Genomic DNA, 50526 nt, shown 5'->3' with positions numbered 1-50526 from the left:
CCTTTCCCCGCTCAATCGTCCGAATCAACGCCCCGCGTTTGACGACGACGAGAAAGCGGAATTATTAGCCTCCACCCTGCAGTCTCAATGCTCGCTCGAAACACGGCCCGTAGACCACGATCATCTTGTTGCGGTAGACACTTTTGTCGAAAGTAGGAACGCGATCCCTTCGCCGCCTATTCCGCGACCATTTCAAACAATCGACCCGGACGTCGACGCGCCCCCCGACCCCCCTCGCGCCGGTGACGATCGAAGAAGTCGTCACTCTGATCAAGGCACTAAATAGGCGAAAAGCCCCGGGGCTGACGGTATCCCCACTAGGTTACTGAAAATGCTACCGGGGCATCTGGTCAAGATTCTTGCTGACATCCTCAATGCAGCATTCCAGAACTGCTACTTTCCTGAGGCCTGGAAAGAAGCAGTCGTGATAGGAATTCACAAGCCGGGTAAACCCGCGTCAGAACCGGCCTCTTATAGGCCCATTAGCCTACTTAGCACGATAGGGAAACTTTATGAGCGGATCGTCCTCGACCGTCTCAAAATAGTAGCTCACTCCCACAATCTGCTCCCTCCAGAGCAGTTTGGTTTTCGAAATAGGCACAGTTGCGTGCATCAGATACTCCGCATCACGGAGCATGTCTATTCCAGATTTAAGTTAGGATTCTATACCGGTGCTCTCTTCTTCGATATTGAGAAAGCATTCGACAAAGTGTGGCACAACGGCTTGTTGTACAAGCTGTACACTCTCAACGTGCCCACACAGCTCGTGCACATCATACGAGAGTTTTGTCGAATCGCGGTTTCAAATATCGTGTCGAGGGCACCCTCTCCTCTCGTCATACCATCTCGGCCGGAGTCCCGCAAGGCTCCGCGCTATCACCTTTTCTATTCTCGCTATATACTAGCGATATTCCTAAATACAAAGACGCCCATCTGGCGCTCTTCGCGGACGACACGGCGATCTACGCTTCACGTAGAGAACCGGAACATGTGGTGCGCATTTTGCAGGCCGCCGCCGACCAGCTCGGCGAGTGGTTTCGCAAATGGCGCATCACTGTCAACCCTCCAAAGCCAAGCTATCCTATTCCATAGGAAGCTTCAGAAAGAAGCGCCTAACGCTTCAGTTAGATTGTCTGGCCAAATCATCCCTTGGACCCATAAGGTCAAATATCTAGGTGTGATCCTTGATCAGAGGTTGACCTTCGCCCCACACGTAAATGCGGTACGCGCGCGAGCCGCATTCGCGATGGGCCAGCTCCACTGGCTCTTAAACAGAAAAAGTAAGATGTCTATCCGCAACAAGATTAGGATCTTTACTACGTGCGTTAGACCGATCATGACGTACGCGTCCCCGTATTCGCGCATATACCGCCTGCTCGACTTCAGCGTCTGCAGGTGTTACAAAACAAATTCCTCAGACGTGCACTCGATGCCCCGTGGTACGTTCGCAATCGCAACCTCCACGTGGACACCGATATGCCGACCATCAGGCACTTTATGCACATGGCCGGCAGACGCTATTTCGATAAGGCGGTCAATCACCCGAATCCGTTAATCCGACTAAATTCTAAATACACTCCATTTGACCGCGCCAAATGGAGAAGACCGCGTTCAGTCTTATCAGATCCAGAGGACGATATAACTCTGGCAATACGTAGAAAGCACGAGCTGCTTAAAAGCTCAAACACTCAACACGACCGCTGCTCCGTCCTCGCCGTCGAGGACCTCGCCGCGTCCCCCGTCCTCCCCGACCCTTCTGATAATTCCGGCCCGGGCGCCGATGTAAACATGTTAGACGGTTAGGTCGTTTTTCGCTCCTTTCGCGTTTCCATAATCGCTGATGTCCCCAAAAACATCCTCTCTCAGTGGCCGTCCTGAGCCGAGGTCGTGACCCTTTAGAGGGTCGCCCTCAGCATGGTCACTTAAGGGCTCGCAGTGCCTAAAGCACGCACCCGCAAGACCGGTGTGTTTGTATAAGCCGGCCCTTGCCAGGCTAACAAACGTAAGACAGGATCAAAAAAAAAAAAAAAAAAAAAAAGTTATTTTTTACACACACATTCCGCTCTGAGCACCCGACTCGAGCGGTCCCTTTGGCTTTTACCGAGTACCTGCTCGGTAAAGCCATTGTCCCGTTTCCGAGTACCTGCTCGGAACGACCGCAGCGACCTCGCTGCACGCCACGGACAAAGGAAACAATAGGGCATTGTCCCTGTTGTTACCTGCGTCCATTGTTTGGGTCCGGCCGCGTCCTTCTCAGGACAGGGTCAAACCCGTTTCTGTATCGTTTCTCGACAATTTTGCCCCTTCAGGGTTAGCTCGGTGGTAAACCTAACGGTGATAACAAGCCGAGCTAGCGGTGACCCGGCCCGCGCTGCGCCCCTTCAGGGCTAAAGCGAAGCCGGACGGGTGCGGACAAGGAAGCCGTGGAGACACACCACAGTTTCCCCGCATATCTCCTTCCCAACCCTACCTTTCCTTTCACTCCATCCCGTGTGACGGTTGAGCGTGCGGACCCCTAAAAAGGTCCAATACCGTTTACGTCGCACGGATTGTTAGGAACCCTTTCGCACAATAAGATTGGCAAAGGGAGACAAGCTTAGGGTACACCTAATTCTAAGTACATCCCCCTCGCCTACACCCGGCGGGGAGGGTCACTCACGCACACAACCCCGGGCACACCCACCCGGGGACGTTTGTTCTAGTTTTCTTCTCACGTAGAATCACGCGTTCGTTCTCAGTGCGATAGCCGCCTGGTTTCTTGTGGGTTCTTTCCCAGGCGGAATGCACCCGGGTCCCGAACCCACTCGCGACTCATTCATTTATTTCTCCGATTTTTTAAGTGCCCCTAGGCCCGGATTCGCCCGCAATGGCTGAATCTAGGCCTATGGACACTGACGAGCCGGCGGCGGATGTCAACAAGGCTAAACACGCCATGTTGACAACTCTCGCCGAATACATTAGGAGCGACCCTATGTTCTGCTCCCTGGTCCACTCCCTAGTGGTTGCCAACGCCCCCCGTGCGGTGCCTGACTCGCCGGAGTCACCCGCTTCACCCGCGTCACCCGCGACCTCTACCGACTCATCTGAGTCATCCTCTTCCTCCGACTCGTCTGAGTCGGCCGTGTCCTCGGACGGACCTAGTCCGCCCGGGGAGCCCGGCCGGCGCCGTCGATCCCGACCTCGCCATGGATTCCGATCCAGGCGCACCCGTCTTATCCGATGTCCCCGTCGCTTGCGCGTCCAAGCGACCTGTTTCTCCTGCCCCTAGCGAATCGCGGTCTGGGGCCGCATCGTCGGACCTCGACGACGACGGCTTCACGACCGTGAGGAACGGGCGCAGGAAAAGCAGCGTAGCTCAGACGCTACCGCCTCCCAAGCGCCTTCTGCGCCGTCCGCGCCTTCCGCGCCCAAACAAAAACCCGCGGCTTCCCAGCCCGCGCCCGCTAGCTCGACGGATTCGTCGCCACCGACCCAACCTAAGGGGCCTAAACAGCCACCGAAGGTCAATGTCCAACTTCCCGAAGGGGCCTCCCTTCAGTCCTTTTTGATGCTCTCACCCGTGGGGCATTAAAATCCCGCCCAATGCCTGGAACAGTGGCCAAAAACTGCTGTCCCTCCAGCCCGGGTCAATTAGCGACCACCGCGAATTGACCAAATTTCTAGATAGCAAACGCTATCATTATTACACCTTTGCGCTCCCGGACGAGCGCCGCTATAGGTACGTCATCCGTGGCATACCCCTCCAAATGTCGGCCGCCGAGGTCCAACAAGGCCTCCAGGCCAAGGGCATCGCAGCCCTAGAGGTGCACCGGATGCACCGCGCATCGCGTTTGTCACGACGTGGCATTCAATACGAGATGGTCCTCGCCATCTTAGCTACCCCGCAGACGTAAAAGCTCTTTACGAGCTACGCGACATCTCGGGTCTCGGCGGCTTCACTATCGAGACCCCACATAAGACTAGCGAGGTTGCGCAGTGTCACAACTGCCAAAAGTATGGTCACAATTCGCGTGGCTGTCGCCTCCCCGCCAGGTGCGTTAAGTGCCTCGGCGAACACGGCACGTCAGAGTGCCCGCGCCCGAAAGATAGGACTCAGTGCACGGAGCCGCCTTCGTGCACAAACTGCCGGCAATCTGGCCATCCGGCCAATTACCGGGGGTGCCCACGGGCACCCAAATACAAGTCCAATTATAGGACCAATCAGGCCCCTAAGGCCAAGGCCCCTCAGGCCGAAAAATTCGTTCTGGCCCCAGCCCCGACACGTAACCCGTGGTTTCCCGCCACGGTACGTGCCGACTCGCGTCCCCAGGCCCAAGGCGGTGGTTCTCCCGGAGGATCTCCCGCCACCCCGGCCACAACACCAGCAGCGGCGGCCACTGTTCCCGCTCCCCGTCCCAACGCCCTCGACCTCCAAGGCTACCTCTTCCAAGGTAGCCAAGTCGAAGGCTCCCGCACCATCCAAACCCCAGGCGGCGGCGACTCCGGCGTCTAGCGGCGCGCCTCCTTCATTCTCTCTGGTTTCCCCAGAGATTATCGAACTCCACGCGCTGATCCACGACTGCTCGTCCAAAATGAAGGCACTGGGTCACTCTGACTCCGTCCTTTTCGCCCAAATCTATAACGCGCAACAGCGCATATTCCAGCTCACCATGGAATCCATTTTCTCTCCGTAATGGCTTCTCCAAACGGAAATAACCCATCGCGACTCAAGCCTCGCTCCCTCAGAGTGGGCTTTTTCAACCTTAATGGTATACGCGGCCAACGAGCCGAACTCTCAGACTTTGCTCGCGATCATAAATTGGACGTCTTCCTCCTCCAGGAAACGTTCCTCAAACCCTCTCAACGCAGTCCCAAACTCCCCAATTTCAATCTCGTGCGAAACGATCGCACCGATGGCCCTAAAGGTGGCACTCTCATTTACTACAAAAGGTCCCTGCATTGCATACCTCTCGACCCCCCCGAAAGCCTGAGCAGCATTGAGGCTTCAGTGTGCAGGCTTTCTATGACAGGACACCCGCCGATCACTCTGATCTCGGCCTATCTCTCACCTAGTAAGGAGCTTCACTCCAACGAACTAATAACCCTACTCAGTATGGGGAGTCCGTCCTTCTGGCGGGCGACCTTAACGCCAAGAACACCCTCTGAACTGCAACTCTACCAACGGTAGGGGTGCGGTACTCGAGAGCTGTCTTGACGAAATTGATATGAGCATTCTGGTTCCTTCTGAACCCACGCACTATAGTTTTATGAACGATAGCTACAGACCCGATATATTAGATATAGCACTCGTAAAGAACGTATGTCTCAACGTGTGTTCTCTGCGAGTGGTACATGAATTAGATTCAGACCACAGACCTGTGATCTTAGATTTAGCCCCTCATAACGGTCCCTCAGACACAGGTCCTAACGATCGGGTGAAAGTGTCGACGAATTGGCGGCTCTTGAGCACCAAACTCGCCGACACTTCATCTGATGTCCTCTCCTCTATTCCGCCCAACATCGTGACTCGCGAGGAAACGACCGGCGCGATTCGCTCCTTCACCAACCATCTACACCACGTCTTGAGCGAAAGCTCCGAGAGGGTGCCCGAGACCGGCGACGGTCAAGGGCATCTTCCCGATGACGTGAGATGGGTGCTGAGGAGGCGAAACGCAGCACTAAAGGCCTGCGTGTCTGACCCTCCCCGGATCGACGGCGTCTCGCGCGTTACCTCCAACGTGAGGCCAGACGTCGCGTAAAGGACGCCGTCGATTCGAGGTGGGAGCAGCACTTGTCGGAAATCCAACCGACCCACACGGCCTTTTGGAAGCTGGTCCGCTCTTTCAAGAGAAAGGATGTGGCCTCTTTTCCTCCGCTCAATCGTCCGAATCAACGCCCCGCGTTTGACGACGACGAGAAAGCGGAATTATTAGCCTCCACCCTGCAGTCTCAATGCTCGCTCGAAACAACTCCCGTAGACCACGATCATCTTGTTGCGGTAGACTCTTTGTCGAAAGTAGGAACGCGATCCCTTCGCCGCCTATTCCGCGACCGTTACAAACAATCGACCCGGATGTCGACGCGCCCCCCGACCCCCTCGCGCCGGTGACGATCAAAGAAGTCGTCACTCTGATCAAGGCACTAAATAGGCGAAAAGCCCCCGGGGCTGACGGTATCCCCACTAGGTTACTGAAAATGCTACCGGGGCATCTGGTCAAGATTCTTGCTGACATCCTCAATGCAGCATTCCAGAACTGCTACTTTCCTGAGGCCTGGAAAGAAGCAGTCGTGATAGGGATTCACAAGCCGGGTAAACCCGCGTCAGATCCGGCCTCTTATAGGCCCATTAGCCTCCTTAGTACGATAGGGGAAACTTTATGAGCGGATCGTCCTCGACCGTCTCAAAATAGTAGCCAATTTCACAATCTGCTCCCTCCGGAGCAGTTTGGTTTCCGTAATAGGCACAGTTGCGTGCATCAGATACTCCGCATCACGGAGCATGTCTACTCTAAATTCAAGTTAGGATTTTATACCGGTGCTCTCTTCTTCGATGTTGAGAAAGCATTCGACAAAGTGTGGCACAACGGCTTGCTGTACAAGCTGTACACTTATAACGTGCCCACACATCTCGTGCACATCATACGAGAATTTTTGTCGAATCGCGGTTTCAAATATCGCGTCGAGGGCACCCTCTCCTCTAGACATACCATCTCGGCCGGAGTCCCGCAAGGCTCCGCGCTATCACCCTTTCTCTTCTCGCTATATACCACCGATATTCCTAAATTCAAAGACGCCCATCTGGCGCTATTCGCGGACGATACGGCGATCTACGCTTCACGTAGAGAGCCGGAACATGTGGTGCGCACTTTGCAGGCCGCCGCCGACCAGCTCGGCGAGTGGTTTCGCAAATGGCGCATCACTGTCAACCCCTCCAAAAGCCAAGCCATCCTATTCCATAGGATGCCTAAGAAAGAAGCGCCTAACGCTTCAGTTAGATTGTCTGGCCAGATCATCCCTTGGACCCGTAAGGTCAAATATCTAGGTGTGTATCTTGATCAGAGTTTGACCTTCGCCCCACACGTAAATGCGGTACGCGCGCGAGCCGCATTCGCGATGTGCCAGCTCCACTGGCTCTTAAACCGAAAAGTAAGATGTCTATCCGCAACAAGATTAGGATCTTTACTACGTGCGTTAGACCGATCATGACGTACGCGTCCCCCGTATTCGCGCATATACCGCCTGCTCGACTTAAGTGTCTGCAGGTGGTGCAAAACAAATTTCTCAGACGTGCACTCGGTGCCCCGTGGTACGTTCGCAATAGCAACCTCCACGTGGACACCGATATGCCGACCATCAGGCACTTTATGCACATGGCCAGCAGACGCTATTTCGATAAGGCGGTCAATCACCCGAACCCGTTAGTCCGATTAAATTCAAAATACACTCCATTCGACCGCGCGAAATGGAGAAGACCGCGTTCAGTTCTGTCAGATCCAGAGGACGATATAACTCTGGCAATACGTAGAAAGCACGAGCTGCTTAAAAGCTCAAACACTCTACACGACCGCTGCTCCGTCCTCGCCGTCGAGGACCTCGCCGCGTCCCCCGTCCTCCCCGACCCTTCTGATAATTCCGGCCCGGACGCCGATGTAACCATGTTAGATTGTTAGGTCGTTCTTTCGCACCTCTCGCGTTTCCATAAACGTTGATGTCCCCAAAACATCTTCTCTCAGTGGCCGTCCTGAGCCGAGGTCGTGACCCTTTAGAGGGTCGCCCTCAGCATGGTCACTTCGCACAGCCGCGCAGGCCTATAAGCCGGCGCTTGCCAGGCTAACAAACGTGATTTGTATAAGCCGGCCCTTGCCAGGCTAACAAACGTAAGACAGAAAAAACAAAAAAAAACAAAAAAAAAAAGTTATTTTTTACACACACACATTCCGCTCTGAGCACCCGACTCGAGCGGTCCCTTTGGCTTTTACCGAGTACCTGCTCGGTAAAGCCATTGTCCCGTTTCCGAGTACCTGCTCGGAACGACCGCAGCGACCTCGCTGCACGCCACGGACAAAGGAAACAATAGGGCATTGTCCCTGTTGTTACCTGCGTCCATTGTTTGGGTCCGGCCGCGTCCTTCTCAGGACAGGGTCAAACCCGTTTCTGTATCGTTTCTCGACAATTTTGCCCCTTCAGGGTTAGCTCGGTGGTAAACCTAACGGTGATAACAAGCCGAGCTAGCGGTGACCCGGCCCGCGCTGCGCCCCCTCAGGGCTAAAGCGAAGCCGGACGGGTGCGGACAAGGAAGCTGTGGAGACACACCACAGTTTCCCCCGCATATCTCCTTCCCAACCCTACCTTTCCTTTACACTCCATCCCGTGTGACGGTTGAGCGTGCGGACCCCTAAAAATCGCCTACACCCGGCGGGGAGGGTCACTCACGCACACAACCCCGGGCACACCCACCCGGGGACGTTTGTTCTAGTTTTCTTCTCACGTAGAATCACGCGTTCGTTCTCAGTGCGATAGCCGCCTGGTTTCTTGTGGGTTCTTTCCCAGGCGGAACGCACCCGGGTCCCGAACCCACTCGCGACTCATTCATTTATTTCTCCGATTTTTTAAGTGCCCCTAGGCCCGGATTCGCCCGCAATGGCTGAATCTAGGCCTATGGACACTGACGAGCCGGCGGCGGATGTCAACAAGGCTAAACACGCCATGTTGACAACTCTCGCCGAATACATTAGGAGCGACCCTATGTTCTGCTCCCTGGTCCACTCCCTAGTGGTTGCCAACGCCCCCCGTGCGGTGCCTGACTCGCCGGAGTCACCCGCTTCACCCGCGTCATCCGCGACCTCTACCGACTCATCTGAGTCATCCTCTTCCTCCGACTCGTCGGAGTCGGCCGAGTCCTCGGACGGACCTAGTCCGCCCGGGAGCCCGGCCGGCGCCGTCGATCCCGACCTCGCCATGGATTCCGATCCAGGCGCACCCCGTCTTATCCGATGTCCCCGTCGCTTGCGCGTCCAAGCGACCTGTTTCTCCTGCCCCTAGCGAATCGCGGTCTGGGGCCGCGTCGTCGGAACCTCGACGACGACGGCTTCACGACCGTGAGGAACGGGCGCAGGAAGAAAGCAGCGTAGCTCAGACGCTACCGCCTCCCAAGCGCCTTCTGCGCCGTCCGCGCCTTCGCGCCCAAACAAAACCCGCGGCTTCCCAGCCCGCGCCCGCTAGCTCGACGGATTCGTCGCCACCGACCCAACCTAAGGGGCCTAAAAGCCACCGAAGGTCAATGTCCAACTTCCCGAAGGGGCCTCCCTTCAGTCCTTTTTTGATGCTCTCACCCGTGGGGCATTAAAATCCCGCCCAATGCCTGGAACAGTGGCCAAAAACTGCTGTCCCTCCAGCCCGGGTCAATTAGCGACCACCGCGAATTGACCAAATTTCTAGATAGCAAACGCTATCATTATTACACCTTTGCGCTCCCGGACGAGCGCCGCTATAGGTACGTCATCCGTGGCATACCCTCCAAATGTCGGCCGCCGAGGTCCAACAAGGCCTCCAGGCCAAGGGCATCGCAGCCCTAGAGGTGCACCGGATGCACCGCGCATCGCGTTTGTCACGACGTGGCATTCAATACGAGTTGGTCCTCGCCATCTTCGCTACCCCCGCTGACGTAAAAGCTCTTTACGAGCTACGCGACATCTCGGGTCTCCGGCGGCTTCACCTGTCGAGACCCCACATAAGACTAGCGAGGTTGCGCAGTGTCACAACTGCCAGAAGTATGGTCACAATTCGCGTGGCTGGCGCCTCCCCGCCAGGTGCGTCAAGTGCCTCGGCGAGCCCGGCACGTCAGAGGGCCCGCGTCCGAACGATAGGACTCAGTGCACGGAGCCGCCTTCGTGCACAAACTGCCGGCAATCTGGCCATCCGGCCATTACCGGGGTGCCCACGGGCACCCAAATACAAGTCCAATTATAGGACCAATCAGGCCCCTAAGGCCAAGGCCCCTCAGGCCGAAAAATTCGTTCTGGCCCCAGCCCCGACACGTAACCCGTGGTTTCCCGCCACGGTACGTGCCGACTCGCGTCCCCAGGCCCAGGGCGGTGGTTCTCCCGGAGGATCTCCCGCCACCCCGGCCACAACACCAGCAGCGGCGGCCACTGTTCCCGCTCCCCGTCCCAACGCCCTCGACCTCCAAGGCTACCTCTTCCAAGGTAGCCAAGTCGAAGGCTCCCGCACCATCCAAACCCCAGGCGGCGGCGACTCCGGCGTCTAGCGGCGCGGTTTCTTCATTCTCTCTGGTTTCCCCAGAGATTATCGAACTCCACGCGCTGATCCACGACTGCTCGTCCAAAATGAAGGCACTGGGTCGCTCTGACTCCGTCCTTTTCGCCCAAATTTATAACGCGCAACAGCGCATATTCCAGCCTCACCATGGAATCCATTTTCTCTCCGTAATGGCTTCTCCAAACGGAAATAACCCATCGCGACTCAAGCCTCGCTCCCTCAGAGTGGGCTTTTTCAACCTTAATGGTATACGCGGCCAACGAGCCGAACTCTCAGACTTTGCTCGCGATCATAAATTGGACGTCTTCCTCCTCCAGGAAACGTTCCTCAAACCCTCCCCACGCAGTCCCAAACTCCCCAATTTCAATCTCGTGCGAAACGATCGCACCGATGGCCCTAAAGGTGGCACTCTCATTTACTACAAAAGGTCCCTGCATTGCATACCTCTCGACCCCCGAAAGCCTGAGCAGCATTGAGGCTTCAGTGTGCAGGCTTTCTATGACAGGACACCCGCCGATCACTCTGATCTCGGCCTATCTCTCACCTAGTAAGGAGCTTCACTCCAACGAACTAATAACCCTACTCAGTATGGGGAGTCCGTCCTTCTGGCGGGCGACCTTAACGCCAAGAACACTCTCTGGAACTGCAACTCTACCAACGGTAGGGGTGCGGTACTCGAGAGCTGTCTTGACGAAATTGATATGAGCATTCTGGTTCCTTCTGAACCCACGCACTATAGTTTTATGAACGATAGCTACAGACCCGATATATTAGATATAGCACTCGTAAAGAACGTATGTCTCAACGTGTGTTCTCTGCGAGTGGTACATGAATTAGATTCAGACCACAGACCTGTGATCTTAGATTTAGCCCCTCATAACGGTCCCTCAGACACAGGTCCTAACGATCGGGTGAAAGTGTCGACGAATTGGCGGCTCTTGAGCACCAAACTCGCCGACACTTCATCTGATGTCCTCTCCTCTATTCCGCCCAACATCGTGACTCGCGAGGAAACGACCGGCGCGATTCGCTCCTTCACCAACCATCTACACCACGTCTTGAGCGAAAGCTCCGAGAGGGTGCCCGAGACCGGCGACGGTCAAGGGCATCTTCCCGATGACGTGAGATGGGTGCTGAGGAGGCGAAACGCAGCACTAAAGGCCTGCGTGTCTGACCCTCCCCGGATCGACGGCGTCTCGCGCGTTACCTCCAACGTGAGGCCAGACGTCGCGTAAAGGACGCCGTCGATTCGAGGTGGGAGCAGCACTTGTCGGAAATCCAACCGACCCACATGGCCTTTTTGGAAGCTGGTCCGCTCTTTCAAGAGAAAGGATGTGGCCTCTTTTCCTCCGCTCAATCGTCCGAATCAACGCCCCGCGTTTGACGACGACGAGAAAGCGGAATTATTAGCCTCCACCCTGCAGTCTCAATGCTCGCTCGAAACAACTCCCGTAGACCACGATCATCTTGTTGCGGTAGACTCTTTTTGTCGAAAGTAGGAACGCGATCCCTTCGCCGCCTATTCCGCGACCGTTACAAACAATCGACCCGGACGTCGACGCGCCCCCGACCCTCGCGCCGGTGACGATCAAAGAAGTCGTCACTCTGATCAAGGCACTAAATAGGCGAAAAGCCCCCGGGGCTGACGGTATCCCCACTAGGTTACTGAAAATGCTACCGGGGCATCTGGTCAAGATTCTTGCTGACATCCTCAATGCAGCATTCCAGAACTGCTACTTTCCTGAGGCCTGGAAAGAAGCAGTCGTGATAGGGATTCACAAGCCGGGTAAACCCGCGTCAGATCCGGCCTCTTATAGGCCCATTAGCCTCCTTAGTACGATAGGGAAACTTTATGAGCGGATCGTCCTCGACCGTCTCAAAATAGTAGCCAATTTCACAATCTGCTCCCTCCGGAGCAGTTTGGTTTCCGTAATAGGCACAGTTGCGTGCATCAGATACTCCGCATCACGGAGCATGTCTACTCTAAATTCAAGTTAGGATTTTATACCGGTGCTCTCTTCTTCGATGTTGAGAAAGCATTCGACAAAGTGTGGCACAACGGCTTGCTGTACAAGCTGTACACTCTATAACGTGCCCACACATCTCGTGCACATCATACGAGAATTTTGTCGAATCGCGGTTTCAAATATCGCGTCGAGGGCACCCTCTCCTCTAGACATACCATCTCGGCCGGAGTCCCGCAAGGCTCCGCGCTATCACTCTTTCTCTTCTCGCTATATACTAGCGATATTCCTAAATTCAAAGACGCCCATCTGGCGCTATTCGCGGACGATACGGCGATCTACGCTTCACGTAGAGAGCCGGAACATGTGGTGCGCACTTTGCAGGCCGCCGCCGACCAGCTCGGCGAGTGGTTTCGCAAATGGCGCATCACTGTCAACCCTCCGAAAGCCAAGCCATCCTATTCCATAGGATGCCTAAGAAAGAAGCGCCTAACGCTTCAGTTAGATTGTCTGGCCAGATCATCCCTTGGACCCGTAAGGTCAAATATCTAGGTGTGTGATCTTGATCAGAGTTTGACCTTCGCCCCACACGTAAATGCGGTACGCGCGCGAGCCGCATTCGCGATGTGCCAGCTCCACTGGCTCTTAAACCGAAAAGTAAGATGTCTATCCGCAACAAGATTAGGATCTTTACTACGTGCGTTAGACCGATCATGACGTACGCGTCCCCGTATTCGCGCATATACCGCCTGCTCGACTTAAGTGTCTGCAGGTGGTGCAAAACAAATTTCAGACGTGCACTCGGTGCCCCGTGGTACGTTCGCAATAGCAACCTCCACGTGGACACCGATATGCCGACCATCAGGCACTTTATGCACATGTCCAGCAGACGCTATTTCGATAAGGCGGTCAATCACCCGAACCCGTTAGTCCGATTAAATTCAAAATACACTCCATTCGACCGCGCGAAATGGAGAAGACCGCGTTCAGTTCTGTCAGATCCAGAGGACGATATAACTCTGGCAATACGTAGAAAGCACGAGCTGCTTAAAAGCTCAAACACTCTAACACGACCGCTGCTCCGTCCTCGCCGTCGAGGACCTCGCCGCGTCCCCCCGTCCTCCCGACCCTTCTGATAATTCCGGCCCGGACGCCGATGTAACCATGTTAGATTGTTAGGTCGTTCCTTCGCACCTCTCGCGTTTCCACAAACGTTGATGTCCCCAAAACATCTCCTCTCAGTGGCCGTCCTGAGCCGAGGTCGTGACCCTTTAGAGGGTCGCCCTCAGCATGGTCACTTAAGGGCTCGCAGTGCCTAAAGCACGCACCCGCAAGACCGGTGTGTTTGTATAAGCCGGCCCTTGCCAGGCTAACAAACGTAAGACAAAAAAAAAAGTTATTTTTAACTATATCACTTTATTCGAGAGCGCATCGTAACGTATCGTATCGTATAGCAGTGTAATATAACATAATATTATATAGCACGTACATTTGCGTTCTATATTCTTTTCTTTTTGTGTTTTTGATTTAAAAACAACAACACTACATCATGTCTGGACGTGGTAAAGGCGGCAAAGTCAAGGGGAAGGTCAAGTCTCGTTCTAGTGCCGGACTGGACTGCCCGGGACGTATACATAGACTGTTGCGTAATGGAAATTACGCGGAACGCGTTGGCGCCGGTGCACCTGTTTATCTAGCCGCCGTTATGGAGTACCTAGCCGCTGAAGTTCTAGAGTTGGCAGGAAACGCCGCTAGGGACAACAAGAAAACCAGAATCATACCTAGACATCTTCAATTGGCGATAAGAAACGACGAGGAGTTAAACAAACTTCTCTCCGGTGTGACCATCGCACAGGGCGGCGTGTTGCCGAACATTCAAGCGGTGCTGTTGCCCAAAAAGACCGAGAAGAAGGCTTAATTAATTAGTTAGTAATTAATTATACCTTTATAAAATACCTAAAACTGTAACACCGACGCTGCGTGGGCACGCGTTGCACGTCGCAAACCATGAGCGCGAGCGAGTGAGCGCGCGCGCGCATACATAAAAATTTAATAAATAAAGCGCGTGCGTGAGTTGTTAGGTAAATGGACGAAAACAAAAGGCCCTTTTCAGGGCCGCAATATGATTCTTACTATCTACTATATACTCATTACTTACTTATACAATTGTATACGTAATGAGTGAGTAACAAATAATGTTTCGTTTCGACAATGAACGTTTAATTCTACAATATTATTAGTATTTGTTCACCTCTAATATACACTAGAATTGAGATTATGACACGATAAATAATATTTACCTTATCACTGACTCAATAATTAACCAACCAATCTACCTACCTTACCTACTCATCTTATCAATACTGCCCAAACTCAGGGCGAGTTCGCAATGAAATATTATTTATTATTTATATTGACAGATATCCTCATCCAAAAATCGTCCGAAAATAGAACTGAGTTTAAGTATTAACTAAAAAAAAAAAAAAAAAAAAACACAAAAGAAAATGTCTACTTTTACTATCTATCTACCCCACATACATAATGTTATTTATACGATAGTAGGTTATGTTAAAATAAAGCAAAAAAAAAAAAAAAACAAAATACAAAACCAAATGAATACAATTATTATTATTATTATTATTACTTACGTACCGCATCGCCGTCGCGCAGCGCATTTTCCTCTGGACGCACTCTGCTGTGATTGGCCGTTGGATGGATCGTGAACGTGGCTCACCTGTTGAACGTTCTGCGCGCGAAAGTATTATATTTTTAATACCAAAATTTTATCGCGCAGTACTGGTGGCCACAATTGCGTGGTTGCAGGCTCCCCTGCTAGGGTGCAAGTTAAGTGCTCCGGTGAGCACGGCACGCCAGGAGTGCCCTGTGACCCAAGGACCGCACCCTGTGCACGGAGCCGCCTTCGTGCACAAATTGCCGACAGTCTGGCCACCCGGCCAACTTCACCGTGGGTGCCCCCGGGCACCCAAAAATCCTACAGTAAGGCTTTCCAAGCCAAGCAGGCCCTTAAGGCGCAAAAGGCCCCTCAGGCCGAAAAATTCATTTGGCCCCTGCCCCGGTGAGTAATCCGTGGTTTCCCACCACGGTACGCACCGCCACGCGTTCCCAGGCCCAGGGCGGAGTTTCTCCCGGAGTCTCCCGCCACCCCGGCCAAAACATCTGCGACCTCCGCTCCAGCTGGTCGTCCCTCAGCCCCTCCGGCTCCCAAAGCCGCCCCTCGCAAGGCGACCCAGTCCACTTCCGACCCGAAAGTGGCGGCGACGTACTCGGCGCCGATCGACTCCTTCGCGATATGCTCACCAGAGATCCTCTCTCTCTATGGGCAACTAGATAGCGTCCTCGCCCGCATCAGGGCAGTAGGGCACCCCGATGATGTCCTCTGTACCGAGGTCATCCAAATCCAGCGTAGGATCATCTCGCTGACCATGAAAACAATTTTCGCTCCGTAATGGCTTCACCTAACGGAAATCCCTCATCGCGGTCCAAACCCCGCTCCCTCAGAGTGGGTTTTTTCAACCTAAATGGTATTAAAGGCCAACGGGCCGAACTCCTACATTTTGTCCGCGATCATAATCTTGACGTTCTCCTCCTCCAGGAAACGTTTCTCAAACCCGCTCATCGAAGCCCCAACCTCGCGCACTTCAACCTGGTGCGTAACGATCGTACCAGTGGCCCTCTCGGTGGCACTCTCATTTATTATAGGAGGTCCCTGCATTGCATACCTCTCGATCCCCCCGATAACCTAAGGAACATTGAGGTCTCAGTCTGTAGGCTTTCGATGACAGGACATCCGGCGATCACTCTGATCTCGGCCTACCTTTCACCCACTAAGGAGCTTCACTCCAATGATATCCGTACCCTACTCAGCATGGGGAGTCCGTCCTTCTGGCGGGCGACCTCAACGCCAAGAACACTCTCTGGGGCTGCAACTCGACTAACAGTCGGGGTACAATCCTCGAGAGTTGTCTTGAAGATATAGACATGTGCATCTTGGCTCCTTCTGAGCCAACTCACTATCCCGACCAAGACGATTCTTATAGACCCGACATTCTCGACATAGCGCTTGTAAGGAACGTATGCCTCCGCGTGCGTTCCCTGCAGGTGGTACAAGAGTTAAATTCAGATCATAGACCTGTGCTCATAGAGTTAGTTCCCCAAACCGACCCCCCAGGCACAGGTCCTAACGCCTCTAACGGTCCGATGACGGTGAAAACGAATTGGCGCCTCCTAGGCACCAAGCTCGCAGACACCTCATCCCCTGATCTCGACGCGATTCCGAGCAACATTGTTTCTCGTGAGGAAACGACCGGTGCGATTCGCTCCTTCACCGACCACCTGCAACACGCCCTCAGCGAAAGCTCCGAGAGGGTGCCAGCGGCCATTCACGACCACTGGCGCCTTCCCGAAGACGTGCGGGAGGTGGTGAGGAGGCGAAACGCGGCACTCAAAGCCTGCGCGACTCGACCCGTCCCGGAACGACGACGTCTTGCGCGTTTCCTCCAACGCGAGGCCAAACGTCGCATACAGGGCGCCGTCGATTCGGGATGGGAGAGACGTTTGTCGGAAATCAAACCGACCCATACGGCCTTTTGGCAACTGGTTCGTTCCTTCAAGAGAAAGGATGTAGTCTCCATGCCTCCGCTCGATCGCCCGAATCAACGCCCGGCGTTTGATGACGACGAGAAAGCGGAGCTCTTGGCCTCCAGCCTGGAGTCTCAATGTTCCCTGACCGATACGCCCGTAGAAAACGACATCGTCGTTGCGGTGGACACTTACGTCGAAAGTAGGAACGCGACCCCTCCGCCTCTACCTACCCCGCGTCCGTTAAACATAAATCAAATCGTTGCCGTCGGCCCGGATGTCGACTCGCCGCCGCTCGATCCCCTCGCTCCGGTGACGACCGAAGAAGTCATCATTCTGATCAAGGCACTCAAAAGACGTAAAGCCCCCGGGGCTGACGGAATCCCGAACAGGTTATTAAAAATGCTACCGGAGCATTTAGTCAAAATATTAGCTGCAATCTTCAACGCAGCCTTTCAGAACTGCATATTTCCTGAGGCCTGGAAAGAAGCAGTAGTCATAGGCATCCACAAGCCGGGAAAACCCGCATCTTCACCGACCTCTTATAGGCCGATTAGTTTACTCAGTTCGTTAGGGAAACTTTATGAACGGATCGTCCTCGACCGTCTTAAAATAGTAGCCCATCTCCACAATCTGCTCCCTCCGGAACAGTTTGGTTTCCGAAGTAGGCACAATTGCGTGCATCAGGTCCTCCGCATCACGGAGCATGTATACACTAAGCGTAGGTACGACCGTCCTACCGGCGCGATATTTTTCGATGTTGAAAAAGCATTCGACAAAGTGTGGCACAACGGCTTACTTTTTAAGCTGTACACTCTCAATGTGCCCACACAGCTCGTGCACATCATACGAGACTTTTTGTCGAATCGCGGATTCAAATATCGAGTGGAGGGAACCCTATCTTCCCGACACACCATCTCTGCCGGAGTCCCGCAAGGCTCCGCTCTCTCTCCTTTTCTATTCTCGCTTTACACAAGCGATATTCCATCCTTCGAAGACGCCCATCTGGCGCTTTTCGCTGACGATACAGCAATCTATGCTTCACATAGAAACCCCGACAAGCTGGTGCACATTTTGCAATCCGCAGCCGATCTATTCGGTGCGTGGTGTCGCAGATGGCGCATCACCATAAATCCCGCCAAAAGTCAGGCTATAGTCTTCACTCGGCATACCAGAGTACAAGCACCTCTCGCTTCTATAGTCATGTCAGGACAGGCCATTCCTTGGACTAGGAAGGTCAAGTATTTAGGCGTGCTACTTGATCAGAAGCTGACCTTCGTCCCACATGTCAATGCGGTACGCGCGCGAGCCGCACTCGCGATGAGCCAGCTGCACTGGCTCATAAACAAAAATAGCAAATTGTCCACCCGCAACAAAATTCGGATCTTTACCTCGTGTATTAGGCCGATAATGACATACGCGTCGCCCGCGTTCGCGCACATACCGCCTGCTCGTCTTCAGCGTATGCAGGTTTTACAAAATCAATTCTTAAGACGTGCACTCGGTGCCCCGTGGTACGTTCGCAATCGCAACCTCCACGTGGACACCGATATGCCGACCATCAGGCATTTCATGCACATGTCCAGCAGACGCTATTTCGATCGGGCGGTCAATCATCCGAACCCGCTCATTAGGTCCGTGTCCATATACACTCCTTTCGACCGCGCGAAATGGAGGCGTCCACGTTCTGTCCTTACAGATCCAGAGGACGATATAACTCTGGCCATCCGCCGAAAGCACGAGCACTTAAAGCTCCTACACTCCACACGACCGCAGTTCCGTCCTCGCCGCCGAGGACCTCGCCGCGTTCCCCGTCCTCCCGACCCTCGATTAGTTCCGTCGGCCCGCGCGCCGACGAAGACGATTAGGTAGACTGTGTAGGTCGCTCCGTGCACCTCGCGTAAACCCCTAATCGCTGATGTCCCCAAACATCATCTCTCAGTGACCGTCCTGAGCCGAGGCCGTGACCCTTTAGAGGGTCGCCCTCAGCATGGTCACTTAATTTAAGGGTTCGAGTGCCTAAAGCATTCACCCGAAAGTCCGGTGTGTTTGTAAAAGCCGGCCCTGCCAGGCTAACAAACGTAGAGTCACTCCAAAAAAAAAAAAAAAAAAATTTTATCGCGCATTCACATTGCGATTGAGGTATATCGCGGTCGTTACTGCATTCAATTAAATCAACTTCATTTAACAAAAACACAATATGCCACCCAAGACCAGCGGCAAGGCTGCCAAGAAATCTGGCAAGGCGCAGAAGAACATCTCTAAGACTGACAAGAAAAGAAGAAGCACAAGAGGAAGGAGAGTTACGCAATTTACATTTACAAAGTGCTCAAGCAGGTCCATCCTGACACCGGAATATCCAGCAAGGCGATGTCGATAATGAACTCGTTTGTGAATGACATTTTCGAACGCATCGCTGCGGAAGCATCTCGTCTGGCGCATTACAACAAGCGCTCCACCATCACATCCAGGGAGGTGCAAACATCTGTACGTCTCCTTCTGCCAGGCGAGCTGGCAAAGCACGCAGTCAGTGAGGGTACCAAAGCTGTCACCAAGTACACCAGTTCAAAGTGAGAGCTACTAGCTAGATAGTAATGTAAAATCGGTGGTGTGTGTGTGTATGTACGTAAACGCACGCATGCACGCAACCCGAACATACATACAACTTATGTCATCCAAAAGGCCCTTTTCAGGGCCACAATATATTCTCATGAAATCACAGTTCAAACGCTCGCACGCACGCGCACGCACGCACGCACGAAGATTAAGTTAAGTTATTATTATAATTTAATTTGATCCGATGTTGTGTGCGTACGATGTGTGATGTTTTTGTGAGTGTGTGTGTAATGTGTATTGTTGTTTCTTTAAGGCATCTCGTCACAAAAAAAAATAAATAAAAAAAAAATAATATAAATATAATAATTTATAATAAGTAATAAAATAATACAAAATTCATTGTAATAATTCTCAACTGCTCTCAAGTGCTGAATAATAGTAGGTGAACCCTAGAGAGCACGTGGAGTTTTAAAATAAAATTTAATATGTGAGTAATAGGTACATATATACCTGCATGAAATAAATATTAAAATATAGTTGTAATACACTACCTACCTACCATTTTAATAAATTAAATAACACTATTTTGGACCACGTAACATAATATATTATACAAAAATAAATAAACAAATAATATCACCTACACACAAGCATGAATAATAATAATAATTATATATAGAAGATTAAAAATTAAAAGAAGAAAATATAAAATAAAAAATAATAATGCATTGACTACGAATTATGTATGTCCATTCATTATTTTCATAACATTATTATTATTATTTTATATTATATTAATTAATCTAAATATAAGATCTAAAGAGAGAAAAAAAAATAAAAAAATTATATAGTCTAAAGAAAAGGACGGAAGATGAACGATTACAGGCCACTGCGGCGTTTTTGGTATAAAAAAGGCGCGCGCGAATGGTATGGTTTTACATTCTTAATCAAACCTCTGCGCGTGACGGTCGATCGCTTTGTGAGTTCGTTCGTTCGTTCGTTCGTTGTTTATTTATTTGTTTGTTTGGTTGGTTGGTTGATCAACACAATGGCGCGTACTAAGCAAACAGCTAGAAAATCAACCGGTGGCAAAGCGCCACGTAAGCAGCTGGCGACCAAGGCCGCCAGGAAGAGTGCTCCCGCAACAGGCGGAGTGAAGAAACCTCACCGTTACAGGCCCGGCACTGTCGCTCTCCGTGAGATCCGTCGTTACCAGAAAAGTACGGAACTTCTGATTCGCAAATTACCGTTCCAGCGTTTGGTTCGTGAGATAGCGCAAGATTTCAAAACCGATCTGCGTTTCCAAAGTTCCGCCGTCATGGCGCTGCAGGAGGCCAGCGAAGCTTACCTGGTCGGTCTTTTCGAAGACACGAACCTTTGCGCCATTCACGCCAAGCGTGTTACCATCATGCCAAAGGATATACAGTTGGCGCGCAGAATCAGAGGGAGAGAGCTTAAACGCCGCCGTTCGCTCTTGCAACCAACGTCGTCGTCGTCATCGTTGTAGAATAATAATAATAATAATAACAATAAATATTATTCAACACGACGGGTGTTTAAAATAATGTGCGCGCGTGCATCGCAGCTCGCTCCTCGCATATTATTAGAAACACATAATATCGCGAAACATTTATATTATTATATTTACAAATGAAGGCGAAATTGACGCACGCGTGATTCGCGCATCATGACTTTTAATCATTAAAAGGCCCTTTTCAGGGCCGCATATATTTCAAAATATAATTACAATTTGTTTCTTACATCGTCTACGAAACGAGACTCGGCAAGTAAACGACAGACTAAGTATATATTACCTTTATGGCATATTATATTCATAATAATATTACCGTACTCAACACTAAACACATAGATTTGTGTATATTGTTAATAAAATATTAATAATATTAACGCAACAAATTTAGGTTAGTTACCTTCTTAACTTTATAAAGAAAATAACATAATTACTGGTAATAATTATAATATCGATGAATCGATGAATTTTTTATATTTATAAAAATATATTTATTTATTTATTTTTTTTTTTTTTTTTTTTTTAAAGAGAAGAAATTGAAGAGACTGCAAATTGCATCAACTCGGTAGCGGTAGGGGTTTTAGGATAACTTGCGGTGTCATTATTATATTGCCATCGTTTTCGCTGTCTCCGTGGGTTATTATAGCACCGTCGCGTTCCGCCTATCACAGCCGCGTGAGTAAGTTAGTATACCCCCCCCCCCCCCAACCATTCTCCTCGCGCGCTTCCTCCCCTCCCCAACCCGCGCCGTCGTTTTCGTCGTACGTGGCAGTATAAAAACGGGCGCATGGAGTTCGAACGGAACATATTTCGTGCGGACTGTCTGCCGAACGGATCTAACACAACGTAACATAATCGAATCAAACTAAACCAAAACAACAACAATGACCGGTCGCGGCAAGGGAGGCAAAGGTCTTGGAAAGGAGGAGCGAAACGTCACAGGAAAGTTCTTCGTGACAACATCCAGGGTATCACGAAGCCTGCCATTCGCCGTTTGGCACGCAGAGGTGGAGTGAAGCGTATCTCCGGTTTGATATACGAAGAAACTCGCGGTGTGCTTAAAGTGTTCCTCGAGAACGTAATTCGTGACGCCGTCACGTACACAGAGCACGCCAAAAGGAAAACTGTCACCGCTATGGACGTCGTGTACGCTCTGAAACGACAGGGACGCACGCTCTACGGTTTCGGCGGTTAAGTCTCTCATGATGAATGCGTAAATCGTCCGTCCGTCCGTCAGCCCGTTCGTTTCGTTCGTTCGATCGTACGTCGTCAGTCACTTGAGCGTGAGCGAATCTCGCATTGTACGCGAAAATTGAACATGCGAATACCTATTGTAAGATCATAATCAATAAATACAACGACACAAATATTATATAATGCGTACAATGTGAAGGCCGCGCACAAAAAATAAAATAAAAACAACAACGACGACAACAACGGCGGCGGCGGCGGCGGCGACGACGACGACGACGACGACGACGACGACGACGACGACGACGAGGAGAACTAGGACGACGTTCTGCGCGCCATGTGACGACTGTAACACACCGAACTGACAAAAGGCCCTTTTCAGGGCCGCAAATTGTTCATTATAATTACATAATATAATCATATTATGTGTGTACCTAAGTTTCTAATCGATAAAATAATGAATTCTACTTCTTGTATTACTTCAAATATTAATACGTAGGTTGGTAATTTTAATGATAATTATTGATCATGTACTTCCAGCCGACTTGACGATATGTGTATATTCTTCGTGTGTGAGACACCCCCCCCCCCCCCTCTCCCCGAACGCTACGAGAAGGAAATGCATGACTTATGATACTTATGTTTCGCGTTGTATGTCGAAATTGAGCGAAAACAGAGTGAATAATAAAAAAATAAATAAACCTAAAACTAACAATTGAATAAAGACATTATTCATTATCACGCAAGTTATAATAGTAACTGATTTAGTTAGTTCTATTTTAAATAATATAAATAGATAGGTAAGCGATACGATAACTTCTACTATTTGTTCTTAATAATAATGACTGACTGACTTACTGACTCGACTAGTTCGCTTTATTATTATTAAGTAACCAAGTACCTATGTACCCAGGGGTAGGTACGCACCTACAGTGTGCACTGTACACTTAGTTAATGTACTCGTATGTGTATTTATTGTACGTATTGAACTAAACATAATAATATTGCGTTAGGTATATTATATATTATTACATTATAATATTATATAAAAAATTGTAAATTATTAACGATACTCTGATCTGAATGTGTACTTATTTATGTATGTATGTATGATGTATGTGCGTTCGTGAGTGTTAGTGGTTCTCTAAAATTTATACTTAACGCACAGACACACAGACAGGCACAGACAGGCAGACAAATTATTTAAACATTCAATAATTCCGTCCATCATTGCTAAACAACGTAGGCCACCCCGATAGCCAGCCAGCCAGCCAGAGAGACAGCAAGCCGACCGACGCCACTAACTAATTAAATTATATTATATTATTATTATTCAATTATCAAAATCACACACACATTTTTTTTTTTTTTTCTTTTTTGCTTCCACGCACTTCGCCTCGCGCCCGACTGCCCGACTGATGCTGCGCTCGCTGCTGATGCTGCTGCTGCTGCTCGTGGTGCCGCTGACGTGTGTGTGCGCGTTTGTGTGTGTTTTACCACCCTCTCATTTGTGTGTCGTTTTAATGTTAGGAAATGTTGATGAGCAATTATTATTGTTTCAATTATATAACGTTATACATTTAGCCATTTATTTGAATAACAATCAGCACTCCATTGTTTCGTATTTTAGAGATATATAACTTTTAAACATGACTACACGTGAACACGTTACCGAGTGGCGAAAATAAACAACTTTACTCAGATAACGGACGATCATATCGTGTATATATGTTTTGAGATAAATAAATCAGTTCATGGGGAATGAGGGCGCATAAACGTTTAATTGATGAATATATGAAAACAATGTTAAAATTCAATTTAAACAGACTGATGTTAGTGAAAAGTTCCAACTGTTCGTACGTGAAATCGTCTCGCGCCGCAAAGGCTCTCCTTACGGTATAGCCGCGTGTCAGCTAATGAAAATTTCTACCAACCTAGTGGCGACATCTGACGTCGTGTGAACTCTTTTGTATTGTATTTAAAAACAATTGCAGCATTTTAATATAATAATAATACTACTTACTACTACATACTTGTACTACTACTATTAATATTATTGTAAAAATAATAATAATATTATTACTACTATAATAATTATTATTATTATTATCATCGTTGTGGTGGAGTGTATGTTGCGCGCGTATTGTTGTGCATAATTTGAGAAAAACAACCAAAAAGAAAAAAATATGGCAGACACAGCTGTTGCAACCGAAGCCCCAGCACCGGCAACCCCGGCAAAGAAACCTACCGCGAAGGCGGCCGCTGCAGGCGCTGCCGCAAAAGAAGCCCAAAGCTAAACCTACACATCCGAAGACATCAGAAATGGTGAACAATGCTATAAAAGAGCTGAAGGAACGAAGCGGATCATCGTTGCAGGCAATCAAGAAATACATCGCCGTCCAGTACAAAGTGGACGCTGAAAAATTGGCACCTTTCATTAGAAGATATTTGAAGAGCGCCGTCGAATCGGGCACACTTATACAAACAAAAGGCAAGGGCGCTTCTGGATCTTTCAAACTTGAATCAAAATCTGCAGCGTCGAAAAATCAAAAATCAGCCGGCGGTGTCGGCGGCGGCAGCGGTGGCAGCGGTGGCAGCGGCGCAGGCGGTGGACCTGGAAGAAAAGCCGGATCGAAGGGCAACACTGCGAGCGGCGCTGCCGCGTCGGCCGGTGGTAAATCTAAGAAGGCGACAGCGGCGGCAGCAGGCAGCAGATCTAAAAAAGCCGCGGCCGCTGCTGCCGCTGCAGGTGGTGGGGCGAACGCGTCGTCATCGTCCGCAACGTCGCCGGCTAAATCGAAATCTTCATCTTCCTCGGCCGCCGCCGCCGCGACGAGAGACAAGAAAGCCGCAGCTGCCAAAAAGAAGCCGGCGACCGCAGCGAAGAAAGCTGCAGCACAGGGTAAGGCCAAAAGCGCAGCCGCACCGAAGGCCAAGAAATCCGCCAAACCGCCAACCAAGAAACCTAAAGCTCCTAAGCCCAAGAAGGCGGCCGCCTCAGCCTCTGCAGGCAAGGCCTCCAAGCCGGCCGCCAAGAAAGCTTCAGCCGCCAAAAGTGAACGCGATATGCTCACAATGCACCTGCGTAAATTGCCATTGCCGTTGTCGTCGTCGCGTTCAAGTCACATTAATAACAACATCATCAACATCAACAAGTACAAATATGATTATTATTATTGTGACGGAACGCGAGGAGAACGCGCGCGTGTGCGATCCATGACGCACAAACATATACACATACAACAGCCCTTTTCAGGGCTAACAAATATTTCAAATCCAATCTACGCACTTATTTATTATTATATAATATAATAAGTGTGAATTTTAACATTAAGTTTCTTAAGTTCGACAAGATGACGAAGTCTTTACATGCATACATACATACACATACATAATATGTATATGTATTATTATAATGTAATATACCTGACTGCATATCTACCTATCTATCTACCTACTCATTTTTTTTTTTTTTTTTATTTTATTTATTGATTCGTTCAATTTGGTGGGACGTAAGAATTCCATTTTTACGATGAATTCATACAATATACATACATATAGACATTGACATACAAATCGCACGAGTGGCCGAATTATATTATAATATTTTGGATTTTACTGAATAGCTATATATTATATAAGAAAAAAAAAAAATATGTGAGGGAAAATACTTAATATAATCGCACCTAATATAATATATTATTATATTACAATATTATATTGTGTGTTGTATTGTGTGTACGTCATATTGTAAAATTCGAAGTTTCGTTTAGTTTTGTGGCCGTCACGGCATGACCGACAGCCGCGCGGCTTATTGGCTCGCCGCGCAAGCGGCGAACGATCGTGATTGGTCTATTTTAACGCGCTCGATCTCGCTCCCACCACTATTACGCGTAGTAAGTGCAGAATATAAACACCGGGGGACGCGTTATTTTTTTTTTTTTTTTTTCTTAGACCGATCATGACGTACGCGTCCCCCGTATTCGCGCATATACCGCCTGCTCGACTTCAGCGTCTGCAGGTGTTACAAAACAAATTCCTCAGACGTGCACTCGATGCCCCGTGGTACGTTCGCAATCGCAACCTCCACGTGGACACCGATATGCCGACCATCAGGCACTTTATGCACATGGCCAGCAGACGCTATTTCGATAAGGCGGTCAATCACCCGAATCCGTTAATCCGACTAAATTCTAAATACACTCCATTTGACCGCGCCAAATGGAGAAGACCGCGTTCAGTCTTATCAGATCCAGAGGACGATATAACTCTGGCAATACGTAGAAAGCACGAGCTGCTTAAAAGCTCAAACACTCAACACGACCGCTGCTCCGTCCTCGCCGTCGAGGACCTCGCCGCGTCCCCCGTCCTCCCCGACCCTTCTGATAATTCCGGCCCGGGCGCCGATGTAATCATGTTAGACGGTTAGGTCGTTTTTCGCTCCTTTCGCGTTTCCATAATCGCTGATGTCCCCAAAAACATCCTCTCTCTCAGTGGCCGTCCTGAGCCGAGGTCGTGACCCCTTTAGAGGGTCGCCCTCAGCATGGTCACTTAAGGGCTCGCAGTGCCTAAAGCACGCACCCGCAAGACCGGTGTGTTTGTATAAGCCGGCCCTTGCCAGGCTAACAAACGTAAGACAGGATCAAAAAAAAAAAAAAAAAAAAAAAAAGTTATTTTTTTTTTTTTTTTTTCTTAGACCGATCATGACGTACGCGTCCCCCGTATTCGCGCATATACCGCCTGCTCGACTTCAGCGTCTGCAGGTGTTACAAAACAAATTACACAGACGTGCACTCGATGCCCCGTGGTACGTTCGCAATCGCAACCTCCACGTGGACACCGATATGCCGACCATCAGGCACTTTATGCACATGGCCAGCAGACGCTATTTCGATAAGGCGGTCAATCACCCGAATCCGTTAATCCGACTAAATTCTAAATACACTCCATTTGACCGCGCCAAATGGAGAAGACCGCGTTCAGTCTTATCAGATCCAGAGGACGATATAACTCTGGCAATACGTAGAAAGCACGAGCTGCTTAAAAGCTCAAACACTCAACACGACCGCTGCTCCGTCCTCGCCGTCGAGGACCTCGCCGCGTCCCCCGTCCTCCGACCCTTCTGATAATTCCGGCCCGGGCGCCGATGTAAAACATGTTAGACGGTTAGTCGTTTTTCGCTCCTTTCGCGTTTCCATAATCGCTGATGTCCCCAAAACATCCTCTCTCAGTGGCCGTCCTGAGCCGAGGTCGTGACCCTTTAGAGGGTCGCCCTCAGCATGGTCACTTAAGGGCTCGCAGTGCCTAAAGCACGCACCCGCAAGACCGGTGTGTTTGTATAAGCCGGCCCTTGCCAGGCTAACAAACGTAAGACAGGATCAAAAAAAAAAAAAAAAAAAAAAAGGTATGGTTTTACATTCTTAATCAAACCTCTGCGCGTGACGGTCGATCGCTTTGTGAGTTCGTTCGTTCGTTCGTTCGTTGTTTATTTATTTATTTGTTTGTTTGGTTGGTTGGTTGATCAACACAATGGCGCGTACTAAGCAAACAGCTAGAAAATCAACCGGTGGCAAAGCGCCACGTAAGCAGCTGGCGACCAAGGCCGCCAGGAAGAGTGCTCCGCAACAGGCGGAGTGAAGAAACCTCACCGTTACAGGCCCGGCACTGTCGCTCTCCGTGAGATCCGTCGTTACCAGAAAAGTACGGAACTTCTGATTCGCAAATTACCGTTCCAGCGTTTGGTTCGTGAGATAGCGCAAGATTTCAAAACCGATCTGCGTTTCCAAAGTTCCGCCGTCATGGCGCTGCAGGAGGCCAGCGAAGCTTACCTGGTCGGTCTTTTCGAAGACACGAACCTTTGCGCCATTCACGCCAAGCGTGTTACCATCATGCCAAAGGATATACAGTTGGCGCGCAGAATCAGAGGGGGAGAGAGCTTAAACGCCGCCGTTCGCTCTTGCAACCAACGTCGTCGTCGTCATCGTTGTAGAATAATAATAATAATAATAACAATAAATATTATTCAACACGACGGGTGTTTAAAATAATGTGCGCGCGTGCATCGCAGCTCGCTCCTCGCATATTATTAGAAACACATAATATCGCGAAACATTTATATTATTATATTTACAAATGAAGGCGAAATTGACGCACGCGTGATTCGCGCATCATGACTTTTAATCATTAAAAGGCCCTTTTCAGGGCCGCATATATTTCAAAATATAATTACAATTTGTTTCTTACATCGTCTACGAAACGAGACTCGGCAAGTAAACGACAGACTAAGTATATATTACCTTTATGGCATATTATATTCATAATAATATTACCGTACTCAACACTAAACACATAGATTTGTGTATATTGTTAATAAAATATTAATAATATTAACGCAACAAATTTAGGTTAGTTACCTTCTTAACTTTATAAAGAAAATAACATAATTACTGGTAATAATTATAATATCGATGAATCGATGAATTTTTATATTTATAAAAATATATTTATTTTTTTAAAGAGAAGAAATTGAAGAGACTGCAAATTGCATCAACTCGGTAGCGGTAGGGGTTTTAGGATAACTTGCGGTGTCATTATTATATTGCCATCGTTTTCGCTGTCTCCGTGGGTTATTATAGCACCGTCGCGTTCCGCCTATCACAGCCGCGTGAGTAAGTTAGTATACCCCCCCCATTCTCCTCGCGCGCTTCCTCCCCTCCCCAACCCGCGCCGTCGTTTTCGTCGTACGTGGCAGTATAAAAACGGGCGCATGGAGTTCGAACGGAACATATTTCGTGCGGACTGTCTGCCGAACGGATCTAACACAACGTAACATAATCGAATCAAACTAAACCAAAACAACAACAATGACCGGTCGCGGCAAGGGGAGGCAAAGGTCTTGGAAAGGAGGAGCGAAACGTCACAGGAAAGTTCTTCGTGACAACATCCAGGGTATCACGAAGCCTGCCATTCGCCGTTTGGCACGCAGAGGTGGAGTGAAGCGTATCTCCGGTTTGATATACGAAGAAACTCGCGGTGTGCTTAAAGTGTTCCTCGAGAACGTAATTCGTGACGCCGTCACGTACACAGAGCACGCCAAAAGGAAAACTGTCACCGCTATGGACGTCGTGTACGCTCTGAAACGACAGGGACGCACGCTCTACGGTTTCGGCGGTTAAGTCTCTCATGATGAATGCGTAAATCGTCCGTCCGTCCGTCAAAGCCCGTTCGTTTCGTTCGTTCGATCGTACGTCGTCAGTCACTTGAGCGTGAGCGAATCTCGCATTGTACGCGAAAATTGAACATGCGAATACCTATTGTAAGATCATAATCAATAAATACAACGACACAAATATTATATAATGCGTACAATGTGAAGGCCGCGCACAAAAAATAAAATAAAAACAACAACGACGACAACGGCGGCGGCGGCGGCGGCGACGACGACGACGACGACGACGACGACGACGACGACGACGACGACGACGACGACGACGACGACGACGACACTGACGACGCTGCGCCATGTGACGACTGTAACACACCGAACTGACAAAAGGCCCTTTTCAGGGCCGCAAATTGTTCATTATAATTACATAATATAATCATATTATGTGTGTACCTAAGTTTCTAATCGATAAAATAATGAATTCTACTTCTTGTATTACTTCAAATATTAATACGTAGGTTGGTAATTTTAATGATAATTATTGATCATGTACTTCCAGCCGACTTGACGATATGTGTATATTCTTCGTGTGTGAGACACCCCTCTCCCCGAACGCTACGAGAAGGAAATGCATGACTTATGATACTTATGTTTCGCGTTGTCTGTCGAAATTGAGCGAAGACAGAGTGAATAATAAAAATAAATAAACCTAAACTACCAATTGAATAAAGACATTATTCATTATCACGCAAGTTATAATAGTAACTGATTTAGTTAGTTCTATTTTAAATAATATAAATAGATAGGTAAGCGATACGATAACTTCTACTATTTGTTCTTAATAATAATGACTGACTGACTTACTGACTCGACTAGTTCGCTTTATTATTATTAAGTAACCAAGTACCTATGTACCCAGGGGTAGGTACGCACCTACAGTGTGCACTGTACACTTAGTTAATGTACTCGTATGTGTATTTATTGTACGTATTGAACTAAACATAATAATATTGCGTTAGGTATATTATATATTATTACATTATAATATTATATAAAAATTGTAAATTATTAACGATACTCTGATCTGAATGTGTACTTATTTATGTATGTATGTATGATGTATGTGCGTTCGTGAGTGTTAGTGGTTCTCTAAAATTTATACTTAACGCACAGACACACAGACAGGCACAGACAGGCAGACAAATTATTTAAACATTCAATAATTCCGTCCATCATTGCTAAACAACGTAGGCCACCCCGATAGCCAGCCAGCCAGCCAGAGAGACAGCAAGCCGACCGACGCCACTAACTAATTAAATTATATTATATTATTATTATTCAATTATCAAAATCACACACACATTTTTTTTTTTTATTTTTTGCTTCCACGCACTTCGCCTCGCGCCCGACTGCCCGACTGATGCTGCGCTCGCTGCTGATGCTGCTGCTGCTGCTCGTGGTGCCGCTGACGTGTGTGTGCGCGTTTGTGTGTGTTTTACCACCCTCTCATTTGTGTGTCGTTTTAATGTTAGGAAATGTTGATGAGCAATTATTATTGTTTCAATTATATAACGTTATACATTTAGCCATTTATTTGAATAACAATCAGCACTCCATTGTTTCGTATTTTAGAGATATATAACTTTTAAACATGACTACACGTGAACACGTTACCGAGTGGCGAAAATAAACAACTTTACTCAGATAACGGACGATCATATCGTGTATATATGTTTTGAGATAAATAAATCAGTTCATGGGGAATGAGGGCGCATAAACGTTTAATTGATGAATATATGAAAACAATGTTAAAATTCAATTTAAACAGACTGATGTTAGTGAAAAGTTCCAACTGTTCGTACGTGAAATCGTCTCGCGCCGCAAAGGCTCTCCTTACGGTATAGCCGCGTGTCAGCTAATGAAAATTTCTACCAACCTAGTGGCGACATCTGACGTCGTGTGAACTCTTTTTGTATTGTATTTAAAAACAATTGCAGCATTTTAATATAATAATAATACTACTTACTACTACATACTTGTACTACTACTATTAATATTATTGTAAAAATAATAATAATATTATTACTACTATAATAATTATTATTATTATTATCATCGTTGTGGTGGAGTGTATGTTGCGCGCGTATTGTTGTGCATAATTTGAGAAAAACAACCAAAAGAAAAAATATGGCAGACACAGCTGTTGCAACCGAAGCCCCAGCACCGGCAACCCCGGCAAAGAAACCTACCGCGAAGGCGGCCGCTGCAGGCGCTGCCGCAAAGAAGCCCAAAGCTAAACCTACACATCCGAAGACATCAGAAATGGTGAACAATGCTATAAACTGGAAGAAAAGCCGGATCGAAGGGCAACACTGCGAGCGGCGCTGCCGCGTCGGCCGGTGGTAAATCTAAGAAGGCGACAGCGGCGGCAGCGGGCAGCAGATCTAAAATTGCCGCGGCCGCTGCTGCCGCTGCAGGTGGTGGGGCGAACGCGTCGTCATCGTCCGCAACGTCGCCGGCTAAATCGAAATCTTCATCTTCCTCGGCCGCCGCCGCCGCCGCGACGAGACAAGAAAGCCGCAGCTTCCAAAAGAAGCCGGCGACCGCAGCGAAGAAAGCTGCAGCACAGGGTAAGGCCAAAAGCGCAGCCGCACCGAAGGCCAAGAAATCCGCCAAACCGCCAACCAAGAAACCTAAAGCTCCTAAGCCCAAGAAGGCGGCCGCCTCAGCCTCTGCAGGCAAGGCCTCCAAGCCGGCCGCCAAGAAAGCTTCAGCCGCCAAAAGTGAACGCGATATGCTCACAATGCACCTGCGTAAATTGCCATTGCCGTTGTCGTCGTCGCGTTCAAGTCACATTAATAACAACATCATCAACATCAACAAGTACAAATATGATTATTATTATTGTGACGGAACGCGAGGAAACGCGCGCGTGTGCGATCCATGACGCACAAACATATACACATACAACAGCCCTTTTCAGGGCTAACAAATATTTCAAATCCAATCTACGCACTTATTTGTTATTGTATAATATAATAAGTGTGAATTTTAACATTAAGTTTCTTAAGTTCGACAAGATGACGAAGTCTTTACATGCATACATACATACACATACATAATATGTATATGTATTATTATAATGTAATATACCTGACTGCATATCTACCTATCTATCTACCTACTCATTTTTTTTTTTTTTTTTTTTATTTTATTTATTGATTCGTTCAATTTGGTGGGACGTAAGAATTCCATTTTTACGATGAATTCATACAATATACATACATATAGACATTGACATACAAATCGCACGAGTGGCCGAATTATATTATAATATTTTGGATTTTACTGAATAGCTATATATTATATATGAAAAAAAAAAAATAATGTGAGGGAAAATACTTAATATAATCGCACCTAATATAATATATTATTATATTACAATATTATATTGTGTGTTGTATTGTGTGTACGTCATATTGTAAAATTCGAAGTTTCGTTTAGTTTTGTGGCCGTCACGGCATGACCGACAGCCGCGCGGCTTATTGGCTCGCCGCGCAAGCGGCGAACGATCGTGATTGGTCTATTTTAACGCGCTCGATCTCGCTCCCACCACTATTACGCGTAGTAAGTGCAGAATATAAACACCGGGGGACGCGTTATTTTTTAGGCACACCTAATTTAAGTACATCCCCCCTCGCCTACACCCGGCGGGGAGGGTCACTCACGCACACAACCCCGGGCACACCCACCCGGGGACGTTTGTTCTAGTTTTCTTCTCACGTAGAATCACGCGTTCGTTCTCTGTGCGATAGCCGCCTGGTTTCTTGTGGGTTCTTTCCCAGGCGGAACGCACCCGGGTCCCGAACCCACTCGCGACTCATTCATTTATTTCTCCGATTTTTAAGTGCCCCTAGGCCCGGATTCGCCCGCAATGGCTGAATCTAGGCCTATGGACACTGACGAGCCGGCGGCGGATGTCAACAAGGCTAAACACGCCATGTTGACAACTCTCGCCGAATACATTAGGAGCGACCCTATGTTCTGCTCCTGGTCCACTCCCTAGTGGTTGCCAACGCCCCCCGTGCGGTGCCTGACTCGCCGGAGTCACCCGCTTCACCCGCGTCACCCGCGACCTCTACCGACTCATCTGAGTCATCCTCTTCCTCCGACTCGTCTGAGTCGGCCGTGTCCTCGGACGGACCTAGTCCGCCCGGGAGCCCGGCCGGCGCCGTCGATCCCGACCTCGCCATGGATTCCGATCCAGGCGCACCCGTCTTATCCGATGTCCCCGTCGCTTGCGCGTCCAAGCGACCTGTTTCTCCTGCCCCTAGCGAATCGCGGTCTGGGGCCGCGTCGTCGGACCTCGACGACGACGGCTTCACGACCGTGAGGAACGGGCGCAGGAAAAAGCAGCGTAGCTCAGACGCTACCGCCTCCCAAGCGCCTTCTGCGCCGTCCGCGCCTTCCGCGCCCAAACAAAAACCCGCGGCTTCCCAGCCCGCGCCCGCTAGCTCGACGGATTCGTCGCCACCGACCCAACCTAAGGGGCCTAAAAAGCCACCGAAGGTCAATGTCCAACTTCCCGAAGGGGCCTCCCTTCAGTCCTTTTTTGATGCTCTCACCCGTGGGGGCATTAAAATCCCGCCCAATGCCTGGAACAGTGGCCAAAAACTGCTGTCCCTCCAGCCCGGGTCAATTAGCGACCACCGCGAATTGACCAAATTTCTAGATAGCAAACGCTATCATTATTACACCTTTGCGCTCCCGGACGAGCGCCGCTATAGGTACGTCATCCGTGGCATACCCTCCAAATGTCGGCCGCCGAGGTCCAACAAGGCCTCCAGGCCAAGGGCATCGCAGCCCTAGAGGTGCACCGGATGCACCGCGCATCGCGTTTGTCACGACGTGGCATTCAATACGAGATGGTCCTCGCCATCTTAGCTACCCCCGCAGACGTAAAAGCTCTATACGAGCTACGCGACATCTCGGGTCTCGGCGGCTTCACTATCGAGACCCCACATAAGACTAGCGAGGTTGCGCAGTGTCACAACTGCCAAAAGTATGGTCACAATTCGCGTGGCTGTCGCCTCCCCGCCAGGTGCGTTAAGTGCCTCGGCGAACACGGCACGTCAGAGTGCCCGCGCCCGAAAGATAGGACTCAGTGCACGGAGCCGCCTTCGTGCACAAACTGCCGGCAATCTGGCCATCCGGCCAATTACCGGGGTGCCCACGGGCACCCAAATACAAGTCCAATTATAGGACCAATCAGGCCCCTAAGGCCAAGGCCCCTCAGGCCGAAAAATTCGTTCTGGCCCCAGCCCCGACACGTAACCCGTGGTTTCCCGCCACGGTACGTGCCGACTCGCGTCCCCAGGCCCAAGGCGGTGGTTCTCCCGGAGGATCTCCCGCCACCCCGGCCACAACACCAGCAGCGGCGGCCGCTGTTCCCGCTCCCGTCCCAACGCCCTCGACCTCCAAGGCTACCTCTTCCAAGGTAGCCAAGTCGAAGGCTCCCGCACCATCCAAACCCCAGGCGGCGGCGACTCCGGCGTCTAGCGGCGCGCCTCCTTCATTCTCTCTGGTTTCCCCAGAGATTATCGAACTCCACGCGCTGATCCACGACTGCTCGTCCAAAATGAAGGCACTGGGTCACTCTGACTCCGTCCTTTTCGCCCAAATCTATAACGCGCAACAGCGCATATTCCAGCTCACCATGGAATCCATTTTCTCTCCGTAATGGCTTCTCCAAACGGAAATAACCCATCGCGACTCAAGCCTCGCTCCCTCAGAGTGGGCTTTTTCAACCTTAATGGTATACGCGGCCAACGAGCCGAACTCTCAGACATTTGCTCGCGATCATAAATTGGACGTCTTCCTCCTCCAGGAAACGTTCCTCAAACCCTCTCAACGCAGTCCCAAACTCCCCAATTTCAATCTCGTGCGAAACGATCGCACCGATGGCCCTAAAGGTGGCACTCTCATTTACTACAAAAGGTCCCTGCATTGCATACCTCTCGACCCCCGAAAGCCTGAGCAGCATCGAGGCTTCAGTGTGCAGGCTTTCTATGACAGGACACCCGCCGATCACTCTGATCTCGGCCTATCTCTCACCTAGTAAGGAGCTTCACTCCAACGAACTAATAAGCCTACTTAGTATGGGGGAGTCCGTCCTTCTGGCGGGCGACCTTAACGCCAAGAACACTCTCTGGAACTGCAACTCTACCAACGGTAGGGGTGCGGTACTCGAGAGCTGTCTTGACGAAATTGATATGAGCATTCTGGTTCCTTCCGAACCCACGCACTATAGTTTTATGAACGATAGCTACAGACCCGATATATTAGATATAGCACTCGTAAAGAACGTATGTCTCAACGTGTGTTCTCTGCGAGTGGTACATGAATTAGATTCAGACCACAGACCTGTGATCTTAGATTTAGCCCCTCATAACGGTCCCTCAGACACAGGTCCTAACGATCGGGTGAAAGTGTCGACGAATTGGCGGCTCTTGAGCACCAAACTCGCCGACACTTCATCTGATGTCCTCTCCTCTATTCCGCCCAACATCGTGACTCGCGAGGAAACGACCGGCGCGATTCGCTCCTTCACCAACCATCTACACCACGTCTTGAGCGAAAGCTCCGAGAGGGTGCCCGAGACCGGCGACGGCCAAGGGCATCTTCCCGATGACGTGAGATGGGTGCTGAGGAGGCGAAACGCAGCACTAAAGGCCTGCGTGTCTGACCCCTCCCCGGATCGACGGCGTCTCGCGCGTTACCTCCAACGTGAGGCCAGACGTCGCGTAAAGGACGCCGTCGATTCGAGGTGGGAGCAGCACTTGTCGGAAATCCAACCGACCCACACGGCCTTTGGAAGCTGGTCCGCTCTTTCAAGAGAAAGGATGTGGCCTCTTTTCCTCCGCTCAATCGTCCGAATCAACGCCCCGCGTTTGACGACGACGAGAAAGCGGAATTATTAGCCTCCACCCTGCAGTCTCAATGCTCGCTCGAAACAACTCCCGTAGACCACGATCATCTTGTTGCGGTAGACTCTTTTGTCGAAAGTAGGAACGCGATCCCTTCGCCGCCTATTCCGCGACCGTTACAAACAATCGACCCGGATGTCGACGCGCCCCCGACCCCTCGCGCCGGTGACGATCAAAGAAGTCGTCACTCTGATCAAGGCACTAAATAGGCGAAAAGCCCCGGGGCTGACGGTATCCCCACTAGGTTACTGAAAATGCTACCGGGGCATCTGGTCAAGATTCTTGCTGACATCCTCAATGCAGCATTCCAGAACTGCTACTTTCCTGAGGCCTGGAAAGAAGCAGTCGTGATAGGGATTCACAAGCCGGGTAAACCCGCGTCAGATCCGGCCTCTTATAGGCCCATTAGCCTCCTTAGTACGATAGGGAAACTTTATGAGCGGATCGTCCTCGACCGTCTCAAAATAGTAGCCAATTCTCACAATCTGCTCCCTCCGGAGCAGTTTGGTTTCCGTAATAGGCACAGTTGCGTGCATCAGATACTCCGCATCACGGAGCATGTCTACTCTAAATTCAAGTTAGGATTTTATACCGGTGCTCTCTTCTTCGATGTTGAGAAAGCATTCGACAAAGTGTGGCACAACGGCTTGCTGTACAAGCTGTACACTTATAACGTGCCCACACATCTCGTGCACATCATACGAGAATTTTTGTCGAATCGCGGTTTCAAATATCGCGTCGAGGGCACCCTCTCCTCTAGACATACCATCTCGGCCGGAGTCCCGCAAGGCTCCGCGCTATCACCCTTTCTCTTCTCGCTATATACTAGCGATATTCCTAAATTCAAAGACGCCCATCTGGCGCTATTCGCGGACGATACGGCGATCTACGCTTCACGTAGAGAGCCGGAACATGTGGTGCGCACTTTGCAGGCCGCCGCCGACCAGCTCGGCGAGTGGTTTCGCAAATGGCGCATCACTGTCAACCCTCCAAAGCCAAGCCATCCTATTCCATAGGATGCCTAAGAAAAGAAGCGCCTAACGCTTCAGTTAGATTGTCTGGCCAGATCATCCCTTGGACCCGTAAGGTCAAATATCTAGGTGTGTATCTTGATCAGAGTTTGACCTTCGCCCCACACGTAAATGCGGTACGCGCGCGAGCCGCATTCGCGATGTGCCAGCTCCACTGGCTCTTAAACCGAAAAGTAAGATGTCTATCCGTAACAAGATTAGGATCTTTACTACGTGCGTTAGACCGATCATGACGTACGCGTCCCCGTATTCGCGCATATACCGCCTGCTCGACTTAAGTGTCTGCAGGTGGTGCAAAACAAATATTCTCAGACGTGCACTCGGTGCCCCGTGGTACGTTCGCAATAGCAACCTCCACGTGGACACCGATATGCCGACCATCAGGCACTTTATGCACATGTCCAGCAGACGCTACTTCGATAAGGCGGTCAATCACCCGAACCCGTTAGTCCGATTAAATTCAAAATACACTCCATTCGACCGCGCGAAATGGAAGACCGCGTTCAGTTCTGTCAGATCCAGAGGACGATATAACTCTGGCAATACGTAGAAAGCACGAGCTGCTTAAAAGCTCAAACACTCTACACGACCGCTGCTCCGTCCTCGCCGTCGAGGACCTCGCCGCGTCCCCCGTCCCTCCGACCCTTCTGATAATTCCGGCCCGGACGCCGATGTAACCATGTTAGATTGTTAGGTCGTTCCTTCGCACCTCTCGCGTTTCCACAAACGTTGATGTCCCCAAAACATCTCCTCTCAGTGGCCGTCCTGAGCCGAGGTCGTGACCCTTTAGAGGGTCGCCCTCAGCATGGTCACTTAAGGGCTCGCAGTGCCTAAAGCACGCACCCGCAAGACCGGTGTGTTTGTATAAGCCGGCCCTTGCCAGGCTAACAAACGTATGTCACCAAAAAAAAGTTATTTTTAACTATATCACTTTATTCGAGAGCGCATCGTCACGTATCGTATCGTATAGTAGTGTAATATAACATAATATTATATAGCACGTACATTTGCGTTCTATATTCTTTTCTTTTTTTGTTTTTGAATTTAAAAACAACAACACTACATCATGTCTGGACGTGGTAAAGGCGGCAAAGTCAAGGGGAAGGTCAAGTCTCGTTCTAACCGTGCCGGACTGCAATTCCCCGTGGGACGTATACATAGACTGTTGCGTAATGGAAATTACGCGGAACGCGTTGGCGCCGGTGCACCTGTTTATCTAGCCGCCGTTATGGAGTACCTAGCCGCTGAAGTTCTAGAGTTGGCAGGAAACGCCGCTAGGGACAACAAGAAAACCAGAATCATACCTAGACATCTTCAATTGGCGATAAGAAACGACGAGGAGTTAAACAAACTTCTCTCCGGTGTGACCATCGCACAGGGCGGCGTGTTGCCGAACATTCAAGCGGTGCTGTTGCCCAAAAAGACCGAGAAGAAGGCTTAATTAATTAGTTAGTAATTAATTATACCTTTATAAAATACCTAAAACTGTAACACCGACGCTGCGTGGGCACGCGTTGCACGTCGCAAACCATGAGCGAGCGAGTGAGCGCGCGCGCGCATACATAAAAAATTTAATAAATAAAGCGCGTGCGTGAGTTGTTAGGTAAATGGACAAAACAAAAGGCCCTTTTCAGGGCCGCAATATGATTCTTACTATCTACTATATACTCATTACTTACTTATACAATTGTATACGTAATGAGTGAGTAACAAATAATGTTTCGTTTCGACAATGAACGTTTAATTCTACAATATTATTAGTATTTGTTCACCTCTAATATACACTAGAATTGAGATTATGACACGATAAATAATATTTACCTTATCACTGACTCAATAATTAACCAACCAATCTACCCACCTACCTATCAATACTCGCCCAAACTCAGGGCGAGTTCGCAATGAACATATTCATGTATTATTAATTAATACACAGTAGTATTTGATGGTCGACATAATACTATTATGATGTTTGTGCTAAAAAAATCATCCAAAATCGTCCGAAAATAGAACTGAGTTTAAGTATTAACTAACAAAAAAAAAAAAAAAAAAAAAAAAAAAAAAAAAATGTCTACTTTTACTATCTATCTACCCCACATACATAATGTTATTTATACGATAGTAGGTTATGTTAAAATAAAGCAAAAAAAAAAAAAAAAAAAAAAAAAACCAAATACAAAACCAAATGAATACAATTATTATTATTATTATTATTATTACGTACTTACTCCCGCCGCATCACCGTGCCGTCGCGCAGCGCATTTTCCTCTGACGCACTCTGCTGTGATTGGCCGTTGGATGGACGTGAACGTGGCTCACCCGTTGAACGTTCTGCGCGCGAAAGTATTATATTTTTTAATACCAAAAATTTTATCGCGCACCCCGGGCACACCCACCCGGGGACGTAAAATCACGCGCTTCTTGTCCTTTTCGCGTCGCATTCCGCGCCGAACCAAATGTGATAGCCGCCTGGTTCTTGTGTGTTCTTCCCAGGCGGAACGCATCGGGTCCCGAACACACTCGCGGCCCCCAACAAACCCATTATCCCGCTAGTATCCAGTGGTTTGGCATCGACCGTATAATGGCCGACTCCAGACCAATGGAGACTGACCAAGGCACTGAAAAGGAGGCACTCAACTCAAAAAAGAGATGATGCGCTCCTTTTTGGTACTACTAAAAACGGACGACGAGTTCCGCGGCGCCGTCCTTTCCATCCTGAGCTCCGCGGGGTGCCGATCGCTTCGGGGCCGGCCGAGCCCTCGGTCGCACCGAGTGCACCCGAGGGAGCGCGTCCGGCGCCGTCGCGCCCGCCGCCCCCATGGACTCAGACCCGGGCTCGCCCCAACTCCAATACGCGGCGTCGAAGCGCCCTGTCTCGTCCTCCTCCGACCCCACGCAGTCGGAAGTCGCGTTGTCGGACCCCGACGACGACGGCTTCACGACGGTGAGGCACGGTAGGAGGAAGAAGCAGAAGAGCTCCGACGCCTCTGCGCCTTCCGCGCCCCCCGCGCCCTCTGCGCCCGCGCAGTCCTCGAAACCCGCGCCTTCAGCGCGTCCCGCGGCCTCTAAGCCCGCCAATTCGGCGGCGTCGGCAACGTCGTCGCCACCCAAGGGGCCTAAAACCCCCGCGTGTGAACCGGCAACTCCCTGCCGGTATCGCGAGATACGTTATTCGCGGCATCCCGCTGCAAATGTCGACCGATGAGGTCAAACAAGGCCTACAGGCAAAGGGCATCACCGCCCTAGAAGTGCACCGCATGCACAGCCAATCACGCGTGACGAAACCAGGCATCCAATTCGACATGGTGCTGGTAGTACTCAAAACCCCGACGATGTTAGGGCTCTCTATGAGATCCGCGACATCTCAGGGCTCGGTGGCTTCACCGTCGAGTCTCCACACAAAAGGCAACGTAGGGCAGTGTCACAACTGCCAAAAGTACGGCCACAATTCGCGTGGTTGCAGGCTCCCCGCTAGGTGCGTTAAGTGCCTCGGTGAGCACGGCACGCCAGAGTGCCCGCGACCCAAGGACCGCACCCTGTGCACGGAGCCGCCTTCGTGCACAAATTGCCGACAGTCTGGCCACCCGGCCGAACTACCGTGGGTGCCCCCGGGCACCCAAAAATCCTACAGTAAGGCTTTCCAAGCCAAGCAGGCCCTTAAGGCGCAAAAGGCCCCTCAGGCCGAAAAATTCATTTTGGCCCCTGCCCCGGTGAGTAATCCGTGGTTTCCCACCACGGTACGCACCGCCACGCGTTCCCAGGCCCAGGGCGGAGTTTCTCCCGGAGTCTCTCCCGCCACCCCCGGCCAAAACATCTGCGACCTCCGCTCCAGCTGGTCGTCCCTCAGCCCCTCCGGCTCCCAAAGCCGCCCCTCGCAAGGCGACCCAGTCCACTTCCGACCCGAAAGTGGCGGCGACGTACTCGGCGCCGATCGACTCCTTCGCGATATGCTCACCAGAGATCCTCTCTCTATGGGCAACTAGATAGCGTCCTCGCCCGCATCAGGGCAGTAGGGCACCCCGATGATGTCCTCTGTACCGAGGTCATCCAAATCCAGCGTAGGATCATCTCGCTGACCATGAAAACAATTTTCGCTCCGTAATGGCTTCACCTAACGGAAATCCCTCATCGCGGTCCAAACCCCGCTCCCTCAGAGTGGGTTTTTCAACCTAAATGGTATTAAAGGCCAACGGGCCGAACTCCTACATTTTGTCCGCGATCATAATCTTGACGTTCTCCTCCTCCAGGAAACGTTTCTCAAACCCGCTCATCGAAGCCCCAACCTCGCGCACTTCAACCTGGTGCGTAACGATCGTACCAGTGGCCCTCTCGGTGGCACTCTCATTTATTATAGGAGGTCCCTGCATTGCATACCTCTCGATCCCCCGATAACCTAAGGAACATTGAGGTCTCAGTCTGTAGGCTTTCGATGACAGGACATCCGGCGATCACTCTGATCTCGGCCTACCTCTCACCCACTAAGGAGCTTCACTCCAATGATATCCGTACCCTACTCAGCATGGGGAGTCCGTCCTTCTGGCGGGCGACCTCAACGCCAAGAACACTCTCTGGGGCTGCAACTCGACTAACAGTCGGGGTACAATCCTCGAGAGTTGTCTTGAAGATATAGACATGTGCATCTTGGCTCCTTCTGAGCCAACTCACTATCCCGACCAAGACGATTCTTATAGACCCGACATTCTCGACATAGCGCTTGTAAGGAACGTATGCCTCCGCGTGCGTTCCCTGCAGGTGGTACAAGAGTTAAATTCAGATCATAGACCTGTGCTCATAGAGTTAGTTCCCCAAACCGACCCCCCAGGCACAGGTCCTAACGCCTCTAACGGTCCGATGACGGTGAAAACGAATTGGCGCCTCCTAGGCACCAAGCTCGCAGACACCTCATCCCCTGATCTCGACGCGATTCCGAGCAACATTGTTTCTCGTGAGGAAACGACCGGTGCGATTCGCTCCTTCACCGACCACCTGCAACACGCCCTCAGCGAAAGCTCCGAGAGGGTGCCAGCGGCCATTCACGACCACTGGCGCCTTCCCGAAGACGTGCGGGAGGTGGTGAGGAGGCGAAACGCGGCACTCAAAGCCTGCGCGACTCGACCCGTCCCGGAACGACGACGTCTTGCGCGTTTCCTCCAACGCGAGGCCAAACGTCGCATACAGGGCGCCGTCGATTCGGGATGGGAGAGACGTTTGTCGGAAATCAAACCGACCCATACGGCCTTTTGGCAACTGGTTCGTTCCTTCAAGAGAAAGGATGTAGTCTCCATGCCTCCGCTCGATCGCCCGAATCAACGCCCGGCGTTTGATGACGACGAGAAAGCGGAGCTCTTGGCCTCCAGCCTGGAGTCTCAATGTTCCCTGACCGATACGCCCGTAGAAAACGACATCGTCGTTGCGGTGGACACTTACGTCGAAAGTAGGAACGCGACCCTTCCGCCTCTACCCACCCCGCGTCCGTTAAACATAAATCAAATCGTTGCCGTCGGCCCGGATGTCGACTCGCCGCCGCTCGATCCCTCGCTCCGGTGACGACCGAAGAAGTCATCATTCTGATCAAGGCACTCAAAGACGTAAAGCCCCGGGGCTGACGGAATCCCGAACAGGTTATTAAAAATGCTACCGGAGCATTTAGTCAAAATATTAGCTGCAATCTTCAACGCAGCCTTTCAGAACTGCATATTTCCTGAGGCCTGGAAAGAAGCAGTAGTCATAGGCATCCACAAGCCGGGAAAACCCGCATCTTCACCGACCTCTTATAGGCCGATTAGTTTACTCAGTTCGTTAGGGAAACTTTATGAACGGATCGTCCTCGACCGTCTTAAAATAGTAGCCCATCTCCACAATCTGCTCCCTCCGGAACAGTTTGGTTTCCGAAGTAGGCACAATTGCGTGCATCAGGTCCTCCGCATCACGGAGCATGTATACACTAAGCGTAGGTACGACCGTCCTACCGGCGCGATATTTTTCGATGTTGAAAAGGGCTCCGCTCTCTCCTTTTCTATTCTCGCTTTACACAAGCGATATTCCATCCTTCGAAGACGCCCATCTGGCGCTTTTCGCTGACGATACAGCAATCTATGCTTCACATAGAAACCCCGACAAGCTGGTGCACATTTTGCAATCCGCAGCCGATCTATTCGGTGCGTGGTGTCGCAGATGGCGCATCACCATAAATCCCGCCAAAAGTCAGGCTATAGTCTTCACTCGGCATACCAGAGTACAAGCACCTCTCGCTTCTATAGTCATGTCAGGACAGGCCATTCCTTGGACTAGGAAGGTCAAGTATTTAGGCGTGCTACTTGATCAGAAGCTGACCTTCGTCCCACATGTCAATGCGGTACGCGCGCGAGCTGCATTCGCGATGAGCCAGCTGCACTGGCTCATAAACAAAAATAGCAAATTGTCCACCCGCAACAAAATTCGGATCTTTACCTCGTGTATTAGGCCGATAATGACATACGCGTCGCCCGCGTTCGCGCACATACCGCCTGCTCGTCTTCAGCGTATGCAGGTTTTACAAAATCAATTCTTAAGACGTGCACTCGGTGCCCCGTGGTACGTTCGCAATCGCAACCTCCACGTGGACACCGATATGCCGACCATCAGGCATTTCATGCACATGTCCAGCAGACGCTATTTCGATCGGGCGGTCAATCATCCGAACCCGCTCATTAGGTCCGTGTCCATATACACTCCTTTCGACCGCGCGAAATGGAGGCGTCCACGTTCTGTCCTTACAGATCCAGAGGACGATATAACTCTGGCCATCCGCCGAAAGCACGAGCACTTAAAGCTCCTACACTCCACACGACCGCAGTTCCGTCCTCGCCGCCGAGGACCTCGCCGCGTTCCCCGTCCTCCCGACCCTCGATTAGTTCCGTCGGCCCGCGCGCCGACGAAGACGATTAGGTAGACTGTGTAGGTCGCTCCGTGCACCTCGCGTAAACCCCTAATCGCTGATGTCCCCAAACATCATCTCTCAGTGACCGTCCTGAGGCCGAGGCCGTGACCCTTTAGAGGGTCGCCCTCAGCATGGTCACTTAATTTAAGGGTTCGAGTGCCTAAAGCATTCACCCGAAAGTCCGGTGTGTTTGTAAAAGCCGGCCCTGCCAGGCTAACAAACGTAGAGTCACTCCAAAAAAAAAAAAAAAAAAAAAGGTATGGTTTTACATTCTTAATCAAACCTCTGCGCGTGACGGTCGATCGCTTTGTGAGTTCGTTTCCAGCGTTTGGTTCGTGAGATAGCGCAAGATTTCAAAACCGATCTGCGTTTCCAAAGTTCCGCCGTCATGGCGCTGCAGGAGGCCAGCGAAGCTTACCTGGTCGGTCTTTTCGAAGACACGAACCTTTGCGCCATTCACGCCAAGCGTGTTACCATCATGCCAAAGGATATACAGTTGGCGCGCAGAATCAGAGGGAGAGCTTAAACGCCGCCGTTCGCTCTTGCAACCAACGTCGTCGTCGTCATCGTTGTAGAATAATAATAATAATAATAACAATAAATATTATTCAACACGACGGGTGTTTAAAATAATGTGCGCGCGTGCATCGCAGCTCGCTCCTCGCATATTATTAGAAACACATAATATCGCGAAACATTTATATTATTATATTTACAAATGAAGGCGAAATTGACGCACGCGTGATTCGCGCATCATGACTTTAATCATTAAAAGGCCCTTTTCAGGGCCGCATATATTTCAAAATATAATTACAATTTGTTTCTTACATCGTCTACGAAACGAGACTCGGCAAGTAAACGACAGACTAAGTATATATTACCTTTATGGCATATTATATTCATAATAATATTACCGTACTCAACACTAAACACATAGATTTGTGTATATTGTTAATAAAATATTAATAATATTAACGCAACAAATTTAGGTTAGTTACCTTCTTAACTTTATAAAGAAAATAACATAATTACTGGTAATAATTATAATATCGATGAATCGATGAATTTTTTATATTTATAAAAATATATTTATTTATTTTTTTTTTTTAAAGAGAAGAAATTGAAGAGACTGCAAATTGCATCAACTCGGTTCCGGTAGGGTTTTAGGATAACTTGCGGTGTCATTATTATATTGCCATCGTTTTCGCTGTCTCCGTGGGTTATTATAGCACCGTCGCGTTCCGCCTATCACAGCCGCGTGAGTAAGTTAGTATACCCCCAACCATTCTCCTCGCGCGCTTCCTCCCTCCCCAACCCGCGCCGTCGTTTTCGTCGTACGTGGCAGTATAAAAACGGGCGCATGGAGTTCGAACGGAACATATTTCGTGCGGACTGTCTGCCGAACGGATCTAACACAACGTAACATAATCGAATCAAACTAAACCAAAACAACAACAATGACCGGTCGCGGCAAGGGAGGCAAAGGTCTTGGAAAGGAGGAGCGAAACGTCACAGGAAAGTTCTTCGTGACAACATCCAGGGTATCACGAAGCCTGCCATTCGCCGTTTGGCACGCAGAGGTGGAGTGAAGCGTATCTCCGGTTTGATATACGAAGAAACTCGCGGTGTGCTTAAAGTGTTCCTCGAGAACGTAATTCGTGACGCCGTCACGTACACAGAGCACGCCAAAAGGAAAACTGTCACCGCTATGGACGTCGTGTACGCTCTGAAACGACAGGGACGCACGCTCTACGGTTTCGGCGGTTAAGTCTCTCATGATGAATGCGTAAATCGTCCGTCCGTCCGTCAGCCCGTTCGTTTCGTTCGTTCGATCGTACGTCGTCAGTCACTTGAGCGTGAGCGAATCTCGCATTGTACGCGAAAATTGAACATGCGAATACCTATTGTAAGATCATAATCAATAAATACAACGACACAAATATTATATAATGCGTACAATGTGAAGGCCGCGCACAAAAAAAAAAAAAAAAACAACAACGACGACAACAACGGCGGCGGCGGCGGCGGCGACGACGACGACGACGACGACGACGACGACGACGACGACGACGAGGAGAACTAGGACGACGTTCTGCGCGCCATGTGACGACTGTAACACACCGAACTGACAAAAGGCCCTTTCAGGGCCGCAAATTGTTCATTATAATTACATAATATAATCATATTATGTGTGTACCTAAGTTTCTAATCGATAAAATAATGAATTCTACTTTTGTATTACTTCAAATATTAATACGTAGGTTGGTAATTTTAATGATAATTATTGATCATGTACTTCCAGCCGACTTGACGATATGTGTATATTCTTCGTGTGTGAGACACTCCCCCCCCCCCCCCCCTCCTCGAACGCTACGAGAAGGAAATGCATGACTTATGATACTTATGTTTCGCGTTGTATGTCGAAATTGAGCGAAAACAGAGTGAATAATAAAAAAATAAATAAACCTAAAACTAACAATTGAATAAAGACATTATTCATTATCACGCAAGTTATAATAGTAACTGATTTAGTTAGTTCTATTTTAAATAATATAAATAGATAGGTAAGCGATACGATAACTTCTACTATTTGTTCTTAATAATAATGACTGACTGACTTACTGACTCGACTAGTTCGCTTTATTATTATTAAGTAACCAAGTACCTATGTACCCAGGGTAGGTACGCACCTACAGTGTGCACTGTACACTTAGTTAATGTACTCGTATGTGTATTTATTGTACGTATTGAACTAAACATAATAATATTGCGTTAGGTATATTATATATTATTACATTATAATATTATATAAAAATTGTAAATTATTAACGATACTCTGATCTGAATGTGTACTTATTTATGTATGTATGTATGATGTATGTGCGTTCGTGAGTGTTAGTGGTTCTCTAAAATTTATACTTAACGCACAGACACACAGACAGGCACAGACAGGCAGACAAATTATTTAAACATTCAATAATTCCGTCCATCATTGCTAAACAACGTAGGCCACCCCGATAGCCAGCCAGCCAGCCAGAGAGACAGCAAGCCGACCGACGCCACTAACTAATTAAATTATATTATATTATTATTATTCAATTATCAAAATCACACACACATTTTTTTTTTTTGCTTCCACGCACTTCGCCTCGCGCCCGACTGCCCGACTGATGCTGCGCTTCGCTGCCGATGCTGCTGCTGCTGCTCGTGGTGCCGCTGACGTGTGTGTGCGCGTTTGTGTGTGTTTTACCACCCTCTCATTTGTGTGTCGTTTTAATGTTAGGAAATGTTGATGAGCAATTATTATTGTTTCAATTATATAACGTTATACATTTAGCCATTTATTTGAATAACAATCAGCACTCCATTGTTTCGTATTTTAGAGATATATAACTTTTAAACATGACTACACGTGAACACGTTACCGAGTGGCGAAAATAAACAACTTTACTCAGATAACGGACGATCATATCGTGTATATATGTTTTGAGATAAATAAATCAGTTCATGGGGAATGAGGGCGCATAAACGTTTAATTGATGAATATATGAAAACAATGTTAAAATTCAATTTAAACAGACTGATGTTAGTGAAAAGTTCCAACTGTTCGTACGTGAAATCGTCTCGCGCCGCAAAGGCTCTCCTTACGGTATAGCCGCGTGTCAGCTAATGAAAATTTCTACCAACCTAGTGGCGACATCTGACGTCGTGTGAACTCTTTTGTATTGTATTTAAAACAATTGCAGCATTTTAATATAATAATAATACTACTTACTACTACATACTTGTACTACTACTATTAATATTATTGTAAAATAATAATAATATTATTACTACTATAATAATTATTATTATTATTATCATCGTTGTGGTGGAGTGTATGTTGCGCGCGTATTGTGGGGCATAATTTGAGAAATACAACGAAATAAGAAAAAAATATGGCAGACACAGCTGTTGCAACCGAAGCCCCAGCACCGGCAACCCCGGCAAAGAAACCTACCGCGAAGGCGGCCGCAGCAGGCGCTGCCGCAAAGAAGCCCAAAGCTAAACCTACACATCCGAAGACATCAGAAATGGTGAACAATGCTATAAAAGAGCTGAAGGAACGAAGCGGATCATCGTTGCAGGCAATCAAGAAATACATCGCCGTCCAGTACAAAGTGGACGCTGAAAAATTGGCACCTTTCATTAGAAGATATTTGAAGAGCGCCGTCGAATCGGGCACACTTATACAAACAAAAGGCAAGGGCGCTTCTGGATCTTTCAAACTTGAATCAAAATCTGCAGCGTCGAAAAATCAAAAATCAGCCGGCGGTGTCGGCGGCGGCAGCGGTGGCAGCGGTGGCAGCGGCGCAGGCGGTGGACCTGGAAGAAAAGCCGGATCGAAGGGCAACACTGCGAGCGGCAGCTGCCGCGTCGGCCGGTGGTAAATCTAAGAAGGCGACAGCGGCGGCAGCAGGCAGCAGATCTAAAAGCCGCGGCTGCCGCTGCCGCTGCAGGTGGTGGGGCGAACGCGTCGTCATCGTCCGCAACGTCGCCGGCTAAATCGAAATCTTCATCTTCCTCGCCGCCGCCGCCGCGACGAGAGACAAGAAAGCCGCAGCTGCCAAAAGAAGCCGGCGACCGCAGCGAAGAAAGCTGCAGCACAGGGTAAGGCCAAAGCGCAGCCGCACCGAAGGCCAAGAAATCCGCCAAACCGCCAACCAAGAAACCTAAAGCTCCTAAGCCCAAGAAGGCGGCCGCCTCAGCCTCTGCAGGCAAGGCCTCCAAGCCGGCCGCCAAGAAAGCTTCAGCCGCCAAAAGTGAACGCGATATGCTCACAATGCACCTGCGTAAATTGCCATTGCCGTTGTCGTCGTCGCGTTCAAGTCACATTAATAACAACATCATCAACATCAACAAGTACAAATATGATTATTATTATTGTGACGGAACGCGAGGAGGCGCGCGTGTGCGATCCATGACGCACAAACATATACACATACAACAGCCCTTTTCAGGGCTAACAAATATTTCAAATCTAATCTACGCACTTATTTATTATTATATAATATAATAAGTGTGAATTTTAACATTAAGTTTCTTAAGTTCGACAAGATGACGAAGTCTTTACATGCATACATACATACACATACATAATATGTATATGTATTATTATAATGTAATATACCTGACTGCATATCTACCTATCTATCTACCTACTCATTTTTTATTTTATTTATTGATTCGTTCAATTTGGTGGGACGTAAGAATTCCATTTTAACGATGAATTCATACAATATACATACATATAGACATTGACAAACAAATCGCACGAGTGGCCGAATTATATTATAATATTTTTGATTTTACTGAATAGCTATATATAATATAAGAAAAAAAATATGTGAGGGAAAATACTTAATATAATCGCACCTAATATAATATATTATTATATTACAATATTATATTGTGTGTTGTATTGTGTGTACGTCATATTGTAAAATTCGAAGTTTCGTTTAGTTTTGTGGCCGTCACGGCATGACCGACAGCCGCGCGGCTTATTGGCTCGCCGCGCAAGCGGCGAACGATCGTGATTGGTCTATTTTAACGCGCTCGATCTCGCTCCCACCACTATTACGCGTAGTAAGTGCAGAATATAAACACCGGGGACGCGTTATTTTTAACTATATCACTTTATTCGAGAGCGCATCGTAACGTATCGTATCGTATAGCAGTGTAATATAACATAATATTATATAGCACGTACATTTGCGTTCTATATTCTTTCTTTTTTTGTTTTTGATTTAAAACAACAACACTACATCATGTCTGGACGTGGTAAAGGCGGCAAAGTCAAGGGGAAGGTCAAGTCTCGTTCTAACCGTGCCGGACTGCAATTTCGTGGACGTATACATAGACCGTTGCGTAATGGAAATTACGCGGAACGCGTTGGCGCCGGTGCACCTGTTTATCTAGCCGCCGTTATGGAGTACCTAGCCGCTGAAGTTCTAGAGTTGGCAGGAAACGCCGCTAGGGACAACAAGAAAACCAGAATCATACCTAGACATCTTCAATTGGCGATAAGAAACGACGAGGAGTTAAACAAACTTCTCTCCGGTGTGACCATCGCACAGGGCGGCGTGTTGCCGAACATTCAAGCGGTGCTGCTGCCCAAAAGACCGAGAAGAAGCTTTAATTAATTAGTTAGTAATTAATTATACCTTTATAAAATACCTAAAACTGTAACACGACGCTGCGTGGCACGCGTTGCACGTCGCAAACCATGAGCGAAGGAGTGAGCGCGCGCGCGCATACATAAAAAAAATTTAATAAATAAAGCGCGTG

At 49.2% G+C, this 50526-nt stretch overlaps 7 protein-coding genes and 4 pseudogenes across 7 annotated transcripts; all 11 read left to right on the top strand.

Moving 5' to 3' along the window:
• Positions 1 to 13626: 13626 nt before the first annotated feature.
• Positions 13627 to 14251, top strand: LOC119191254 (histone H2A-like). The gene has a single exon (XM_037445157.1). It carries the CDS (start codon positions 13771 to 13773, stop codon positions 14137 to 14139), a length of 369 nt encoding a protein of 122 aa, XP_037301054.1. The 5' UTR covers positions 13627 to 13770; the 3' UTR covers positions 14140 to 14251.
• Positions 14252 to 18925: 4674 nt separating this feature from the next.
• On the top strand, positions 18926 to 19521 carry LOC119191253 (histone H2B-like). Its single transcript, XM_037445156.1, is given in 2 exon segments — positions 18926 to 19095; positions 19098 to 19521. Coding segments are annotated over 2 exon segments (372 nt in total). The 5' UTR covers positions 18926 to 19020; the 3' UTR covers positions 19395 to 19521.
• Positions 19522 to 20290: 769 nt separating this feature from the next.
• On the top strand, positions 20291 to 21102 carry LOC119191258 (histone H3-like). Its single transcript, XM_037445159.1, has one exon. The coding sequence runs from the start codon at positions 20425 to 20427 to the stop codon at positions 20881 to 20883; it is 459 nt and encodes a 152-aa protein (XP_037301056.1). The 5' UTR covers positions 20291 to 20424; the 3' UTR covers positions 20884 to 21102.
• Positions 21103 to 21712: 610 nt separating this feature from the next.
• On the top strand, positions 21713 to 22489 carry LOC119191255 (annotated as a pseudogene).
• A 1631-nt stretch (positions 22490 to 24120) lies between these two features.
• On the top strand, positions 24121 to 25732 carry LOC119191249 (annotated as a pseudogene).
• A 1770-nt stretch (positions 25733 to 27502) lies between these two features.
• On the top strand, positions 27503 to 28306 carry LOC119191250 (annotated as a pseudogene).
• Positions 28307 to 28946: 640 nt separating this feature from the next.
• LOC119191257 (histone H4-like) lies at positions 28947 to 29291 on the top strand. Its single transcript, XM_037445158.1, has one exon. It carries the CDS (start codon positions 28962 to 28964, stop codon positions 29271 to 29273), a length of 312 nt encoding a protein of 103 aa, XP_037301055.1. The 5' UTR covers positions 28947 to 28961; the 3' UTR covers positions 29274 to 29291.
• A 1356-nt stretch (positions 29292 to 30647) lies between these two features.
• LOC119191251 (histone H1-like) lies at positions 30648 to 48633 on the top strand. The gene is made up of 2 exons (XM_037445154.1): positions 30648 to 31588; positions 48276 to 48633. Exons 1-2 carry the CDS (start codon positions 31451 to 31453, stop codon positions 48627 to 48629), a joined length of 492 nt encoding a protein of 163 aa, XP_037301051.1. The 5' UTR covers positions 30648 to 31450; the 3' UTR covers positions 48630 to 48633.
• On the top strand, positions 38309 to 38838 carry LOC119191252 (histone H2A). Its single transcript, XM_037445155.1, has one exon. The coding sequence runs from the start codon at positions 38347 to 38349 to the stop codon at positions 38719 to 38721; it is 375 nt and encodes a 124-aa protein (XP_037301052.1). The 5' UTR covers positions 38309 to 38346; the 3' UTR covers positions 38722 to 38838.
• Positions 45585 to 46200, top strand: LOC119191256 (annotated as a pseudogene).
• A 1339-nt stretch (positions 48634 to 49972) lies between the features above and the next one.
• On the top strand, positions 49973 to 50381 carry LOC119191259 (histone H2A-like). The gene has a single exon (XM_037445160.1). It carries the CDS (start codon positions 50007 to 50009, stop codon positions 50379 to 50381), a length of 375 nt encoding a protein of 124 aa, XP_037301057.1. The 5' UTR covers positions 49973 to 50006.
• The last annotated feature ends 145 nt before the right edge of the window (positions 50382 to 50526 follow it).

Source organism: Manduca sexta, unplaced genomic scaffold (genome assembly GCF_014839805.1).
Source record: "Manduca sexta isolate Smith_Timp_Sample1 unplaced genomic scaffold, JHU_Msex_v1.0 HiC_scaffold_1259, whole genome shotgun sequence".
Classification (NCBI taxonomy): Eukaryota; Metazoa; Arthropoda; class Insecta; order Lepidoptera; family Sphingidae; genus Manduca; species Manduca sexta.
The sequence above is the reverse complement of the archived record's forward strand: the minus strand, read 5'-3'. Positions and strand labels throughout refer to the sequence as shown.

What these genes read in the sequence shown, in the direction of transcription:
- LOC119191254 (XM_037445157.1), top strand. Translation starts at nt 13,771, where the DNA reads ATGTCTGGACGTGGTAAAGGCGGCAAAGTCAAGGGGAAGGTCAAGTCT.
- LOC119191258 (XM_037445159.1), top strand. Translation starts at nt 20,425, where the DNA reads ATGGCGCGTACTAAGCAAACAGCTAGAAAATCAACCGGTGGCAAAGCG.
- LOC119191257 (XM_037445158.1), top strand. Translation starts at nt 28,962, where the DNA reads ATGACCGGTCGCGGCAAGGGGAGGCAAAGGTCTTGGAAAGGAGGAGCG.
- LOC119191251 (XM_037445154.1), top strand. Translation starts at nt 31,451, where the DNA reads ATGGCAGACACAGCTGTTGCAACCGAAGCCCCAGCACCGGCAACCCCG. An exon ending in ATCCGAAGACATCAGAAATG is followed by an intron (nt 31,589 to 48,275) that starts GTGAACAATGCT and finishes ACATCAGAAATG; the next exon opens with GTGAACAATGCTATAAAAGA.
- LOC119191252 (XM_037445155.1), top strand. Translation starts at nt 38,347, where the DNA reads ATGTCTGGACGTGGTAAAGGCGGCAAAGTCAAGGGGAAGGTCAAGTCT.
- LOC119191259 (XM_037445160.1), top strand. Translation starts at nt 50,007, where the DNA reads ATGTCTGGACGTGGTAAAGGCGGCAAAGTCAAGGGGAAGGTCAAGTCT.